Below are 72,089 nucleotides of genomic sequence, written 5' to 3'. Positions count from 1 at the left end.
CAATCACCCTGTAAAAGACATGCTATCAGCTTGTTCCTGCTCCAGGACCTTTGTCCCCAATATTAGAGAAGCTATAAATACTACATAAGAATGTTTACATTTTACAAATCCATTTTCCTTGATCATTAGTTGAAACAGAAAAAAAAACCTCCAAATTAATACACTCTTTCATCTCTACTTTGCAAAAAGCATTCTCTCATAGAAATTACATTTTGCACAAAGCCACCTTCCATTCAGTGTTTCCTTCAGAGACAGTTCAAGGGCAATGTGAACTTAGTGAGAAACATGTCTTAAGATAAAATTCATAAAAGAGGCAGAGTGCCTGCCCAGCGAGCGATCAATCCTAGGACCGCACCACATATAGCAGACTACATGGCCTTTATTTCTGAACAGCCCTTGGAGGAGAGACTGTAGAAAGGGATTTCATCTGGTTTAAGCAAAAGGAGAGGTGGTGTGAACCTCAGAACTGAAAAGACAAGTGTCCAAAGCTCTTCTTTCTTGCCCTAGTCTGTCCTAGCCAGCACTTGGCAGAACATATATGTTCTCTTTTGAATGACCATCCTTGGCCTGCCCTCAAAGTCATGGACAGACTCCCAAACTATATGCAGAGGCTTGTGTTGGGGTAGCTCAGGATCATGCTGATCTGCACAGGACAGACATCTGAGCTAGACCACATGTGGTTCTCCTTCCAGGCAAGGCAGAGGAGACATCAGGGACCAAGGCAAGTCAGACTTAGCTGAAGAGGGCTAGTGAGCAGTTTGAGGCACAAGTGGCAGTTTAGTTAAGAAGGCAGAACCAAGAGTTCCAAGGATGAGAAGGGGCTAGGGATAGAGTTCAATGGTATACTGCTTGCCTTGCACATAGGAAGCCGTGAATTTATTGTGAGAGAGAAAGAAAAAAGCAAAACAGAGTGAGAGAGGGGGCAGGAAGAGGAAGAGGGCAAAAAGGAAAGAAAAGGAAGGTAAAGGGGAAAGGAAAGGAAAGGAAAGGAAAGGAAAGGAAAGGAAAGGAAAGGAAAGGAAAGGAAAGGAAAGGAAAGGAAAGGAAAGGAAAGGAAAGGAAAGGAAAGAAGAAAGGAGGAACAGTGAGAAACACTCTCGGGGGACCCCGTCTGAGGCATTTGAGGACCTGGCATTTACACTGAGACTGGAAGCTGGTTTGGCAGCATAGGGGCAGGTGATAGCCATTGGCCATAGTGAGCCACTGTAGTCAAGTAAAGTACAGAGGAGGGGTCAAGAGGCAAGGGGCCCCCGCTCCAGTGGAGGGGAGGAGCAGGGAGGCTGGAGGTTGCACGGGAGGCAGGTGGCACCATGTGGGCAGCACCAGCTGCCATGTTGAGTGGCTTTCTCCTGTGGTGGGTTGGATGGAGGAAAAGGACACCATCTGGAAATTGCTTCACCATGTAGGGAAAGAGAATCCTGGGGGCTGTGGCCTATGAAGAGAAGAGAAGTATCTGAGTAACATCTAGGATAGGCAGACAATAAGGAATCACTTGAGGCTCCAAGGAGGCCATGGGGACGAGAGGAAAACAGGAAACCAAGCAGACCTAAAGACCAAAGGAAGGATGTACAAATGCTGGAACAGGCAAAGCAGGACTCCAGGGTCCACTGCTGGATTTTACCCCAAGCCAACTGTAGATGACCTTGACCAGAGCAGACCCAACAGAGTGTTGGGTCTAAACCAGATCCCAGTGGTTTGAGGTATAAATGGCAGTGAGGAAGTAGAGACCTGAATGTAAACAATTTTTGCCTGAAGCTGGCAATTAAAGGGATCTGAGATAGCTAGGAAGCTTGTTGTGAGGGTCAGCTGAGATAATGAGGGTGGAAGGGTGGTAACCATGGTCTTCCTGAAGACTTGCTCGTGCTATTAGAGCATGAAGCTGCACTCAGGCCCACACTGCCAAGAGCCTCCACCCTGGGTGCCAAGTAGGGCTCCGTGCCTTGCATACACCTCTTCCTTTATTCTTCACCACAGCTCTGTGAGATTGGGATCAAGATTTCAGTTCAATGGTGACAAGTGGAGGCTAAGAGAGGCAACTTGCCCGTGGCCAGTACCAAGTTTGAGTCAGCAAATTAAACTAGGTGTGCCCCTATTTGAGGCCCACAATCTTGCATTGAGCCAGACATCTCCATTGTGTATGCATACATCTTCCCTTAGATGTCTCCCAAAAGCTCTTCCCTGAAGTCCCAGGAGCTAGAGACTACATTCATTAGGCTCTGTTTATTCATGTGATAGCCTGACACTGCTGGAAGATTGGCTGAGTGCCGGGGAGCACTAATACAATGTAAGTTTAATTGGACCTGGGTTCAAATTATGAACTGCTTACTTACCCAGGAGCTCTTATTCTTTTCAGTAGAATAATAAAGTTCCATGCCACACAAGGCTACATAGCAAGATCTTGTCTCAAGAGAGGAGGGGGAAAAGGGAAAGGGGAGGGAAAGGGAAGAAATAGAGAAAAAAAAAATCTATTTTGGTGGTACATACCTGTAATCCCAGCCCTAGAGAGCTGAGGCAGGAGGATTTTGAGTTCAGGGCCAACCTTGGCTATATAGTAAGCTCATTTTTTTTTTTTTTAAAGAATAAGCTGCTAGGGATGTAGGTCAATTGGTAGAGTAGTTGCCTAGACTACATAAGCCCTGGATTTAATTCTCAGAATCAACTAGCATTGTGAGACATGGAAGCAGGGAGGTCAGATGGTTAAGTTCATTCTCAACTATATAAAGAACAGGGCTGTGCTAGAAGTGGAAGACCAGCCTGAGCTTGAGACTGCCTCATAGTAAATAAATAAATAAGAAAGAAAGAAAGAAAGAAAGAAAGAAAGAAAGGAAGAAAGAAAGAAAGAAAGAAAGAAAGAAAGAAAGAAAGAAAGAAAGAAAGAAAGAAAGAAAGAAAGAAAGAAAACATGGTAGCCAGTGATATGGCATATGGCCTTTGCCTTAGGTTCAATTCCCAGTACTATCAAAAAGACAAAATACAAACAGCCTAAAGGGAGAAAAACAGCCCACCCACACATACACACGTGTGAAACTTGCATAGCTACATGAGGATGATGTTCTTCAAGTCCTGTCTCCCCAGCATGAGAGCACAGAGAGCCTCAAATTCACCGGTTACTCCGTTTCCAAGGGCTGCATTTTTTTTTTTTCCTGCAGTAGCAAAAGCCCCAGTTCTTTGAACCAACAACTCCAATATTTTCTCAAACACTGCATGTCCATGAGATGGAATCATTTGGTTCAGTTTGTTTTTTAAAGCTGGAAGTTAATACAAAGTTGCCCTTGGGTTGGGTGTGGTACAGACACAGGCCTATAGTCCCAGCACCCATAAGGCAAGAGAATCACTTGAGCAAGTCTGGGCAAGTAAGATCAGGTCTTAAAAAAATGAAAACAAACAAACAAAAACCCCCAAAACAGTCCTTGAGCAAGCTTTTCCTTTTTTCCCTCGTCAGAACTCTCAGTTTTCACTTGGACACTACATTGTCCCATTCAGGAAAGCAACTAAGAAAGTCTCCAAGTGCTTACATTTTGTTAAGATCAATTTTGAAAAGCACTTAGAGCATATTAGTGAGATTTCCACTTAAAATGACTCAGCAAATAATTACAGATAACAGTGGTCTGCCTGTGGTCTGCCACCTCTATATGCTACTAGGGACAGAAAAATAAACAAAACACCAGATTGTTGTTATCCACAATCTGGAAGAATGGGCAGAGACTGGTGGGGAGCCTCAAGGGGCCAGGAGACATCATGGTCAGTTAGGAGAAATTGGTTGCTAGGGAGAGAAGGGCTTAGGAGTCCAATGCCATATGAGATGGCATGCAGATCTGAATTGTTTCTATCTGTCATCTATCTTTCTGTCTATCTGTCTATCTGTCTATCTATCTATCTATCTATCTATCTATCTATCTATCTATCCATCTATCTAAATGTGCATTGGTGTTTGCTTGCATGTTTGAGGGGTGTCAAATCCCCTGGAACTGGAGTCACAGACAGTTGTGAGCTGCCATGTGGGTTCTGGGAATTGAACCTGGGTCCTCTGGAAAAGCAGCAAGTGCTCTTAACTGCTGAGCCAACTCTCCAACTCCCAGATTTGGATTTTTAGGAAACTCACTGTGGGGCTGAAGTGTCACTTGGCAGTGTAATGGTGCTTGCCAGGTAGAGAATGGATTAATAATAGGTCATTAGCTAATGAGTAGGGAGACGGTGTCTTAGAGTTCTTCAGAAAGAGACGCAGCAAGCTTTCAAGGCAAAAGGACAGAACAGTCACTGTGTCTTATTCCCCTGGGAAGTAGGGGCTGAGGAGGTAGGGCTGTAAAGGTTAGCAGGTTTCTTGAAGGTCACCAGGAACTCTTCAGATGTCATAGTTTTTTATACTGATGACAAGCAGAAGTTGTCAATCCCTCAGAATGAGACAGTCTCTTGGAAGTGACACCTTAGGACATAGCCCTGGGGTGAGGATAGTCCCTGAAAGAACACCGGAGGGGTCTACAAGGAGCTGTCTTTGGCTAGGAAGGACCCTCCCTGACCCTGGGCTCTATCTGCCAGCTTCATAAAGGGTCCATTCTGTGCTGTGTAACTCCCTTAGCAGCATTTGCAGGTGTAGGGGGAACAAAATTACAGCAAAATGTTACCTAAAGCAGGGCATGTTAGTACATGTCTGCAATTTTATTACTAGGAAGCCAGAGCTAAGAGTGAGTTCAAGGCCATACTGAGCAAATAAATACCTCCTCTCCCTTAAAAAGAGAAATAAAACAAACAACACAACAAAAGCCAGCTGCCTTGGGACACACCTGCAATTCCCGCACTCCAGAGGCTAAGGAAGACCTTTGAGAGTTCAAGGTCAGTTTCTGCCCAGTAAGGAGTTAGAGGCTAGCCTCACCTATGTGGCACTACATTTTGCACTAGGCAAATAAACAGTTAAAGTTCTTCACTAGGACCCAGGCCTGGTGATGTAAGGCTGTAATCCCAACACTTCGAGGGTATGCGGTACAAGGCCATTTTTGGCTACAGGGCAAACTGGAGACTAACCTAGACTGCCTAAGACCTTGACTAAACAAAACAAAACTTTCTGCAACAAACCATGACTATGACTTATTTAAAACAAATTTTGGGAAAACCTCTATAATAAGCTCCCAAATAGGAATTTTTCACATATATTTTGAGTGACACCCAGACTCTCAAATTTTCCAAGGAGTGTACTCTTGGCCCATTCCCCCCAAACAATAGACTTCTTAAAGAAGCCTTAAGTTTTTCTCTGCCCCCAACACAGTCAGAAACTTGTTTTCTGGGGTCTAGAAATGAGCTCACCCTGCAGGGTGTAATTCTGCATCACCCCAACCAAGATGCATCCCAGGACACCCTCCAGTGTCAGCTCAACGCTCCCAACCAACCCCAGAGATTAACAGAGGCCAGCATTGTCGTCCCCATCCCCCAAATGAATCAATACAGGCTGGTTGGTGTAAACAGATCCTCCTCTGCTTCAGTGAAGCCACACAGGAACATCTAAGGGGAGCTAACAACGCCACTTTGTGAGGCTGCTGGCATGACGCCATCTTACTCCCAAGAGAGCAGTGAACAACTCAGGCTGCTGTGTGGAAGGCTCACTACACATTTGGGAGACTACCATGAGCTATTAGAATAGATCTCTGGGGCGACAGGTTCACCCCAGGCAGAGGGGAAGACCCTGAATAGCAGCATAAGTGTTTTCTCCTCTACTTCTGAGGTAAGCAGAAGAGGGCTTAGTCTCAAATGAATGAAGCGAAGCAAAACCACATGTGTCGGGGGACCTGAGTGGCATCCTGTGTTCATTTCCCCTACACACCTTGAGCCTCACACAAAGACCCTCCTTCAGGCTGCCAGTCTGAGCCAAGCTGGCTCTGTTTTCACACCTCTGCCCAGAGATAAGAGGTAACACTTGGGAATCACATAACCCAGTTGCGAAATGAACCTGATCAGCTAAAATTGACCATTTTGAGTGCCAAAGCGGGAGCTAGCATGGTAGGCACTCAATGGGTCCCCTGTTTTCCTTCCTCCTCAGCCAGAGTGGCACATTTCTGTTGGCCACTCATTGGCTGACCCATTGGCTAGGGTTTAGAGCAGCTAAGGCCTTGTGCTCAGTCAAGTGCACCAATTTTGACTCAGTGCCTTTAGGAAAGCATTGGTTAGCTGACACCAGGAAGCTGCCTCTGACCCTCCCAGCAGCACAGGTAACTGCTCTGTTTGGCATGCAGCACCTGTCAAGAGCTCCAATTCCCAGACACTGGGAGTTTCAGGAGATGAAGTCTAAGTGTTGACAGGCCCTTGGGTTTTAGTCTCCTAAGTACAATTCCTGGGATTCTAACAGTCTAGAAAAGGCAGGTAAGAATCCTGTGTGCTCTCTGCTGCACACTCCATCTGCTTCTGAAATAGGATCTGGGTTCACCTATGCTTACCTATGGGGCAGAAGCTCTAAGGGAGCAAACTCCTTGGAAGGACAAGTGTCGTGGGCTGGTTCTGTCCATGTTGTTTCCTTCCTTCCTTCCTTCTTCCCTCCCTTCCTCCCTCCTTTCTTTCTTTATTCATTCATATTATTTATCATTCATTCATTCATTCATTCATTCACATCCCCATCACCACCCCATCCCTCCAGTCCTCCCAGTCCCACCCTTACAGTAAAACCTCCCCCAATGACTCCCTTCCTCTCTCCTCAGAGCAGGGAAGTTCCCCTTGAGTGCCACCTCACCCTGGGACGTTCAGTCACAGCAGAACTAAGCACAGCGTCTCCTACTGATGCCCAAAGAGGAGTCCAGTTAGGAGAAGGGGATCCAATGGCAGGCAACAGAGTCAGAGACAAACTCCACTCCGGGTGTTATGGAACCCACATGACCATTCATTCATTTTTAAGATACGGTGTCATCTATCTCAGGCTGGTCTCAAACTCTGTATAAAGCTAAGAATGGCCTTGAATTCCAGATCCTCCTACTTTAACCTTCCAAGGCAAGCACTACCTACCACACCTGGTTTATGAGGTAGTCAAAATGAAACCCAGGAGTTTGTGCATACTGAACAAGCAATCTACCAAATGAGCTACAGTCTCAGCCTTATTTATTTCTAAGACAACCTAACTGTTTATTCCAGGCTACACTTGAACTGATAATCCTCCTGCCTCAGTTTTCTGAATGCTGGGACTGCAAGCTTGTACCACAAGGCCTGGCGCAATCTGTTTCTATGGTCTAGTTTTAGTTATAGTCTTCCCCTAAGCTCTACCTTCTTTCCTGTCTGACTCTCCCAGCCCATAGGTTTAGAAAGCTTCCAGTCAATAGATACCAAGCTGCCTAATTACAGGTCATCATTGAAATTGTTATAGAATCAGAATCATCATCCCATCAATGTTACTCAGTATTGTCTCAGTTTAGTATTGTTTAGTACCTGAATTTGTAGGCATCTTCATAGACCATGCAGAGTCAAAGCAGTCCTAAATAGAAAGAACACTGTTAGAGAGATCACAATACCTGATTTCAAATTATACTACAGAGCCATGGTAACAGGATAGTACTTACACAAAGACAGACATGTGGGCAAGTGGAGCAGACTGGTCTTGAACTTACAACCCTCCTTTCTCTGACAAACTTTTTCTGTCTTATTTGACACAACCTGTCAATAGACATTTGAATGGAACCGGGCACTTCTGTCTTTATCACTATGAGTTAAATATTATTTCATGGACTTCATATACTGAAAAATTATGTCTATCAATTAAGCTGCACTTATTAAGAAATAATAACTTAAATTTTTGTGTATATATATATGTGTGTGTGTGTCTGTCTGTCTGTCTGTCTCTGTCTCTGTCTCTCTCTGGGTGTATATGTACATGTGTGCCTTTCCTTTGTCTTTGCATGTGTCTTACATAAGTACTCAGTACCTCCAGAGGCTGGGAGGTGGGAGACTGGATCCCTTTCAACTGGAATTACAGACAGCCCTGAACCTCCATGTGAATGCTGGCAATCAAACCCAGATCCTCTACAAGAACAGCAAGTGCTCTTAACCACCCAAACACCTCTTCACTGACTCCAACCCAGACTCTGGTTTTTGGACACCGGTTGTCACAATGTAGCGTTCGCTGGTTTTAAGTCTAGGCTGTTCCTCCGTCTGCCCCCTGAGTGATAGGACAGGTATTATCATCTTGTCTGATGAGACTAAGATTCTGAATTCTCAAAGTCTGAAGAGGTTCATGGGCTAATTCTATTCTTATCACAGACCGAGCTGTCAGAGGGATGTGGGCAGCCCACAGGACCAACCTTATGTCTCCAGAGACTCTTTCAGAGGACCCGAGTTAGATTCTCAGCACCCACACAGTGTCTCACAAACGCCTATCACTCTAGCTCTAGGACATTTGATGCTTTCTCATGGCTTCCACTGGGCACTGCACACATACAATGCACATACTTGCAAACAATCATATATTTAAAATAAAAATAAATAAATTTCTTTTAAAAACATTTTCAGTTATGCTTGGTTGAGTCTGAGGAGAGATATAGATATAGATATAGATATAGATATAGATATAGATATAGATATATATTCCATGGCTATAAGACAGTAGTTCTCAACCTATGGGTCGCAACCCCTTTGGGGGTCAAATGTCCTTGTCACAGAGTGATATATCAGATATCCTATATATCAGATGTTTAAATCTCATAACAGTAGCAAAATTAGTTATGAAGTAGCAATGAAATAAATGTTTAATATCTATTTGTTTTTATGTATATGGTTGTTATATATTCACACACACCGGAAGACAGATCAGATCTCATTACAGATGATTGTGAGCTACCATATGTTTTCTAGGAATTGAATTCAGGACTCCAAGAAGAACACCACTGAGCCATCTCTCCAGACGTGAAATAAATAATTTTATTTTTATTTTTTATTTTTTGGGTTTTTTTGAGACAGGGTTTCTCTGTATAGCCCTGGTTGTCCTGGAACTCACTCTGTAGACCAGGCTGGCTTCGAGCTCAGGAATCCACCTGCCTCTGCCTCCCAAGTGTTGGGATTAAAGGTGTGCACCACCACTGCCCGGCATAAATAATTTTATAGTTGGGGTTACCACAACTTGGGGAATTGTATTAAAGGGTCACAGCATTAGGAAGGTTGAGAACCACTAATATAGAGGGTCAAATGTATAAAATGTATAACTTTTTTTTTTATCTTAAAGTCAATAAAGAAGAACAGAAGATGCATCAGGTCATACCAAAATAATTCTCTTTATACCTTTAATGATGGGCTGGAGAGATGACCCAGTGGTTAAGAGCACTGACTGCTCTTCCACTGACTGTTCGTTCTGAGTTCACTTCCCAGTAGCCACATGGTAGCTCACAACCATCTGCAATGGGATCTGATGCCCTCACACACATGAAATAAATAAATAAATCTTAAAAAAACAAAACACTTCTAATGACAAGGAACTTAAAGGCTATTAGACTTCTAAACAAAACACAAAATATAAACAGCCAAACACCAAGGAAATCTGTCCTCTTTCCTCTGCTTGGCATGAGCATTCTCACAACAGACAGTCTCCACCTCGGTCCCCACAGTGGCTTCTCTTCTCCACTGTCCTGGTTGGTTTTGGACTCCTTGCCTGTGTCCGGTGCTGTAGTCTGTGGGCCAGAGGGCTAACTGTCTGGAGAGCCAGTTTCCTCCTCTCCTACACATGGGACTCCTTTGGGACTCAAGCCCACAGGCTTGACTTGCCCCAAAGTTAGGGCTCTATCTAGGCTCAAGCCTAAAATGTATTCCTTTTTTTCCTGAGTCCTTGGCAGAACATTTACTTGCCTTGAAGATGAAAGTGTTGCTCTAGAAGACTAGACTTTGGTTCCCAGCAGCATCTGAAGTGAAAAATTTTGGTTTCTTTGGAAACTCATATGAAGTTTTTCTTTTTTTCTTTTTAAAGATTTATTTATTTATTTTATGTATATGAATATAATGTGGCTGCACAGATGGTTGTGAACCATCATGTTGTTGCCGGGACTTGAACTCTGCTCGCTCCAGCCCAAAGATTTATTTATTATTATATGTAAGAATGCTGTAGCTGACTCCAGATGCACCAGAAGAGGGCATCAAATCTCATTACTGGTGGTTGTGAGCCACCATGTGGTTGCTGGGATTTGAACTCAGGACTTTCAGAAGAGCAGTCAGTGCTCTTAACTGCTAAGCCATCTCTCCAGCCCAATAAGATGCTTTTCTGAAAACTGTCTTATGAGAAGATGTTTTCCTGAGGCAGGCACATGAGAGGATGTTTTGCTGAAGCAGACAGATACATGGGAAACTTGTGTTTAGAAAGACTATAACTATGACCCCATGACAATGGGCAGAGGCTCTGGCATCAGCTCTTCCTGCCCAGCGTCGTTGATCTTCACTTGTTATGACTTCATGGAGAAGAACTCACCAAAGAACATCTCGTATTATTCCAGCGGCTTCTTGCCACTTACACAGACTTGGCATAGCCTCACTGTTTTTTCTGGATTGAACTGCCATTGCTGATTCGTTAGTGGTGTCTGCCCAGTGGACTGGACTGCAGCTGCTGATTCCTGTTGGTGTTTTGCTGGTGGACTGGACTGCTGACAATGAAGATTAGAATAGCCTCAAAAAACTATTTCTAAACAGGTCCACAAACCTGTTTCCTATTAACCTTTCTTTCCACTACCTCTGACAGGTGATGGGATAGAACAGAGCTTCAAAGGATTAAGAACTTTTTTTTTTTTTTTTTTTTGAGACAGGGTTTCTCTGTGTAGCCCTGGCTGTCCTGGAACTCACTCTGTAGACCAGGCTGGCCTTGAACTCAGAAATCCGCCTGCCTCTGCCTCCTGAGTGCTAGGTTTAAAGGCGTGCGCCACCACGGCCGGCTAGGTTTAAGAACTCTTACTAAAGTACATTTGCTGGATCACAGGGCCCCCAATGGAGGAGCTAGAGAAATCTGCAGCCCTGTAGGTGCAACAACATGATGAACTAACCAGTACCCCGGAGCTCGTGTCTCTAGCTGCATATGTATCGAAAGATGGCCTAGTCGGCCATCACTGGAAAGAGAGGCCCACTGGACATGCAAACTTTATATGCCCCAGTACAGGGGAATGCCAGGGCCAAAAAGTGGGAATGGGTGGGAAGGGAAGTGGGGGGGAGGGTATGGGGGACTTTTGGGATAGCATTGGAAATGTAATTGAGGAAAATACGTAATAAAAAAAAATTCAAAAAAAAAAGAATTAAAAATGTCCATAATGGATATCTGCATTTGTATAACTCCAGCAGAGATCCATAAAATTTAGAAAACATCTGTAGTTAATTGTAAAATAGCTTATAGTTAAATAATAGCTTGATGTATGCAAAGAAAATGGGGAATTTAGAAGTCCTGGTTTAGTTTACTATAGATAACTTATTTATAAATCCCTGTAATTTATTATTAATGTCCTTATACAATAATTGCTCATGCATATAAACACAGTTAACCTTAAAATTTCATACTGATTCCCATTTCTTTACAAAAGAGATGTTTTTGCTTTAGAATTCATTAGCCTTAAAGGTTCTTGAGGACATTAAAGAAATATGTTACCATATATTTTATAGGGAAAAATAGTGATTCTTTGTTCACAGTCTCATTTTATTCATCAATAAACCTCATGAAAAAGAAAAATCTAAACCGAGCAGATGGCGCACAGCTACCTGCAACTCCAGCTCCAGGGGAATCTAACGCCCCCTACTGGCTTCTGCAGGTACATGTACACAGTGCCACACAGTGCTACACAGAGACACACGTTTCATATAAATAAAACTAAATAATAAAAAGTTTAAAGGAGCTGGGCAGTGGTGGCACATGCCTTTAATCCCAGCACTTGGGAGGCAGAGGCAGGTGGATTTCTGAGTTCGAGGCCAGCCTGGTCTACAAAATGAGTTCCAGGACAGCCAGGGCTACACAGAGAAACCCTGTCTCAAAAAACCAAAAAAAAAAAAAAAAAAAAAAAAGTTTAAAGGAGCTGGATGCAGTGGCACACTCCTTTAATCCCAGCACTCAGGAGGCCGAGGAAGGTGGATCTCTGAGTTCGAGGAGTTCAAGGCCACAGTGGTCTACAAAGTGAGCTCCGGGACAACCACAGCTACACAGAGAAACCCTGTCTCAAGAAAAACAAACAAACAAAACAAAACGAAACAGAAAAAATATTAAAGAAGTGATAGTAGCACGAGGCATGGAGTCACAGACTTGATGCTTCATTCCTGTTTTATTTGTGTAAATTACTACAAGCTCCAAATGCCTGTGCTGTTTGCCAGGAAACCCCAGTTCTCTAGAAAGTCTCGTCTGACTGCTGGTCTCTGAGAGAGAGATCTTATGCATGAAGTTGCGCCGCTGCCAATCAAATGAATCCTAATCTCCAACCCTAGGTCAAATGCTTCTACACAAAGCGTTTCCAATAGGCCAACGTCCAAGCTCTCATCTGTATTTTTCTCTTAACCTTGAAAAGGTGAGGAGATTATTCGGTAAATAATTTGTGTCTTGTGCCCATAGAGGCCAGTAAATGACAGGCTGGAGAGGGCTCAAGTGAAGGCATTTGCCACCTAGCCTGAGTTTGATCCCTGGGACCTATGTGGGAAAGGAGATAGCTGAGTCCCAGAGACTGTCCTCTGACCTCCATGTGTGTGCCTTGGACAAGAGTAGCTACACACATACAGAAGATATAAATTAAAATGTAACTAAAAGACAAAATAGGGGCTGGAGAGAGAGAGGCTTAGAAGTTAAAAAGTACTTCTTGTTCTTGCAGAGGACCCAGGTTCAATTCTCAGCTCCCACAATGAGGCTCATAACCACCTGTAACTCCAGTTCCAAGGGAGCTGATGCCCTCTTCTGACCTCCAAGGGCACCAGATACACTTTTGGTGCACATACATGAATGCAGGCAAACCATTCACACAATACAAATGTAAACAAAAGATTAAATAAATAAAATGACCCAGACACTTGTGTGGCTCTTCAGTGTGTTTAAACACCAAAACATGCATGTAGTAATGTAGACTTCCAACAGTTGTCTAATGATGTCCTGCTAGCCTAGAGCCTGCAGCATCTGGGGTGGATTTCTGCCAGGATCTTGCTGCAGCTTGCACTGAAATTAGCAGATGCTTGGGTACCTATAGGAAATGGCTGGGGATGTTGGTAGATGCCATCCTAGCACACACAAGTCCTGGGTCCATCCTAGCATTACACAGACTAGGTCTAGTGTTGCACAGCTATAATCGTAACCCCAGGCAGGAGAGTCAGAAGAACAAGTTTGTCTGTTGTGGGCTTAAGTGGATTTGGGCCAGCCTGGGATATATGAGACCTGGTTTAAAAATTACAGGGGTTGGAGAGATGGCTCAGCAACAGAGCATATGCACAGCATGTGTAAGCCACACAGCTTGATCCCCACACACCAAACCCCCAAATGTGAACAAGTAATAATGAAAGTGATTTGAAAGTTATCAGCTGTACACAAACTAGTTACCAGAGAAAGAATTATAGTTGATTTCACATCATAGACTCAAACCACAGATTGATTCAAAATATTCTTATTTTAGGAAACTGTATCTGGGGGTCTGAAGAGGTGACTCAGTGGTTAAAACTAATTGTTGCTTTCCCAGAGGATCCAGGTTCAATTTCCAGCTTACAGGCAACAGTTTATAACCACCTATAACTCCAGTTCCAGAGAATCACATGGCCTTTTGTGGCCTCCATGGATACAAGACACAAGCACATGCATGCAAATCACTCATATGCATAAAATAAAAATTAAATACTAGAAATTACGAAAGAGAAAGACAGAGAGGGGGGAGAGAGAAAGGAGAGAGAGAGGAGGGAGGGAGGGAGAGAGGAGGAAGAGAGAGAGGAGGGAGGGAGGGAAGGAGAGAGGGGGAAATTATATCACAGACTGGAAATACGGCTGAGTGGTTAAGAGAGCATACTGTTCTTCCAGAAGACCTGAGGTTACAGCTTCACATGGTCCTGAAAGGCCTCCTCTAAAATTGTCCTCTGACCTCTGTGCTTACTCCATGACACATACATGCCCATACACATTTATACAAACATATGAAAATTAATGTAACAAAAGTAAAAATTTAAAAAGTTTGCTCAAGTCTATTGTGTACTTTAAGCATAGTCCCCCTCCTCCCTCCCCCTCCTGTTACCTCTCCCTCCTGCTCCTTCCCCCTCTTCCCTCCCCTCCTTCTTTCCCCCTCCTCCCTCCTCCTCCTCCCTTCACCTCCTCCCTTCTCCCTCCTCCTTCACCTCCTGTTCCCACCCTCTTCTCCCTTCCCCTTCCTCCCTCTCCCTCCTCTTTCCCCCTTTTCCCTTCTCCCTTCTGCTCCCTCCCCCTCTCCCTTCTCCCTCTTGCCCCTCCCCTCCTGCTCCTCTCCCTCCTCCCTCCCCCTCCCCCTTTCCTTCTCCTCCCTCCTCTTTCTCCCTCCTCCCTTCCCCTCCTGCTCCATCCCTTTCCTGCTCCACCCTCTTCTCAAGCAGTCCTAGTCTCATGCCATGTGTGTTTATGTTTTTTAATTTCCTTGCTTTCTTATTAAATTTTTAAAAATTATTTATTTTTATGTTATATGCATTGGCATATTGCCTGTCTATGTGAGTGTGCTGGATTCCCTGGAACTGAAGCTATAGACAGTTGTGAGCTGCCATATGGGTGCTGAGAATCAAATCCAGGTCCTCTGGAAGACCAGCCAGTAACCTATGGGTTATGTCACCACTTCCCCTTTACTGTCACACATGCACACACACACACACACACACACACGTGTGTGTGTGTGTCTATGTATGTATGTATGTATACATATATATGCACCTATCTCCTATGTTTCATATATATATATACATACACACACACACACACACATATATATATATATACTAGATTCCCCCATGTGAGAGAAATGCATTCTTATTTGATCTCTAGACATAATTTTCTACAAATGACATGCCTAGCTGACCTCAAACTCAGAACAGTCCTCCAGTTTCACCCCTCCAGGTGCTAGAGTTACAGGTGTGATCCACTATATCTAGCAAAAATTTTTGCAGATACATATCTATGAAAACCTATCATTTTTACAATGCATGTGTGTACTGGCTATTTTTGTGTCAACTTGACACAGCTGGAGTTATCACAGAGAAAGGAGCTTCAGTTGAGGAAATGCCTCCATGAGATCCAACTGTAAGGCATTTTTTCAATTAGTGATCAAGGGGGAAAGGCCCCTTGTGGGTGGGACCATCCCTGGGCTGGTAGTCTTGGTTCTATAAGAGAGTAGGCTAAGCAAGCCAGAGGAGGCAAGCCAGTAAGGAACATCCCTCCATAGCCTCTGCATCAGCTCCTGCTTTCTGACCTGCTTGAGTTCCAGTCCTGACTTCCTTTGGTGATGAACAGCAGTATGGAAGTGTAAGCCGAATAAACCCTTTCCTCCCCAACTTGCTTTTTGGTCATAATGTTTGTGCAGGAATAGAAACCCCGACTAAGACAGTACATATTATCAATAATATTTTATAATTATACATCCCCATTCTAATCCCCAGAAACAGAGATAAAAGATTCTACCACCAAGCCCCATCCCAAGCTTCACACTTAAACTTTCTATCCTTCTGTCTCAGCCTCTGAAGTAGAATGCTAAGCATCCACTACTGTCTTGTATGCAGTAGGTTCTGTTTGGTTGTTTGAGGCAGGTCTCATACAGCTTTGAAGTTTATATAAGTAGAAAGCTTTGAACTTCTGATTCTCCTGCCTTCACCTCCCAAGTGCTGGGATTCTTGGGGGAGGGGGAGCAGGCTGCCATATCTTGCTAACCAGTTGACTCTTAATGACTATAAGAGGAGAGAGTAGGGTGCTTGCCAGGAAGCCTGACGCCCTCTGTTCAGTTCCTCAGAACCCACATGGTAGACATTGAGACTCCTGACAGCTGTCCTTTAACCTTCACATGGGTGGCAGGTATGTACACATGATCAATGTTTTTTTTTTTTAAAACATAACTGGAAGGTGAACTGAGTAAGCTAAAGTATTAGTGAGGATCAATGCTGAAGGAGCACTGATTAGTACTCCCACTTGGATGTTTCTACAGGAAGAAAACAGATATTCAGGTTAAGATCACAAAAAAACCCAAAAACCAGTGGAAAAGGACAGGGAAGATGAAGAACAGCACAGCTAAGACTGTTCCATAAAAAAGTCTGTGTGTGTGTGTGTGTGTGTGTGTGTGTGTGCCTGTTTGTGCATGTGTATAAGCATGTGTGTGCACATGTAAGCACTATGAAGAACAGCACAGCCAAGGATGTTCCAGAAAAAGTCTGTTTGTGTGTGTACATGTGCATGTGTGTGTGTATACATGTGGGTGTGTTTGTGTGCGTAAGCGTATTGTGTGCATGTATGTGTATGTATGTGTATGTGAAGCATGTGTGTGCATTCACATGTGTATGAGTGTGTGTATGCACATGTAAGCATGTATGTGGGCACATGTATGTACATGTGTGTGAGCATTCGTATGCACATGTGTGTGTGTGAGTGTGTCTGTGTGAGTGTGTGTGTTTGTGTGTGTTTGTGTGTGTGAGTGTGTGTGTGTGTGAGTGTGTCTGTGTGTGAGTGTGTGTGTTTGTGTGTGTGAGCGCGCGTTCGGGCACATGCAAGTCTGTGTCTTTGTATTCATTTGTTTGTTTGAGTTTGATGTGTTTAGTGCACTGCTCCTTCATAGCCTGAACTTGCTAGTTAATTTCTGGTCACCTGTTAGATTTAGAATCACTTAGTCTTAAGTGTTTTTTTTCCTTCTAGTGCTGAGGATCTAATCCATTACATGATTGACTGAGCTACATCCATGCCCCAGTGGCAGAAGATGGCCTTCCTGGAGCTGAGGGACTGGCTTAGTGGGCAAAGAGCTGATTGTGCTACAAGGAGGACCTGAGTTAGGATTCTCAGAGTCTTTGGTAAGCTGGGAGTCATGTGATTGCTAATCTCAGAGCTCCTGCTTCAAGATGAGAGGGAGAGACCAGAGGGCTCCCAAAAGCTCCTATGCCAGCTAGGCTACTGTGTGCACTGGCAAGCAACAGGAGACTGTGTCAAACAAGGCGAGTAGGGAGGACCCACACCAGAAGCTGTTCTGTAACCTCCAAAGTTCTCTGGCACACACACACACACACACACTTACACACTCATATACACACATCATACACAAAGTCTTTTACACACACAAAGATAATTTTCTCATAAATATTTTATTTTAAATTGTCATGTCATGATACAGTTTTTTGAAATTATAATGTCCTTGGAATATTGAAGTCAACCCCCTCCCCACAAAGCATTTTTTAATATACTTTTTTCACATTCTGAGTTGTGTGGGGACAGTGAGGACCAGGAGTGACTGCCTTTCTCTCTAAGCCCCGGCCTCTGAAGTATGACAGGGATAATAACTCCTACCTACTCCCAACTTTGTTCCCAGGATGCTGGAAATGACTAAGGCATCAAGACAGTAAAATATAATCCCTGGGAGGTTAAACAGTTACTTGTATGTCTAGAATCACAAAGAAAACAGACAGAAGTATGTACTGGAGAATTTACCATAGCTAAGGCCTCGCCTTTTTATTGGCCTTTCATCAGAAAGGTGTGAAATGGGGAGAATGGATTGGCTGTGAGTTAGGTCCATATTCTTCTAGATTGTACATGCCAGGAGTTACTGAAAAAGGAGGACCCTGAACATAGGAGTTATGGGAAGTGTTATATTGTGTTTTACCACAATAAGAGATGTTGGAGAAGTTAGGCATAGCGAAGTGCTAGGTGTTGTGCTTATTCTGTGTAAAGCACCTATACCCCCTCCCCCACAAAACCACCCTTAGAAATATGTAAGAATGAATAATATCCTCTGTAACAGGAAGAAGTGTTGGAGAATGTGGGGCTTTGAACATATGTACAAGACTATGGTTGTGATAGATTGTTCACAAAAATGACCAAGCTAACGCCTTCCATTCCTGTTCTTACATCACTCAAAGGGTAACTTTGCCACATCTCCCGTTTAGGTGTGAAGTTCATTTTCTGACCCTTTAAGTCAGGGTCAGGTTTGAGATTTACTTCAACCTAGAGAATGTATCAGAAATTGGATAATTTCTGAGCCTTGATCTTAAGATGCCTTTCAGAGCTCAGATGAAGCCCAGTAGTGATCTCTCTCTCTCTCTTTCTCTCTCTCTCTCTCTCTCTTTGATGCTGAGAGAGCAGGTAAACAAATAAGCCCAGTAGTGGCCTATATTGATGCAGGCATGTGCCTGAAGCCATAAACCCAGCCAGGCCACTGCTGACTGCCACTAGATTGCACTCACACAAGTGGCCCAAACAGAATTAGAAAGTGACACATCTGGGGAGGGCTATTAAATAGGAATAATCATTATATTACAATAATCTGTACTAGAAGTGAGGTGCTGCCCTCCCCTAAACCTAAAACCTCATATTGTTTGATCAGCAGCAGCCTTATTTGAATTATTTATTGCATCGTCTAATACAACCCAGGCTGGCCTTGAATTCATATACTGGAGACCTAGAATGCCTGATCTGCTGGTCTACTTCCCAAGATTTTGGAATCCAGGTGTGGGCCAGCATAGCAGCCTCCACACAGCTTTTAAAGGGATTGGACCTGTACTGGACTAAACTGAAAGGGGCACAGTTAGTTTAAAGTGCAAAGGGCAAAGAGAAAGCTATTCATCTGAAACCTGGCAACTCTCAGAGAAAAGGACATAACATTTCCAAGGGTTGAGCGGAGAACCAAGAAGGTAGAATGAAGAGATAGGTCACGGACAATGGAACCAATTCCAATAGCAAGAATGGGCCCTAATCAAAGGAAATTGACTTTGTTAGTCAGCATCCACCACTGTGACAAGTGCCTGAGAAAAATCAGTCTATGAGGAGGAAAGTAGCCAAATAGCTTCAGATGGTACAGTCCCTGGTCATGGTCCTTGGTGTTGTCATTTTGGACTGGTGGCAACATGGAAACCATGAGAGAATTGAGTAGTGAAATAAAGCTACTATCTTGTGATGACCTGGAAGCAGGGACCAGGGAGGTGATGAGGAGAAGCCAAGGAGGGGCCTTGTTCCAAGGTTCCCCTCAAGGGCATACCTCCAATGACCCAACTTCTTCCCAGTTTGCCCCACTTCCTAAAGATTTGTGTGTGTGTGTGTGTGTGTGTGTGTGTGTGTGTGTGTGTGTGTCTATCTGTGAGTCTGAAAACATGTTTACAGTGCCTGGAGAGGCCAGAAGAGAATGCTGGATCTCTGGATCTGGAATTACCCATTAATGTGAGCCCCCTGTTGTGGGTCTTCTGCAAACATGGCAAGCATCCTAACTGCTAAGCCATTTCCCTGGCCTGTTGCCCGCCCCTTTCTAAAGGTTCCCATCTCCCAAGCCAGGAGCAATCCTTTAATGGGACTCTGAGAAACATTAATCCAATCTGTAGCGTTCCCCTTAGAGAAGAGACACTTGGAAAATGTGTCCCCAGATGGGTTTCAGAATTGTCATGAACCAATGAGCATTGGGAATCTGAAGACCTTCCTTTTTCTGAATAGAAATTTCTAGTCATTGCTTTTGGCCCTTTTTCACTATTCTGTGTTTGGGGGCAAAATGGTACAGACTTCTGTAAGAGGGAAGAATAAGTCATCTGCCCTTTTCCTTTAAGAGTTGAGATTTTATTGGTTGAAGATCAGGATACAGATATATCAAGTCTGGTATATGAGAGAGGCCACACCCATACCTGGAACTAATTGTGGTGACCAAATCCTAGCCATTAAGCTTAATGCCCTAATGAGATGAGTGTTAGAGATTCATGTTTCTCTTAAAGGAGTGATGTGGTTTATCATGGTTACAGGTGAACGTGTATGGCTGACTTGCCAAGATAGAACCAATAACTTCTAGCCCTGAATGCACACCTTCCTAGGACACCTTTGCTGCTTCCCCATCAGGAGCTGGAGCCTCTTTACCCAGTCTGTGAATCAGAGCAGGTTTCAGTAGATGTCACAGAAGAGACCTTTTGCAGCATTAAGCCCAGGCTTCAAGACCTAGCTTCTGCTCTAATCTCCTTGGACCCCTGCCACACATAAGAAGCCCAGGCTGTAGCAGACACAGAGGTGGATGCTCACAGTCAGCTATTGGATGGATCACGGGGGCCCCCAGTGGAGGAGCTAGAGAAAGTACCCAAGGAGCTAAGGGGATCTGCAACCCTATAGTTGGAACAACATGATGAACTAACCAGTACCCCGGAGCTCTTGACTCTAGCTGCATATGTATCAGAAGATGGCCTAGTCGGTCATCACTGGAAAGAGAGGCCCATTGGACTTGCGAACTTTGTATGCCCCAGTGCAGGGGAGCGCCGGGGCCAAAGGGTGGGAGTGGGTGGGTAGGGGAGTGGAGGGGGGTGTATTGGGGACTTTTTGGATGGCATTGGAGATGTAAGTGAGGAAAATACCTAATAAAAATTAATTCTAAAAAAAAAAATCTGTTTACTCCCAAAGACATAAAAACTTCTTCTGCAATCTAGTTTATTGCCGTTAATTATATTATCCTCCTATGTTTATCTGAAGACCAAAACAAGCAAAAATAAAAATAATTTAAATTAAAAAAAAAAGAAGCCCAGGCTGGCCTCTATGATAATGAAGTGCCCTGTGAAGTCAGTAGCTGGCCCAACCCACAGTATCAACTGCCAGACTCACTAGTAAAGCCATCTGAGACCCCTTATTCCCTACCAATTGATCCAAGCAAGAGTAGCCAAGCTATCCAGATGGGCCAAAGCAAATCACTGACCTGCAGAGTCATGGGTAAATGAAAACAGCTATTATTCTGGGTTGACTCATTTATGCAGCAGAAACTGATATGATGGAGACATGTCTGCCATACTAGGAAAACACAGTTCAGGTGAACTGTTCAAGGTAGTTCCTGCCATATTCCGTGTGGGTAGAATGAGGACAGCTCAGGTCCAGTAGCATGGCTCTCACTGTATAGTTTTTGGTCGAATGATTTGGCCTTCTGCAGAAGAGGGACACCTGTGTACATATGGAGTGCTCTATTAGCTACCTTTGAGCTTGGAGTTTCTCAGGGGTGGAGAAGGTCAATGGCAGTGTGAACACTCAGTATCAGACACAGTGCCTGCCAAGTACTAGCCTTGGAGCCCTAGTTTAACAAGGGAATCCATTGTAACTATTTTCATTTGCAGTAACTGAGCCTTGCAGAGGGGATTTTGATGAAACTCAAGCCTAGTCTCATTCCAGAGAACTGAACCGTAGTGCTAAGACTTCCACCTTCCCTGTAAGACTAAGCATTACAGAAGCAGACAGGGGTGCTGTGTGTGGCAGAAGGTGGAGTATGGAAAGGAGTTGGTGCTTCACAAGTGAATCAAGGGGGGAATAAGAAATCGGAAGTGGATGGAAAAGAAATTGTGTTGGAAAGTTAGAGAGGGGCTAGAGATGAAGCTTAGGAGACACAGTGCTGGCCTCAGACCTGAAGCTATGGCTATGGTCCCTAACACCACAGAAACTCAGCATAGTTTTGCACTCCTATAATCCCAGCACACCAGAGACGGAGGCAGAAGGATCAGAAGTTCAAGGTCATCTTTGGCTACACAGCAAGCTTGAGGCGTAAGACACTGTCTCAAGAAAAATGACAAGATCCATTAGAAGAAAGGATCCATCAGAGAAATGTCTAATGCCATTGTATACTTGTAACCCCAGCCACTGGGAGATGGGCATAGGAAGATCCAAGTTCAATATCAGCCTGAGGTGCAGGGGTTGAAGGGTGAAATAGAGAAATGAAACATTTCACACACACACACACACACACACACACACACACACACACACACACACACTTGCTCTCAGGCACACCCTCGCAGAGAGCAACAGGCCATCAGATAATCTATAGTTTGTCCTGCAATTCCTACTACAACTTCCCTCTCCTCCTGATTTTCTTAAATTGTTGGGAGCTCCCTCAGTTCTTTGCAAAGGGCAGCCTCTGCTCTGTGCTGAGCCTCTCTGATTTTCTCTTCTAAACATTTCAGGAGCCAGCCAGTTAGGCACCTGCCTGTCTCTAGAACCATAGCAGTAAGAGGCCCACTGGGTTTGAATCTTGATAGAGGACAGCAAAAGCAAGAAGGCTGACTTCGCACAATCAAAGTTGCTCCAGGATCCATCTGGAAAATGCATGGAGTTCTGAGGGAAATCCTGAACATTTTCTAAGGAGTCTGGTTCCCTCTTCTGGGTTCTATACCATCCACAATTTCCATTTTGTGGTTGGTTGGTTGGTTCTTGAATGGTTAGTTATTTGAGTCAGAGCTCAGCCTAGGCTGGCCTGGTACTTACTTTGTAGCCCAGGCAGGTCTCAAATCTAGAGTAATCTTCCTTCTGCCTCCCAAGGGCAGTGGGACAGGCACCAACAACCACACTCAGTGATGTTAGTAAAACACTGAGAGGTTGAGGGTGAATGGGGGAAGAAGGGATGGATGTGGGCCTAATTGGGGATGCAGAGGAGGTGAATGTGATCAAAATACATTGTATGAATGCCTCAAAGAATTAGTAAAAAAAAAAAAAAATAAGGGTTTTTGTAATTTAAGTTATTTTTTGTCTTTAAAAAAATGCTGGTGTATTTTCCAAAATTAAGACAAAACCTATATAATAAAAGAGTCATGCTACCAATACCAATACCAATACCAATGCCAATACCAATACCAATACTAATACTGATAAAAACACCAGTGAGAGAGAATAGTGCACACAGTGGCTCCACTATCCACCTTCAGCATTGGTAAGGCTAATGAGTACTGAAGTTGCAATGCGGTTTTAAACTTACCTTGATGTCTTTCCTTCCTCGGACACATTATCCATCCTCCTCTTCCAGCCCTAGCCTCATGCAGGCTAATGTTGGACAAAGTGAGGGATCTGTAGGTTGAACGAGACCCTGGCTTTGGGATGAGACCATTACCACTATCTGAGTGCTACCTAGAGGTGTGACACAGGCATTTGATGGAGTGGGTTGAGGTCATCAGACTTAGCAGCAGGTGCCTGTACCATCTTAGCAAGCCAGTTGTTTCTCCCCCATTGTTAAGCTTTAATAAAATGCCAGTTGAGACATAATGATCAGAAAGAAATCAGGAGTCTGTGAGAAGTGACATAATTTGGGAGTTAAAGTTTTCCATCAGTTCTTCTAGTTCACAGACAATTTTGCAAGACCAAGCCAGTTCTTTTTAAAAAAATATATAATTTATTTTTAATTGTATGTCCACTGGTGTTTTTCCAGTACACATGTCTGTATCGTTGGGTCAGAAGCCCTGGAACTGGAATTACAGGCAGGTATGAGCTGCCATGTGGGCTCTGGGAATTGAACTCAAAACCTCTGGAAGAGCAGCCAGTGCTCTGACCTCTGAGCAATCTTTCCAGCCCTGCAAAACCAGTTCTCATCGTGAAGCAGCACCTGTGAACTCTGCACGCTGCCTGCTCTTTTCACATTTAGGACCCCAGATGTCTGTGCTAGCCCACCTAGCCCAGGTACTGGATGAGCCTAGCTCTCCACATGCTAGGCAAGGCTCTAACATTAAACTGTAACTCTGCCCTCCCCGTCTCTTGGAACTATTTATCATTCATTATTTTGAGATACAGTCTCATGTAGGCCAGATTTGCCTCAAACTCCCTGTATAGCCAAGGACAACTTTGAATTTCTGATCCTCCTGCCTTTCCCTTCTGAGCTCTAGAGTGTAGGAATTACACTGCCATTCCTATTGCTTTGTCTAGGAGTCTACCCAGGTTCTCTGAAGAGCATCCAGGGTGGTAATTAGCAAGTTAGCTTTCCAGCCCTTCAAAACCTTTGGAGGGAGGGAGAGGAGAGGAGAGGAGAGGAGAGGAGAGGAGAGGAGAGAGAGAGAGAGAGAGAGAGAGAGAGAGAGAGAGAGAGAGAGAGAGAGACTGACTGACTGTAGGTAGCCTAGGCTGGCCTCTCTGTTTGTTTGTTTGTTTGTTTGTTTGTTTTTCAAGACAGGGTTTCTCTGTATAGTCCTGGCTGTCCTGGAACTCATTTTGTAAACCAGGCTGGCCTTGAACTCAGAAATCCACCTGCCTCTGCCTCCCAAGTGCTGGGATTAAAGGCGTGCGCCACCACGCCCAGCGGCTGACCTCTTTTTAACATTTTATTTTGAGCTACTGAGTGTTTTACTTGCCTGGTTCTGAGCTTTCAATCAGTCTGCCTCAGCCTCCAGACCAGCCAGACCACAGTCTTCACAGCCATAGCGGATACTCTTTCCTTTCCTTCCTGGAGAGCAGGGGATAGCAAGCGACTGCCAGCCCAGAGCTGCCGCTTGGTGGGAAGACCTTCTTGCTGTTGCAGTTCAATCAGCATACTTGTTTTGGACAAATCTACCCATTTTTGTAGCTCAGTCTGACTACATTTTTGTTTATGTTTAAAAAAAGTTTCTAAAGGAGTCTAGATGAGCTGAGAAGACATCTGGTTTGTGCTGTTCCTTTTCCCATTGAATATTTATGGAACTAAAAATTTTATTACATTTATTTATTTTATTGTATGCACCTGCCCCAAGTGGGTGTGGAGGTCAGAGGACAACCTGTGAGAGTCGGTTCTCTCTTTCCACTATGTGAATCCTTGGGATTGAACTCAGGCTGTCAGGCTTAGTAGCAGGAGCCTCGCCTGCTGAGCCATCTTGCTGGTCCTGGACATTGTTTTGTTTTTGTTTTAGATAGGATCTGTCTATGGAGTCTTGACTTGTCCTAGAGCTCACTCTATAGATCAGGTTGGCATTGAACTCACATAGATCCTCTTGCCTCTGTCTTCCCAGTGCTAGGATAGCAAATCCCAAAGATCCACTTGATTCTGTCTCCCTTGAGCTGGGATCACAGAAACCAACCACATCCATCTTTTATGTGGATGCTGAGGTTCCAACTCAGGTCCCTCATCAATGTGCCATGTGCTTAATTTCGACTGAGCTATCTTCCCAACTCCCACATGTCCTATTTTCTTATGTCTACATAACCAGACCTAAAGTGACTTTTACCTACCACAGATAGGACCTTCTGACTTGCCATTCTTTCTAAAGGCATATATTTCTTACTTGAAATTCCATTAAAAGATTTCTTACATCCTTGTGAGGCTTGAACTCCTAGTCTCACTAAGATGCTAAACCATGTCCAAATCAAATCCAAGAGAAAGCTCGCCAGGAAGTCAAAGGGTATGATTGTAAGGTTAGAGAGTACACAGCTGCTATGTCTGTAGAAAGAGACTGGGCAAGGGCTGGAGGTGAAGCCCAGTGGGTTAAGTGTTTGCTTAAAATGAACCTTCACCATCCAGTACCAAATAAACCAGGTGTGGGAATGCACACCTGTAGTTCCATGAACTCCAACTCCCTATGTAGGTGAGACTGACCTGGAAGTCCTGTCCCCCTGCCTCTGCCACACCAGTGCTGGGATTACAGGTTTCTATCTCCACATCTTGTAAGCATTTTTTTTCCTTGGGTTTTGTTTTGGCAAGGTCTCGCTATTTATCTCAGGCTGGTTGAGAACTTATGGCAATCTTCCTGCTTCTGCCTCCTGGTACCTGGGACACAAGCACGGCACACTATGCCTAGGACTTACTACCTCCATATTATGGGAAATTAATTTCCCTTCTTATGTCCACAGAACAGAATGTGGAGCAGGAAAGGCTGGAGTTACCACTTTTTCCATCATGAAGACAGGCTGATAAGAATATCTACATTAGGGAGTTGGAGTGATGGCTCAGTGGTTAAGAGCACTGACTGCTCTTCCAGAGGTCCTGAGTTCAATTCCAGCAACAACATGGTGGCTCACAGCCATCTGTAATGAGATCTGATGCTCTCTTATGGTGTGTCTGAAGACAGCTACATTGTATTCATATAAGTAAAAAAGTAAATAAAAGAGATCTACATTATACTGTTTATGGTCATCTTGAAAGAGCTTGTTTTCCAGAGCCTCCAAAGACACTGTCAGGCTATAGAAGTCTCAGTAAGTGTCAGAGACAATGCTGACATCGGGGAAAGCCAGGTGTTTCTGCCTTTGTGGACTGAGCAGAAGAGGTACACTTGCAGCAGGACTTGAGTGGCATTTGACAGGTGTTATCTTCAGTTATTGATTGTCTATTTGCATGTATGCCTTGTGCCTCTATCAAGATGTACATTTATGGAGGAACGAGAGCCTGGATCCAATTTTGCTGCATCCCTTGCACTAACTGTGGTATCTTATATACCATAGACATCTGACAATACTTATTACTATCTAAAGGATTGGGACTCCTGTAATAAAATTTTATCATAAAGATCCTATTCCTTGATGGAGTTTCATGTTGATTGTAGTTTGATCAAGTCAATATATGAAAAACTAACATATAGCCACTTCCACTCATAATCTTTTCAACCACTTGTCTCTCATGGATAGAGTTCTGATACCATGAACACGCAAACTGAAGTTACTCGCACAAGGCAAGCATTGTCCATACTTCATAGGTAGGAAAACAAAGCACTGAAAACCAAGGTTATTTGTCTAAAGCCACAAGGAAGTGGTGAAGCTGAGATTCGAACCTAGGACAGCTGACCCAATGGGGGAAGGAATACCCATTCCTAGGTAGCACTACTTGATGGGTTAACAAAAAGATCACTTGGCCTCCTCTGATAGGAAAATCCTGGCATATAAGAACCAGTAACATGGCACAGTTTCCTCTGCAAAGTTCCCAGGGAGGCTATGTATGGTGACACTCTGCTGCGTCTCAACCATGTTGAGAAAGGCATCTGGATCCAGAGGACCATTTTCTCTGGGGCTCCTGGCCTGCCTGTAGAACGCTGGCTCAATTTCTCACCAAAATCCCTCAACTAAGACCCTTTAAGACCTCCTCTGCTCAAGGTCCCTCCACCTGGTCCTTTTCTATTGTAGCACCACAGATGATCCCTCACTACAGGCCACCAGCAAAGGTTTCTTCCCTTCCTCTCATGGTGCTGTTGCTTGGTGACTTTTTTTTTTTTTATGATTTTGCTCAGCCTGTTGTTAGCCTGCTGTGTTTGGAGATAGTAGATGATTAAACCTCCCGGACAGGTGTAACCGCAACCTTTGTCATCTGAGGCTGAGAGAATTACCTTGCTGAGCTACCTACCACCTCCCTGAAGCTCCTGAGCTTTCTGCCTCCAGCAGAGCCTCTCCCAGGGCTCAGCTCTGCAAAGCTTGGGCCCCCATGAATGATTGCCATGCTCTGAGCCCAGCACAGAGAGCCTAGCTAAAGTCAAGGGCCACACAGACCCCGAAGATACTCAAAGCTTAGGAATAAATTTCTCTCTACCTCTCTCTGTCTCTTGCTCATTGTGTGTGTTGGAATTTTTACTTGGTAAATAACAAAATATGCAAATATGTATTTATCTTATATATATGATGAGTACACTGTAGCTGTCTTCAGACACACCAGAAGAGGGCATCAGATCCCATTACAGATGGCTGTGAGCCACCATGTGGTTGCTGGGAATTGAACTCAGGACCTCTAGAAGAGCAGTCAGTGCTTTTAACCGCTGAGCCATCTCTCCAGCCCTTAAAATATGCAAATATATAATTGACTACTATTTCAAACCTGAGTGGTTTAATATTTGCAGTAGTATTCATTCCTCCTGGTCCCTCACTTTGCCTCAGTTGCCACCGGCAGCCCTCAGAGTTCATGTATCCACTTGATGAGGCTTTTGAGTTCAACCACAGAAGCTATAATCCCATAGAGAAGCAAGAGCAGACTAATGAGCCCCTTAGCAGGATGGATCTATAAACAAACCTCTTCCGTCAAGAGAGACCCTTTGGTCCACACCATATCTGACCACAGGCTTGAAGCTGTAGAGACCGAGCCAGAACTCCTAAGCTGGGAACTACTAACTTAAAAGACAGAAAGTCCTGGATCTGTGCTAAATGTACTACCGGCAGCCCAGTGCCCAGGAAAAGCTGCCAGACGCCCTCTGTTGATTTTGTAAGGCCCAGTTCTCACCAACAGAGCCACTTTTCAGGAAGGCTGGGGCTGAGCAAACACCGCCAGGCAAGCACACTTTCTGGTGCATGTTCCCAACCTCCTGAGCCTGGCTGCTGCTCAAGGTGAGCTCAAGGCAGTGGAACCTGTTCTCAAAAAGCTTTCGTTTGTCTGTCACTGGCCTCTCTCAGGCCTGTCATGGCATTTACTGGGTATTTTTGCAATTGAAGCAAAGAGGTAATAATCAAATTCAACTTCCTCTGTAGACAGTTAGCTAATGTTTGTCAAACACCAAATGACCAGCTCAAAAAATCAATCAAAATATGTTTAGTGGGTGTCAGCCCCTTCCCTGCCCCCAGCACAGCCCTGGGTAGCTTGTGAGGGGCTTGGCCCCCAGCAGCAGCAGCAAATGGAGGATTTATTTGCAAACACACTAAATCACTATTCCTGCCCTTAGAAATTTCCTTCAGGCAAAGAGTACAGGAAATAGGTAGAATTAAACAAGGGAAAGTAAGTCAGAGGGGGGACAGGGGAAGAAAGAAAATAATTGCTTTATTACTTTGTGCCTTAGTCAACAGGTCACAAGGCGCTGTGGGTTTTGAAGAGGCTTCTGCACATTTTGCCCTGCAATAGAACAGTGACATTTCCAGCAGCAGAGTCACATTGAGTATTCGAGTAAGGAGGCAAGCCCTTTAATGGATGTTCGTGGCAGGTTAAATGGAGGGGATGAGTTCAACCCATTGTGGGAAATGAAGGCCCCAACTGGAGACAGTTTGGGGGTGGGGGTGGGGGTAGGGGTGATTAGAATAAGAAAATATGACCCTCACCTTGCTGATCTCAGGGATGATATATTGATAAAGTATGTTCTTTGCTAAGCATTGTGCCAGCGTGGGACTCATCTATTCTTTCGAGAAAAAGAAAACCTAGTGATCAGAGCAGAGGCTCACATATATAATCCCCACACTTCAAGAGACTGAGGCAGGGTATCACTGTGAGTTGGAGGCCAGCATGGGCTACAACAGAATGAGCTCTTGTCTTAGAGGTGGGGGGAGGAGAGAAGGAAGGAGGACAAGCAGAAAATATAACCCTGGGACTTGGGGGGGTCCACCATGAAATAAACAGATCCATGCATGACAATGTAGTCTAAACAAGAAGGAGGAACAGTGGTTATCAGAATCACTTACTTCTTTCTTTTGTTTAATGAGAGAGTCTCCCTATGTAGCCCAAGCTGACCCCACGCTCCAGACCCTCTCCCCAGTTCTTGGGAGAGTTGAGAGGATTCCACGCATAGATGAGAGTTGAATAAGATCAAAGATGTAAAAACTCAGACACTCAAGTGTGTGCACATACACACACACACACACATAGACACATCCAGAGAAATATATATGTACATGGGAAGATATCCTCAGACACACACAGGTTGCCACACAAGTGAGCGTGCGCGCGCACACACACACACACACACACACACACACACACACACAGGCAGACATACACTCAGGCACACACACTCATTTTTCATTTTTTTGAAGACCTGTTTATTTATTTTATGTATATGAGTACACTGTTGTTCTCTTCAGACATGCAGAAAAGGGGTCAACCAGTAGCACCTTCTAAAATGTGGCATTCTTAACATAAATTATAAAGGGGAGACTCTCCACTGGGAAGCCTGCACCCACTTTCTTCACATGCGTCTTACTTTCTTCCCAAGTGCCTTTCTTTCTCTTCATCGTAGTGCATAAAAATCTATATTAAAATTATTAAATTCCTACTGTTTTAAAATAAAATAGAATAATAGAGGCCTAAACGTGTAGTTTAGCAGTGGAATGAACAGCTCTCAGCAGTACAAACCTCTGGGTTTGATCCCCGATACAGTACTGAATAACAATAAGATGTTTTATCAAGTTTTTGTAGGGCCCTAATCGTTTGTTCTCTGGCAACTCCCTGCTTCAGCCTTCATAGTAACTGAAACTACAGACAAGCACCACAATTTACCACAGCTTTTTGGGGAAGAGCAGGGTCTTATGTAGCTCAGGCTAGCCCCTAACTTACTGAATAGCCTCAAATGACCTTGGACTTCTGATCTTCCTGCCTTCAGTTCCTGGTGCTGGGATTGCAGGTGCCTAGTTTATACACAGCTCAGGATGGAACCTAGGACTTTGTCAAGTTAGATAAGCACTCAGCCAACTAAGCTGCACGCTGACAAGGGTTCTGATACATATGAAGAACCCGACACACACTGGTAGGTATTTAACACCTATTTATCTAGTGAATAACATTGACACCAGGGCCTGGGTGAAACATTCCCAAAAGCAACACAGTGCCCACCCACAATGTATCACTGTCTCGTAGGAACTGCAGGGGTGTGTGTGTGTGTGTGTTTTGGAGGGCACACTTTAAATCTCAGTGCTTAGGAGGCAGAGGCAGGTGGATCTCTGAGTTCAAGGCCAGTCTAGTCTACAGAGTGAGTTCCAGAAAAGCCAATACTACACAGAGAAACCTTGTGTGGGAAAATAAGACAAGACAAGACAAGAACTGCAGATGTGTGCACACAGTATGATAATGTAACTGCCAGCCTGCAGGACAAAGTCCAGACACGTAAGGGATATCATTCCTGTTTGTTTTATTTTATTATGTGATATTAGCTGTGTGTGTATATGTAAGTATGTATGTGTGTATGTATGTATGTAAGTATGTATGTATGTATGTGTGTATGTATGTGTGTATGTGTGTATGTATGTATGTATGTGTGTATGTATGTGTGTATGTATGTATGTGTGTATGTATTAAGTATGTATGTGTGTGTATGTATGTATGTGTGTATGTATTAAGTATGTATGTGTGTGTATGTATGTATGTGTGTATGTATTAAGTATGTATGTGTGTGTATGTATGTATGTGTGTGTATGTATTAAGTATGTATGTGTGTATGTATGTATGTGTGTGTATGTATTAAGTATGTATGTGTGTATGTATGTATGTATGTATGTATGTATGTGTGTGTATGTATTAAGTATGTATATGTGTGTGTGTATGTATGTATGTATGTATGTATGTGTAGCATGTGCATGCAATGCCTGCAGAGGTCAGAAGAGGGCATCAGATCCCCTGGAACTGGAGTTTGGAAGGTTGTGAGATTCCATGAGTACTGGGAACCGAACCTGAGTTCTTTAGAAGAGCATGGAATGTTCTTTACTGCTGAGCCACCTCTCCAGCCACACAGGAAAGGCTCTTTATAACTAAAGAACAAAGAGCAAGGAGACACAAGGCTCAAATCAACACAGGGACAGGGTGCCAAGCCAAGCACTCTGATCTTTGTCTGGAAGACAACATGAAGCCACTGTACAGTTGGAAACTTGACATTATCAAGTTTCCAAAACTTGGCATTATTCCCCCAAAAGCTGTGGTAAATTGTGGCACTTGTCTGTAGTTTCAGTTACTAGGAAGGCTGAGGCAGGGAGTTGCCAGAGAACAAACGATTAAGGCCCCACAAAAACTTAATGAAACACCTTGTCCCCTTTCGAGTACATTCTGGAAAGGTCATTGTGGCAGCTGTACAGATATTAGCTTAGTTAAAGGAGACTAGGGAGAGGGTAAGCCAACTGGGAGGACATTGCAAAAGCCTGGGTAACAGCTGTTGGCTCTCGAATGTAAGGGAGCATTGGGGTGGGACAGAAACAAAGCACAGCTTCAAGTGCTGTTTGCAAAGTGATCCATAGTCCACTGGAACTGATCTGGTCCTGGAAGCACAAGAGAAGAGCGCATCAGAGTATCCTCTGGTTTTGTGTTTGGGTAGCCTAGATCACTAACTTGCTGTGTACCTTTGAGCAGTTGTCTTAACTTCTCCAAGCTTCAATCTTCATGCAAGTTACAGAGAAGACTTGTGTGTGAGTCTATGGAAGGGTAAGGAGTGCCTGTGTATGCCTACAAGCCAGGTTTCCACTGAGTGAGACTGAAAAGTGTGTGTGCCCTAGACCTACAAACTCCTCTCCCACTGCCACACGAAGGGTGTTCACCTACATCTTCCCAAGGATGCCAGAATAGTAACACTCAGTCCTGATGGCAGTCTTGAGTCTCATGCCAGCTTCAGGAGGCTGCATCCTGGTGCCATCTTTAATGATTCAAACCCTGAGTCCCTGGAAAGCTTCGGTAGGACTCCCCTTTCCTATCCAGTGGGTACCATTTAGCAATGAAGAATGTTGCTCCCTGCCACACACTAGATGATTTCAGTGAAGCAAAAGCTTTCTGCAGCCCTCTGCAGACTCAGCCACACAAACTCCAGCAGAAACAATCCATATTCTTTGCTGACCTACTAAGGAATAGACATTGTAACTGTCTTTGTGTCTAACAAGCAATGCTAGAACAATCAAATAGCTATGTGCCAAATACTGAAGTGAGACTTGAACAATGCACCAGACAGAGTTTAACTTGAGCCAGGAGGGGGGGTAAAGGCTGAGGGTGGCTTGGCTGGTAAATGACTTGCTTTGCAAGCACAAGGAGCTGAGTGTAATACTCAGAACCCATGGTGGTGGAGCGGGAGTCAGACATGTGGCACACAGCCAATACCAATACCAATGCTACAGAGTAGGAGACAGTAGGACCCTGGAGCTCACTGGCCAATCAGCCTAGCCTACCTGGTGAGTTCCAGGACACAGAGAGACTTAGTGTCCAAAGACAACATCAGAGGCTATCCACTCGTCTACACACACACACACACACACACACACACACACACACACACACGTGGAGGGTGGGGGAGGGAGGAGCAGGAGAAAAGAAATGGCAGCAGCTATGTCTATCTCATGGCTGTTAAGAAATTAAATGGGATGACTTACATGCAGCCATCAGCCTGGTTCCGGGCCTCTTGAGAGCTGTACTGTGCTTTCTTTCTGTTGTCTACTACAAACTCACATGTTCTAGCTCCAGGACTTCAGACTGTGACTCCATCTGAAGCTAGGGTTTGTAAAGAAGTAGTGTAGCAGTAACTTTTATTTTCCTGCAATAATTGTCATCTTGGAGGCTTACTACCACTGTCTGCTAACCTAGTCCTAGTCCTGGAAGTGTCTAGCCTCCACACAATCTTATCTAGGCCTAGAATGTTTTCGATCTCTGAGGCTTCCTGCTAAATAAGCTCATCCTTCCGAGTTTTTTTTCGAGCTCCGGCTGGTTGGTCAACTCATCTGCTCTGACTCAAACTCTTCTCCAAGATGACTGATTCAATCTGGCTTTTCTTTGGGTTTCTGACTGAATTGCTCTGCTTGGCCTCATACTGACTTTGGCAATCTGTTTTGCTCTTCTGGTTCCTTCTCATTCTCTGGCTTGTTCTGTCTTCATCTGTTGTAATGGTTTGTATATGCTCAGCCCAGGGAGTGACACTATTAGAAGGTGTGGCCCTGTTAGAGTAGGTGTGGCCTTGTTGGAGTAGGTGTGTCACTGTGAGTGTGGGCTTTAAGACCCTTATCCTAGCTGCCTGGAAGCCAGTCTTCTCCTAGCAGATTTCAGATGAAGATGTAGAACTCTCAGTTCCTCCTGCACCATGCCTGCCTGGATGCTGCTGTGCTTCCTGCCTTGACGATAATGGACTGAACCTCTGAACCTGTAAACCAGCCCCAATTAAATGTTGTCATTTATAAGACTTGCCTTGGTCATGGTGTCTGTTCACAACTAAGATTGAAGTTGGTACCAGCATAGTGCATAGTGGGGTATTCCTGTGACAACCTGACCATGTTTTGGGGAGGATTGTGGAAGGACTTTGGAACTTTGGGCTGGAAGAGCTCTGTGTGATGTTCTATAGGACCTTGGAAAAAATAAGAACAGTGCAAACAATGGAAGCCTGGCTTGTGAAATTTCAGAAGGAAGATTAAAGATTCTTATCAGGGCCATTGCTGGGTTTTTTTGTTTTTGTTTTTGTTTTTTGTTTTTTGTTTTTTGTTTTCGAGACAGAGTTTCTCTGTGTAGCCCTGGCTGTCCTGGAACTCACTCTGTAGACCAGGCTGGCCTCAAACTCAGAAAGTCGCCTGCCTCTGCCTCCCAAGTGCTGGGATTAAAGGTGTGTGCCACCATGCTGGCTGCCATTGCTGTTTTGATTGTGAAGAGTCTGTGGTTTTGGTTAACTAGGGCTGAAGAATCAGCTGTGATTAACAAGATACCAGAACTACTAAAGTGAAACCTTTGCATTACTGGGACTATGAATGCTGGTTAGCTGGAACTAACTAGTGGTGATTAAAACGAGACCAGTACCATTGAGGTGAAATCTGGGAAGTGTTTTCTGAGATCGCAAAAGGCTGTGTTCCAGAGATAGCCAAGGTTGTACCTTGTGCTGCAGCTGTACTTGGTAATGTGTAAGAGTCACCAGGTGGTACTGGTTTTGAAGGCATGAAGGGGTCATGAAGAGCAGCTGCGGCCTGGCACTGTGAGAGGCCATGGAAGGCCATTGGTGAAGATACAGCCTCAGATGCAATTGATGGTCCAGGACTGAAGAAGTTATACAAAGGAGTTGAGGGTTGGCACCATGAAGACAGCCTATGAGAGGCTATTGGTGAAGCCTAGTTGCAGCAGAAGATAGCAGTGTTTTGGAGATGCCAGTACCATAAGATGACCACTAAGAACAGCAGCAGCAGTGGAGTACAGGCAGCTGGAGCCTATAAGACAAGCTGTGTGCTACAAAGGGCAGAGCTGGAGAAGTGGCCCAAGCCCTTGGAGGATCCTAGAAGATGGTGAGTGGATCCCAGACATTGGACGGTTCAAGTTTGATTTTTGCCTTTGATTGTGACTGTGCTCTGATATTTTTCTTAAAGCAAGAAAGTATTTTAGTGGAGCCCACAGTTAAGAGACTTTGAATTGTAAAAAGTTTTTGAATTTTAAAAGATATTGGATATTTTAAAGGGATTGGAATTTTAATATGTAAAGACTGTGGGATTTTTAGCTATCTAGGTCTTGGGGATGAATAAGAAAGTAAGGGTGAGTCAATTGTATACAGGCTGGTTTTGTATGTCGGCGTGACACAAGCTGGAGTTATCATAAAGGAGCCTCCTTTGAGGAAATGCCTCCATGAGATCCAGCTGTAAGGCATTTTCTCAAGGAGTAATGGGGGGGGGGGCATTGTGGGTGTTGCCATCCCTGGGCTGGTAGTCCCGGGTTCTATAAGAAAGTAAGCTGAGCAAGCCAGGGGAAGCAAACCAGTAACATCCTCCCATGGCCTCTGCATCGGCTCCTGCTTCCTGACTGCTTGAGTTCCAGTACTGACTTCGTTTGGTGATGAACAGCAGTGTGGAAATGTAAGCTGAATAAACCCTTTCCTCCCCAACTTGCTTCTTGGTCATGATGTTTGTGCAGGAATAGAAACCCTGACTAAGACACCTGTGTCTAGCTTGTTCTCTCTTCAACGTGTCTCTGTACAACTGCCTACTCTCTCTCTCTGTACTGCCCCTCAAGTAGCTTCCCTATTCTATTCTGTCAAATCTTTCTCTGATTCATCACTTTGTCTGCCACTCAATTAGACATCAGTTTCAAACATGAGTGCTTCCTTCTACAAACTTGCTTTATCTTCATTGTTTGGAATTAAAGGTATGTGCTAAGGGTGTGTCTGTATTCCATCCAGAGGGATTGAGCCACACCATAACTAGAAACAGGGTTTGGGTGTTTGTTTGTTTGTTTGTTTGTGGAGGTTTTTTTTTTTTAGTAAATAACACAGTCTTGGGGTTAATAGTGTGATAAAATGTCTTGCAACAGTAGTGTGTCAAAATGAGTCCATTAAGTTGGACTCTGTTCAAGATCACTGATGTCATTAGAGGAAGGGATCAGGACACATACACATCACACACAGAGAGGGTCATATGAGGATGATGGAAAAGATGCCCCAGGCTAAGGAGAGGAGCCTCAGAGGAACCCAAACCCCTCAACACTCGGTTTTGAACTTCAAACCTGGAAGGAGCACAAGCTTGAGATTTAAGTCATCCAGTCTTTGTCACAGTAACCCTGTCACATCTGTCAAGTAGAACCTATTACATATATCTCAACGTAGCCATACAATAAAATGCTACAAGCAATTAAAATTTGGGTTCCATATGTATTTACTGACCTATAATAAAATAGTAGTGAGGAAAAACAGGCTATTAAGTAATACATATAGAAAGCCACCGTTTTATTTGCATGTGTATAAATAAAGGGTAGAGAACGTGATTATTTTTTGGTTTAGTTCATTTCCTTGTGCTGCTGGATGTCAGGACAGAGCCTGGAGATCCTTCCATGTTAGACAAGCGCTCTCCTACTGAGCTACATTCCCAGCTATCATTTATTTATTTAGAGATTTTTGTTGTTGTTATTATTGCTATTGGTTTTAATATAATGTCTCACTATGTAGCCCAAGCTGGCCATTTGCCTCCACTACCCAGTGTTGGGATTCTGGATTTACTGCATCGCATCTGCTGATAATCAATCCTACAGGAAAAATCATGTAAAATTCTTTTCAGTTTTGTTTAACTGAAATTTCTAATTTTTCTTCCATGAACAATTATTTCTTGAACATTACAAAACTACTACTACTAGTAGTAATAATAATAATAATAATGCTAAATAGATACCATTGGATCCAGACACCCTGGGAAGGTCAGAGCTCAGGTACCTCACCAGGCAGCTGTGGACAGGAGCTGGAGGAAGACTGGAGCCTCAGAGCATATGTGCCCTTGGTGATGGGCATAGATAAAACCAAATCAATTCGTTCTAGAAATTTCATTTATGACCAAAGCTTTTAAGGCAGATTCTAAATTAATCTCCCTCAATCTCCTTCCTGCTGCCAGTAGGCCTTCCATTACACACACACACACACACACACACACACACAGAGGCTGTAAACACAGTGTGTCAGCTCTAGAGCCCAGAGCAGCCTGCAAGCCATTCAGATTCACCCAGGGATTAATGACTTCAAAAGGCACTTTCCAGGAACTCTTCAAAGCTGGAAACAGAAGCCAGGAGCATTAAATAGAAATAAATACTTACTTGATTGGTTTCTTCCCTGTGTTTCAAAGGGCAATCTACTTCCTGGATTATCATCATAGTAGTCTGTCCTCCAGAAGCGAGGATTATTTGAGTGCCCTGGTTCAGGGCCGGGGCGGGAAATCTCTAAAGATCGCCTTGTCATAGTTCTGCTATGTGCTACTGTGTGTTTTGTCTTGTGGAATCTCTGTGGGGAGAACAGAAGCCGGAGCCCATGGTGTATGCATGCTGTACAGGGATAGCTGCCATCGCCTGCTCACCTGACCAAGTCTTCTCCAGTCTACTAATTCCCTAAAGTCTAGTTCACCTTTTACTATGGTGATTTTAAAACAAAGTCACTGTCCCTGCTGGGAAGTATTTAGTGAAGTTCTAGAATGCGTCAGAGCCTGTGTTAGAGGCAGGAGCAAACCAAGATAATATAAGAGCTGATTCCCACTGTCAAAAGAGGGGCCATTGTACAGACAAAATGTAAACAGTGCTGTAAGATATAGGCCATAGTTGTCACAAAGGTGGGGATTTTCTGTTTTGTTTATTCTTTTAGGGTTTTTTTTTAGGGGGTGTGGCTTGAATAAGTGTCATGTCACGCATGTGGAAGTCAGAACAGCCCCAAGTACTCTGTTCTCTCCATCATGTGGGTTCCAGGAATCAAACTGAAATCACCAGGCTTAGCCGCCCGCACCTTCATCTGTGAAGCTGTCTCTCCAGACTTTCCCTTTAGTTTTGAAGGTAAGGTCTTGCTATGGAGCCCACACTGGTCTCAAGCTCATGGCCATCTTCCTGCCTCAGTCTCTTGAGTGCTAGAATGATGGGCTTTCCCTGAGTATTTAACTGAGACCAGTGGGTGGGGAACCATAAAGCTATGACAGCACCGGCAAGTGTGCCTGTGTGTACCTAGAGATCTGCTGTAACTGAGGCCCACGTCACCCGTGAGGGCTGAGATTACAGCGATGACGGGTGGAGAGAAGCATTCTAATAGCTTTCTTCCCAGGGCTAGTGGTGATAAAATGAATTCTGGAGGCAGAAACCAGAGGGATGTGACTATTCATTTGTGTATTTTAGCCAGTTTTCTTCCATTTTTCTGATCCAGTTTTCTCTCACATTTCTACCTTCACGGGTGGTTCTCAGAGCTGTCACCATGGCACCCAGTCCTGAACTTTGGATGAAGTGCCCATGTTCACAAAGAAAGACAGGGAACTTTTAAAGCACATGTCCTAGACTCTCCTGGCAGCTCTTCTGCTGTTGGGACAAGTCTTCCTGTCTATACTGGATTTACTGATTCTCACGGAGCTCTGGCCTATGTGGAAACCACATTCTCAGAATCACAAGGAGTTTGTCCGCGATGCACAATTTTATGCTGTTTTCTTTCCTTTTCCACCTCCTCCTTTAGTGGTGGTTTTGTTGATGGTTGGTTTTGTTTTTGTAGAAAGGGGCTCACTCTCTAGCCTATGCTGGCTCGGAGGTCACTCACTGTGAAGTCCAGGCTCTGCACAAAAATCACAGCAATCCTCCTGTCTCAGCTTCTGCTGAAGCTGTAGACCTTCATGCCCACCGGTTTTCCCTTTGTTTGTTTGCGTAGTATGGAGATGGAACCCAGGGTCTTTCACATTTGAGATGATACCCGCACCACGAGACCACACTACTTCCTGAGACAGGTTACTTTTCTTACCCCCTACAGTCCGAAGTACACTTTAAGGAGCAACCCCCAGCCGGCCCTAACCCCTGCCAGCTCCATCTTCCTAATATGAAATGGCATGGGCTGGTGATAGATACGTATTATAATCTAATTGGTGGGGACAGGAGACAAATCACAGCCCCAGAAGTACTCACTGGGGAATTCTAACTACAAAGAATTCTTGACCTTCTGTGTTGGGAAAACTGGCTTTCCCGTCTCATCACATCTATTTTTCATTCTCCCACTAGCAACTAAAGACCCTTTCTTTGGAGATTTTCCACAAGTTATTTCATCTACCCAGAATGCCTTGTCTCTTCTAACACCTTGTCTTTCAATGTCTGACTGGGAGTGTTCTCTCTCAGCACACACTCCAAACACAGCCTCCGCCCCCATCACACCCAGCCTTACATTCCTGGAAGGGTCATGTGCACCAAATTCACTATGAGTAATGATTCAGACGTATCACTCATTCACATGGATACCAGGGATTGCATTTAAATACTGTGTCAGTCTTACAAGGGAAGGTTAGTATCCCGTAAAGGGATGTTGGTTATGACGTTGCATGCCTGTAGTCCCAGCAGTAAGGCACGTTGCCTTAAGTCAGAAGGTAGTCTGAGCTACAGTGAGACCCTGCCTCAAAACAGGAGCAGAGGATCTTGAGAAGTTGCTCAAGAAGTTAACTCAGAGGTTAAGAGTACTTATCACTCTTCCAAAGGATTCAAGTTTGGTTCCCAGCTGTACCAGAAAACAGGCATCCTTTTTTGCCTCTGAAGGCACACATACACACATACATACTCAAGGACACACAGGGACACACACACACATTAATTAAAAAAAAAAAAACTTGAAAAAAAATTAAAAATCACAAGGCTTTAAAATCTGTCTAGGCCAAGGATGTAAACTGAGCTTTGACGAACTTCCTAAGGACCAGGGTTTAATCACAGCACCTCAAAAAGAAAAACAAAAGAAGAGGCAAGGGAGAGAGAGAGAGAGAGAGAGAGAGAGAGAGAGAGAGAGAGAGAGAGAGAGAGAGAGAGAGAGAGAGAGAAACTGTCTTTAATTACACCTGGAATAAGGATTTAAAGCTATACAGGCCCAGCTGTAAAAGCAGTCAGTGCCTGTGTGCTGGGGACTGGAGAGAGCTTTGCCTGTGTGCTGAAGACTGGTAAGGGCTTTGCCTGTGTGCTGGGGACTGGGAAGGGCTTTGCCTGTGTGTTGGGGACTGGGGGATGGGGAGCTTTGCCTGTGTTCCTTGACTGCTTTATAAGAACTCTACAAGAGATGCAAGGTCTTTACCCTTGGTTTATAGATGAGCAAACCCAAGCCCAAGGTCACACAGCTACCACCGGTAAGGATGTGCTTTATCCCAGGCTGGTTCTTTTAAAACGCATGCCTGTAACCACGGCTGCCTGGAAGCATAGCTTCAAAGTTCATCCTATTCTTTTGAACCTCAATAATAATTTACACTCAATTTATTGCTCTGTGAGATAATAAAGTTCTTTTATCTCACATCTTTGTCTCCACAACAAAACCACATGTCTATCATTGATTTTTCTCCTTTAACAAGCATTATTGAAAGTTGACATTTGACCAGTCTTTCTGAGGCTGGGAGGGCTAGAGTAATGAGGGGCTCATGCAATATAGGGTTACACACCCTGTTTTATACACTGGGGTCTCCCACAAAACTTAACAGGGAGGGGTTCAGAACACAACAGGCCCATAGAAACCTTTTGAGTCAAAAGCTACTGGTTGCAAGAAATTATAAATGAAAGGGAAATAGAAATGTGTTGGCCGTTCCAGGGCCAGGAAATTTCTAATTTTGTTTTTCTTGAATAAGTGTTTCCTCTTAAAATGCGAATTTTTCCTATTGTCTCTCTGGGGTGACAAGGATAGAGAAAATCCATATTTGCCACCATCTTCAGTCAGCTTTCTGTCACTAAGATAAAAATACCTGAGGTAATTAAATTAAAAGGAGGAATTTGGCTTACAGTTTCACAGGCTTTAGTCAGTGGTCACATGGCTCTGTTGTTTTGAGGCCTGTGGGGAGAACATTGAGGGGACAGTGTGCTGGAGCTAAGTGGCTTGTCTTCTGGTGTCACAGAAGTAAGAAGAGACAGGAGTCCCAACATTTCATTCCAGTCATGACCTCCAGTGACCTAACTTCTTTCCAATAGGTCACACCTTCTAAAGTTTTTGCTGCCTCTCAGTAGCGCCATTGGGTTGGTGAGCAAGCTTCTGACACAAGGCCTTTGAGGAACAATTAAGGTCCAGCCCATAACAATATTGGTTCAAATTTCAATGTCCAACCTAGAGTTTCCATATTTGGACAACCCATGCACAAGGCAGCCTCCTCTTCTGTGGTCCTCTCAACCGTGAGCCATAGTTTGCTCAACACACTCACTCTTTTAACCAGTATCAACCCGGCACTGCCTCAGTGCCACATACAACTACAGGAATTAGCAACAGCAGTGAGCAAAGCAGACAGAGCACCGGGGAGTTCACTGTCTCATAGGGGAGGTAGCCAGCACTGCATCAACGTTCTAGCATGGAAGGTGAGGAGATGTGCAGAGTGGGGGCATGGCTATGGGGCAGAGTGGCTCTTGTATGGAAATGGGTCAAAACTTCCTATGGAAGAGTTGATATTTGAGTAGAAATCCAAAAAAGGCTCTGGGTGAAGGACATGTGAAAAGTAGGCCCCTAAATAAACAGTGGCAAAGGAGGGATGTCTAGGAAGAATGTGTTCCCGGCTCAGTATGGGCCATGGGAATAGGGGCAGAAATATGGTCTGTCCTCACTAGGTTGTAAACTGACTATGCTGTGCCCGTCCCCTCCCGCCACCCATCCCTAAGGACCTGGGGGATCACCTATTCATTACCCATTTTGTTTGGTTGGTTGGTGTCTTTGAATTGTAGTTCAGGCTGGCCTGGAACTTTGTAAATAGCCCAGGCTGGTCTAGAACTTGCAGTCCTCCAGCTGCAGCCTTCCATTGTAACCCTATGATTACCCATAGGCACCAGCATACCTTGTTATTTTTCTCTACTTCCTGCAGATCCTTACTCTTGTATGCACTCCTAGTCAACATGCAGTTCAGTCAGTGATCATTTTGGTCTGAAATTTACTATTGTGATATATATATGAATGAATATGAGAGAGAGATCCAATAATGGTGCTTAACTAGAATCGAGACCTAGCATCTGCCAGAGTAGAAACATGAAATAAAATCTAAAAATGAAACTGTTAGGGGAGAAGTTCACAAATGCCCTGCATTAAGGTCTAAAACTAGAAGCTTACTTGAACCAGAGTAAGGATAACTTGGTTTAATGGCAACTCCTGAAAAATAAAAGGGAGATCTCCAGCAACCCCAGGACCTCTGACAGCAGTAAACCCAGTAAGGGGCAGCTGCATGGCATCATCGTGCACACAAATTGCCACTGCTTCATCCCAGTCTGGGACTGACACATGGGAAGCAGGTGGCTGACACAGTGGAGTTTTCACAAAGGAGGCTGACCGGGAGAGTAAGGGGCTGCAAACCTCGTCAGATAGACAGATTTTCAAAGCCAGCCTGAAGGAAGTGTGTCCTTAGCCATCCCAGGCCACAGGTACATCAGGAACTTTAACTTCAAGGTCGCCGTCTGTCCAGGATTCTGTGGCCCCCGTGCTATGCTCTGTAGCTCTTGTGTCCTACAACTCTCCAGCACGCTAGGGCTTTCCTCTTTGCCATGTACACTATTTACCTTCCCTTCTGGCTTATCACAAAGCAGACACCTTAGTTGTCTTTGTTCAGTGATAAACAATATCCAGCACTTGGTATTTATGTGATAAGTATTTGTGTATGTGAGACTATATGAAAGATGATCTCACATGGAATTAGCCCACTGACTTTACAAACTCTCCTTTTCAGCAAAATTTAAAACATATCTCCTATGTTTTATTGCCCATATGGTTGCTTAAAGTATTGGATAAACGATACTAGTGCCCTAAAAAGTACATACAGGAGGTTCGTGGACATAACACTAAAGTAGCAAAAGATTATATACATGTCAATTGAACAGGCCTGGTATGCTCAGATTATAGACTCTCTAGTGGCTATTCCTGATTGTCAATTTGACTATATCTGGAATGAACAATCCAGAAATGGAGGGCACACATGTGATCCGGATATTGAGGCATAATGGCCCAGGCAAGTAGCACATGTCTTTAATCCCAGGGGACAGAGGAAAGCAAATCTCTGAGTTCAAGACCAGCCTGGGACAGAACAGCCTGGGACATGCCAAATTCAGGCATGGTGGTACACACCTTTAAGCTATACCTACATAAGACGATAGAAAAAGGGAGGATTTTTTTTTTCTTCTTTGCCTGCTTGCACTTACTTGCCAGCACATCTGTTGGAACCTACCTCTTCAGAATTCCAGCTTATACAGAAACACCAAGCATCATGGACTACTAGACTCTTGGACTTCACACTCACAGCTGCCCATTGTTGGGTTAGTTGGACTGCAGACTGTAAGTCATTCCAATAAGTTCCCTTAATATATAGAGACATTCCATAAGTTCTGTGACTCTAGAGAACCCTGACTAATATAGAATCTCATATAGGATGGATTGATTGACTGATTGATTGATTGAGACAGCCTATAATATAGCCCTGGCTGGCTTCAAACTTACTATATAACTATGTGAATGCCGGGATTCGAATCCAGATCCTCTGGAAGAGCAAATGTTGCTCTTAATTGTTGCTGGTCCATCTTTCCAGCATGCCCTACCTTTTCTGTAATCCTCCTGCCTCCACCCCTCAATTCTGTGATTACATATGTATAATCCTACATCCAGATCCATACCAATGGGCTGTTTTTTTAATGGGAAGGTATTAAGGCACTGACTTGCAATGGTCTCCAGGTAGATCACTAGTCAGAAAACAGACAATAATAGTACCTGTTAAGCTCCCATTTGTGTTTCTAAAACACCCTGGGAGAATTTACAGAGCAGCCTTGCCCTGGCTTCTCTGCTTTGCTTTGGTTTCCTGGTTGTGGCTTTGGTGGTTGCATGAATATTTATATAGTGGGTTTGTTTGGGGAATGATTGACAGTCATAATTAGAGCACTAGCTGTATGCCAAGCAAGTGCTAGAACCCAACCCAGCACATCATTCCCTGTAGCAGATGATCCTGTGGTTTCAGCTCCTACTTCACTGTCACCCAAATTGAGGCTCTGGTTTGCATGAGACTGACTGCTCACTCCTGGCTTCTGCTTGGTCCAGAGGAACCAAGCCTTCCCCTTTGCACCAGAGGAGCACCGCCACTAAGGTAGCACTACCATCCATTTCCTGCCATCTTTTCATAGCTATTATGGTGGCACAGAGGAGTGCCAATGAGCTGGGATGGGCTCTGAAGCCATCTAGCTTCCTGGCTTTGGGAACTCTGACCAGTTCATCTCCTGCAGAGGAATGGAGTAACCAGATATTGTCATAGCCCTGTCAAAGAATAGGCACTGGCCAGTCTATTGCTTGCCTGTCCAAGAAACAGATTCTGGCAGACAAGCACAGCTAGCTGCCTACAAGAATGACGACCTTGGTGGTAGCTTGCTCCAGTTACCTCTCTACCAACAAGAGAGCTTCTGCCATACTCTGGGGTCACAGGAATGGCAGAAGCTTGAGCCACCAGGGCAGTCTTAATATCAAGTCAAGCTCTGTTATGTCTGAGACAGAGGCCAGAACTGAGTTTACTTTATCACTCTCAGTGATTCAAATGTTTTTAAGAAAAGAGAGGACCTTCGGGCCTGTGGTCTCACAGATAAGAGAGTGTGGAAAGCAGTAGCAGATGGGTGACCTTGTTCAGCCTACTAACTCTCTTCCTTCCCCTCTGCCCTTCCTCACCCCTCCCTGACTTCAGTTTCTAGTCCAAGGTTTGCAGAATCCAGGGGAGGAACAATGAGTACAGCTAAACCTTGGGAAAATGCTGCTTCAGGGCTATCTGCGTGTGCTTCATGGGTCTATGGCCTTCAGGCAAGGCCCCTGCTGCGTGCTTGCCAAACCAACCACAGCATCCCTTAGGGAGGAAGGCAGCCAGTCTGTCATCTGCAGTAGTGAAGGATAAGGCAGAATGCAGAGCCAACCTGGTGCTCTGGGATGAGGCATACCAGTAGATAGTAACCCAGGTGGCCCAGGAACTCAGCAAACTGAATTCTCACCCATGCTAACACCATCTCCTCCAGCAAACATTTATCCAGTTAGAAAGCAAAGTCTGAGATAGGGGCTGGGGCACTGGAAGGAGACCCATTTTTACTGAAGAACGAGCTTGTAGTTAGTTTAGTTAACGGGGCCTGGAAGTCACGAGGTGAAAGAATGAAGAAATGAGATACAGGTCCAGAACTTTATAGAGACCACTTGACCCCCAGAAGCTCAGAAATGTGATGAGAATTCAGAGGCCTGGAGAGCCAGGGTGGGGTGGGAAGGGCAGGGCTTTAGATCTTAAATATTCCATTTTTATCACCTTAGCTTAGTTAGATTTCTCAAGCAATCTATCTTAGCCTGCCTTCCTCCTCCTCCCTCCCTCCCTTCTTTCCTTCCTTCTTTCCTTCCTTCCTTCCTTCTTTCTTTTCTTCCTTCCTTCCTTCTTTCCTTCCTTCCTCCCTCCCTTCCTTCCTCCCTTCTTTCCTTCTTTCCTTCCTACCTTCCTTCCTTCCTTCCTTCCTTCCTTCCTTCCTTCCTTCCTTCCTTTTTTATGGAGTCTTGTGTAGCCTCAAACATACTATGTATCTGAGAATCACCTTAAATTTCTGATCCTCCTGCCTCTACGCTCCAAGGCATATGGCACTGTCTGAGCTGAGGATTCAAACGCACAACCTTGTGTGTGCCACCATGCTACTAACCAATCTATACCTCAGCCATCTTTTTCTTTTTCCTCTAAAAATTTTTATTTTACTGTATATGTATCTGTGAAAGTGTATACACTTGTGCACTACAAGCATGCCTGGTGGCCTAGGTGCTAGAGAGAAGCTTGTATACCTGAAACTGGAGTTACAGTTGGTTTCAAGCCATGTGGGGGCTGGGAACCAGATCCAGACCCTCTGAAAAAGCAGCAGAGCCCACTCCCCATCTCCCCTCCCTCCCTCCCTCCCTCCCTCCCTCCCTCTCTTCCTCCCTCCCTCACCTTAGTTGTTTGTTTGTTTGTTTATTCTTGGGAATCTTTTTATATAGTTCAGGATGACCTGGAGTTTACTGTGAAGCCCAGGCTAACCTGATATTAGATATTAGCAATTCTCCTGCCTCAGTCTCCCAAGTACTGGGAGTACAAGGTAATCACCACCAGGCTAATTTTCAGTTTGAAAATACATTTTCCTCGTGTGTGTGTGTGTGTGTGTGTGTGTGTGTGTGTGTGTGTTTAACATACTTTGAAATGTTCTGTCTTGAATCACTTAAGCCCATGAGTTTGAGGCCTGCAATACAGCAAGATCTTGTCTCAAAACAAAGATTATGGGTGGAGCTCAGTGATACAGTGCTTGCTTCCCTTCAACATTGAAAGATCTCCTGTGTCGAATCAATTCTGTCTCTTATACCCTGAAAAGTTTAATAGACTTTTCCATTCTCCCCACCTACCTGGGAACCCTGTGAGGATTTCACTGATTTAAAGGGTCCTATGCCTGTTTAAGGGATGAGAAATGGGGCTGGAGAGATGAAATGGCCTCATGATTTAGAGCACATATTGTTTTTTAAAAGGATATAGTTTGATTTTCAACACCCACATCAGACAGCTCACAACTGCCAGCAACTCAGCCTCCAGGGGCTCTGGTTCCCTCCTCTTGACTCCACACATCCCTGCACTCAATTGCATACCCTCATGCCCCTGACACACACATACACATAATTTAAATTTTTTATATAAATAAAACATGAGACAAGCCAGCTGGGCATGATTGTACATACCTATAATCACAATACCTGGGAAGTGGAGGCAGGAGGATGAGAAGTTCAAAGTTTTCTTCCGCTTCATACATGAGCCCCTCTTAAAGAGAAAAGCAAAAGCACTAAGATAAAGTATGGATTCATTTCATTTCATTGGCTTCTGCATCAGCCGATTAGAATGTACTCTGAGTGTAGTTTTGCCAATTGAATCTCATATGTAATTTATTTAGTATGTACCCAGTAGCATCTGTTTGCAATTGGTGGCAGGCACACAAGTGCCTGCTCAGAAATTGGGTGAGTGCAGTCTTCTCTGCTGTCTGTGGCCGGTGTTCGGAACAATCTTGGTACAGGTGCTGACATCATCGCCATGGTAACTACACTGCAGTGGCATCCAGCTGCACATCTCAAGTGCTGCCCATGTTCATTCGTGCTCTCCTTTACCTTCACACTGATTATTGTGGGTTGAAAGACTTTTATATTTATAATTTGTTTATCTATATACACACATATATTCTCTCTCCATTAACATTAGGTTGTGATTTTTAAAAATTGTTTCCATCCAAACACAGTGGCACACTATTTTAATCCCAGCACCTGGGAGGAAGAGGCAGGCAGATGTCTGTGAGTTGGAGGCCAGACTGGTCTACAGAGTGAGTGTCGAGACAGTCAGGGCTACATAAAAACAAACAAATTCACTTCCAAAGTTCCAGTTTATAGCATCGTCTCTCTGCTGCTGATATTGACAGCAAAAGTAACAATAACATTAATAGATTTTATATGTGAAAGAGGCAGCATTTCACTCTACACCCCAGTCTGGCCTTGAACTCAGGTGAAGCCTCGGCTGCTTTCAAATTCACACCAATCCCCATATCTTACCTTCCTAGTTCTGGGACTGTAGATGTGTGCCACAAGGTCCAGCTTATGGTAAATATTTAACAAATAGCTAAGAGCCCCCTTCACTTCAAAAAATAACTTGGGAAACTCTTTCATTGGTCAAGTTTCTGAAGGCGAATGAGCCTTCCCTTTGCCAGACTTGTCCCACAGAGATTTCAAATGGCTACCACAGTTGTAAGTGAGAAGCCGGCTAAGGACCACTTTCCCCTGGAATAAAAATGTGGTCCATTCAAGTGGCCCCTGTCCTTGCAGTATACTTGGAAAGGCAGAGCAGCTCAATAGCATGCTGCAGGCAGGAATGTCTACAGCTTCTAAGATTGTGTGTATTTTTATGTATATAGATGTTTTGTCTGAGGGAACACAAGTGGACACATTGAAGCCTACGGGACTAGTTACAGGAGCTTGTGAGCTGCCCTGCGGAATTGAACTCACAACCTCTGAAAGAGCAGCCAGTGCTCTAAACTGCTGAGCCATCTCTCCAGCCCGTTTTCAGCTTTACATGAAGCTAGAGAAAGCAGACACCAAGCAGAGGATCCCCAGACTCACCAATGCTCTCCATGTTCACGCTGACTCCAGGATTTTCTTGACCCAGTGTCTCAGATGCAGGGGCCTCTTGGCCCTCAGAAGCCCAAGGTCTGGCCAGGCCTTTTTTTTTTTTTTTTTTTTTTTTTACTTTTTTCATGATGTCCATAGTGCTGATGGATGATGTGAAAGGCCTAGTGACAGACACCAAAGGTGGCCTTCTTTCCATTCTATCATTCAAGGAAATACAGGCCAGGTCAGGGAGGTCACATAGGCAAATGGAGGAGGTCACAGTCTTTGCCTTCTTAGTGAACAACTCCGTGGCCCAGTTGTTCAGGCCCAAGCCCTAGGTGCTGTTCTCTCATGAGTCACTTCCAACCCACAGAAAAGTCTCTAAACACTCCCTTCAAGGTAGATCGGAGTCTGATGCCTTCCCAGCAGCTCCTTTGCCTCCACCTAGCCCACCCACCAGCCTGTGTGGTCGTGATGAGATCTGTCACACCTGGATTCCTTCAGTCCGATCTCTAGCAACATGGGGACCTTGATCTGTCCTTTCCTTCCTTGTTTCTTCTCCTCCTTTTTTTTTCTTCCTTCTACATTCCTCCATTTATTTATTTATTTATTGCTGGTGGGAACTGTAGGGTGTGTGTGTGTGTGTGTGTTAATTAACTTAAACTGTTTTCCTCTTCTCAAGCCCTTCATATGACCTCCAGCTCACACAGAGCCAGACTCAAGGTCTTTCCCTAAGCATGTACCTAGCCATGTTCTCCAGGCACCCTGGCCTCCTCCAGAGCACACACAGATGGCAAGGTGGGCAGGTTTGGGTTTTGATTTTCAGTCTTAAGTTTCCCCTTAGAAATTAGCACTGGATATTGCAAGGCTGCAGCAGTGCCTGGCTTTCCTCACTCCTGGAAGGGTCTTTCCAGGCCACCTGGATGACTCTGTGTGAGCTCCAAGCTCCTTCCTCCAGCAGGTGTTTCTGCTCCTCCCTCCCTTCCTCCCACCACCCCCACAGGCCTCGGCAAACACACAGGGCCACAGTGAGGACACACACTCTTTCTATTACTGTAGGTGGCAGAGCGCCCAGAGGCAGAGCAGTGCTGGCATTTAGGGAAACTACAGCCTGAAAGAGACACCAAGGCACAGAGGTCCCAGCACACTTGCAGCTTGTACTCAGAAACAATCTGGAAACCAAGTGTGGCAGGAGAGTATGAAGCCAGCTTGGAACCAACGCCAGGAAAAGTGGTCATCTGTTTTGACCAGAACCAGGCCTCTGGCCTCCATCTCCTTTACAAGTTGGGGGCTCTACATGTTATGGCTCATACCTGGCACAGACAACCCCAAATTCCTTCTTCTGTGCCCTCACTTTCTGGTGGCCTGGGCTCAGGAGGGCCTGCTCGGTCATTAATACAGACAGCCAGTTTTATAACCCAGCTCCACCCCACATACACATTGCACACAGTAGGTGCCTCACCCCCTAAGTTCTTGCAGAAATGAGGTACACCTGCCAACAAGGCCCCTCACTTCCTGCTTCTCCACCTCAGCTCCCTGTTTCTTTTGATTGGAAGTACAGAAGACGCATTCTGTGTGCTCAAGGCCTAGTCCTCTAACAACATAAGTGCTCACTTCCACTTCTTGCCTTCCTGTCCTTTCAGAAGGACAAAGGGGTCTGACTCCAAGAAACAGTCTCCTAGAGTCAGGAGAATTCCTGGAATGGGCTGGGATCCAGCCTAAAAAGGAAAAAGAATTCTAGGTGAAGGCAGAGGGAAGCAAGGGACAGATCAAAGAGAGCCTGGACAGGGTCAGACATGAGGAGGGCCACAGGGAGACAAATGAGACCTTCTAAGGGGTCAGCCCAGGGACAGGGTGCCGGCACAGAGATCAGGCAGGCACACTGGCCAGGAGACAGCTCATTGCAAGGAGACACTAGATGGCAAAAGATAAGAGGTGTAAATTAATGGAGAAAAGACCAACCAGAGATAAGGGTATCACACTGTAATTAAAAACGGATAGCCTTGCCATCTCCAAGGTTGGTGGTGTCCCATACTCTCCCTGTCTGAGATGAGAGGTAGCTGAGTCCTAGGTGGGGCAGAAACGGGGACAGTTAATTATTAGCTCCCAGCAGGAAGACTTGGAAGCTGACTCATCCTCCTCCCAGGCAGGAAGAGTGCCTGAGCTAAAGTCCCCAAATGAGGTAAGTGGCCAGCATAGCCCATGAAGAGCCCTGCACCCTCTGGCCTTTGTCAGGGCCAAGCCTCATTTCTTAGGCTGGCCAGGTTCATCAGGCTTTTATTATTCTTCAAGTTGATGGCAGTGATTGATCCTAATCTGGGTTCTAACATTTTAACCTTATACAGTGGCCTATGCCTACTACAATCCCAGCTGTCTAGAGGCTGAAGCAGGAAGATTGCCTTGCATTCAAGATCGGCCGGCCAGCCAAATCTACATGGCAAGGTCCTGGAGTTTTGGGGGATTTTATTCTCATTGTTCTATACCACATGCTTACCCGTTGTGAATGCAGCATGGCAGTAATTGTGAGAACTGCCCTTCATGGACAGTGGAGAGAGGAAGGAATCATTTGATCCAAGAGAAAAGAAAGGAAAAAGAGGGGGACTAAGACAGAAATTTATAGATCAAAAAATTGTTTTCTTATTATGGGGATTGGAGAAATGCTTCCATGGTTAAGAGCACTTCTGCTCTTTCAGAGGATCTGAGTTCAATTCCCAGCACCCATGTCAGGAGACACTCAATGACCTGTAACTCCAACTCCAGGAGGTCCTCTTCTGGCCTCAACTGCACACATGTGGCATATACTCAGACATGCAACACACATGCGCACATAAAGATAAATCTTTTAAATTTTTTTATTTTAAGATGTTTGCATAAAGACACTCCCATTTCTTTTTTTAATATAAGTTAAAAAATCTCCAAATTAAGAAAAAATTAGCATAAATTAGAAAGTTCAGTGAAAGTGAAAGATCCTAAAACCCAAACAAGAAAAAAAGAGAGCAAGAGCCAGTGAGTAAATGCCAAGGGACACAAAGAGGAGGTGAGCAGGTACTGCAGTGTGCACTGTGTGGGTGGGAAGAGGAGATGAGCAAGTACTGCAGTGTGCGCTGTGCGGGTGGGAGGTGATCTATTTGCTTGGTAAAATTCCAACAATAGTCAAGTAACAGAGTCAGCAACCAGTGAGGAAGACAGGTGTAAGACCGTTCTAAGAGCAGAGCTGCTTTGATTGTCTCAGAAGCCGTCAGGCAAGTACTCACCACCTTGTCCTGGTTGTTGTTACCTCACATGTTCACTTAATAAAACATGAGATTTGTTTTCTAGAGAAGTCACAGAAAAACAGTCTACAAGAATCCCAGAAATAGGTAAAAACAGAAAAGGAAGCATAAGAGAGGTTATTTGTGAAATAACACAAGAAGCCTTGAAGGGCCGGAGCCTTGGGTTTGAAGACTGAGTTCAGCCACAAAGACTAAAAGCCCTTATCCAGACACATTACTGCATTCCTCAGCATCCCTTCACTGGACAGGACGTTCTTAGTGTATGTGCATAGGAATATTACATTTTTGGTTTTTTTAAACTAAAAGGCCACTATTCTGCTTATACTGCCCTCAAATGAAGGTAGTAACTTTGAAAATAATGAAATAAGGTGGGGGTGGGGGAATGAACCTTAATAGTTTCCTTTTCAACTCAAGCATTCTGCTGTTTAATTAAATAAACTTCTTGTTTAAAAATATATAAAATAATACAAGGAAATGTGAAGGGCGGCAGATAGGAGTGTCCTTGAATCTTGAAGCTCTGAATGATGCTGTGGTGCACAAGGGATGTCTGAGAGACATTGTCAGGACAGCTCCTGGCACGAGAGCCCAGGAGAGACACTGAAGACTGGACAGAGGCGATTGTCTGCAGTGAGCCTGAGAGCTTGGGAATGCAAGACTTCCAGCTGAGACAACACAAAGATCACCCTGGTAAAGCGGTAAAGCGTTACAGGGCTGGCACAAACAATTTAACTAAACAGTAAACTACTAGGCCCAGGCTTAGTCAGGAAGATGCAGACACACAAGCACGATACCAGAGTTTATATTCTAGCACCTACATAAAGCCTGGGGTATTGGGGGCTGGAAAGACAGCTCAGCAGTGAAGAATGTTTGCTGGGATTCATTTCACATCAGGTTGTTTCCAATGGCCTGGAACTCCAGCTTCAGGGAGTCTGAAACCCTTCTTTTGGCTTCACTTGCATGGCAGTACCCATACACACCAGATACTCATACTTACACATGGATAAAAGTAACACAAATCTTTTTAAAGAGAAAGATCAAAAGAGGGCAGGTGAGTATGAAGTGGCCTAAACTTTCCTAAATTTGGTGGAAAAGAAACAAACCTCCTGTTACCTCCCCACCAGTCACTATGAGCAATAACCAGGACGATGACAAAACCAGAGCTAAGTACACCATGCCCACCTTGCTGGGAACAAGAGGAAGCTCAAAACATGGCTGAAGGTTGAGGAGCAGCAGAAAGATGAACCCCACTTTTGCCATCTCCCTTTAACCCCCAGTGTGAGCTGAGAAATGGTACTTATGTCTATCTCCAGCCATCTCCCTTTAACCCCCAGTGTGAGCTGAGAAATGGTACTTTTGCCATCTCCAGCCATCTCCCTTTAACCCCCAGTGTGAGCTGAGAAATGGTACTTATGTCTGACTTTTAGATGTGTACTTGAAATGTTTATTTAATTTTGAATAGATAATGCATGAATATGCTTTTTAAACAATCTAATAATTCTGAATTAGAGTTCATTCCAAGAGCCATCAGAGTTACGTACACAATAAAGGATTTGTTGCACATAGTGATCTAACACAGGGGCTAGTAAAACACTCTATGTAATGCTATTATCTCAACATCTGATGGTAGAATCTGAAAGAAGATGAATAGAAAGTGGGGACATCAAGGATAAGCTGAAACCTCAAGTCTGCTTCAGAATCAAAGATGGTGAAGCAAAGATGTCTGCACTCAGTGCAGTGACCTTCCTGTGCTGCAGGAGGCTCAGAGCTGTGCCCTTGGAATACCACAGGAGAAGCTGGTGTACTCTTCCCAAGAGTCAGAACTGGTCAATCAGAAAAGCTTAAATTTCTACCCAAGGGAAAGTACCCATGGCAAACTCAGACAGAGCTGCCTCCTGTCAGCACTGGAAGCCAGCAGGTAACAAAACCAGAGGGCTTTGCTTCTCCCTTCCAATCCCTTCGGAGGCCTACTCTAACTGGAAAGGCACAGCATAAAGCATTCTGGGGAATATGGTTGAGCTGAACCAAGTCAACACCCTACAAAGGTGTTGACTTTGTATGTACACATAACAGGGTTCCAATTAGAGACTGTCTCTCACAGCCTATCCTCTCCATTTCCCTGTCCTTGAATGGTAGCCAACATCAGCTAACAATTTCTTATATTTCCTACCCAAAATATCCAACATACAGCACATACATGTGCACACACGCACACAGTTGGAAAGCATATGTTAGGCAAAATAAGCCTAATTTTCAAATTATCTGGTACTTGCTTTTACACTAAAGATTACTTACTGGACCTGCAAGATGACTCACAATGTGAGAGCCCTTGCCACACAACCTGAAGCTGAGCTTGTGCTCCCAACCCACCTCAATTAAGCCAGCTGAGATGGCTCATTTCTATAATGCCAGCCCAAGCACTCTTACAGTGTTATAGGAGGCAAGGCAAGAAAGTCAGCCTGTACTTGGCACAGTGGTGGTAGCAGAAATAACAGGAGAGACCCTGCCTCAAAAACAAGGCATACAGAGAGAACCAACTTCCAAGAATTTGTTCTTTGACCTACGTAGTCTCAGTAGCACCCCTCTCCCTCTGCCCCCACTCTCACTCACACATACACACTCCCACATATAATATTATATATATAATATATAATATCTTTTTTATTCAAGGACTTTATTGAGAGCAGTTTTGTAATTTAGATTTTAGAATTAACATTTTACAGATTAGAAGTGCCTCAGCACACGTTACCAACACTTCAGAACACATCAGACAATCCTCCTTTACTTCCTTGGGTTTTTCTGCTCCATGCTGAGCTCCTGAGAGCATTTTTCTTTTCAGCTTCATTGTCATCTTCCTTAGAAGATGAAGAATCACATTCCTGACATAAATGTCATAGCCTGTTTGTTTAGGAGATTTTTTTCAAAGGAGGATCTAAATAGTCTGCATTCATCACATCTGACGAGACGCTCATTATCTCCAGTTCCTTTGCAAGTTGAACATTCAGTTCTTAAGTCTTCAGCCTTGGCTTCTCCTGTAACACAGACTGCCTCTGCCTTCTTTCCCTAGGAACTCTTTCCTCTTGATTCGCTTTCGTCCTCTGGTTCTCGTGTTTCTGATTAGAATCTGTTTGGGTTCTGGTAGCACATCCTGTGGAGCAAACTTCGCTGGCTCCTTAATGTGTTTCCTTGATCGTTTGGTTCCCTCTGGCAAAATTTCCACGGCCATCTCTGCTACATGTTGCTGCTCCCTGCCTGGTCACACTCTGAGCATTGCCAATAACTGGTTTTTATCTTTCTCGGCATCCTTGTAAGAGGAGGATCAAGGCAGCTGAGATGATAATGCAGTTTACAGGTGTCACACAGTAAAAGAAGATGATGATCATGGTTCTTCTTACAAAGTCCACAACTATAGCACTGTAGGAAGAGTAGATGTCCTTTGTGTGCCTCCTGCTTTCTTACTTGGTTTCCTTTCCTTAGGTGCTCATAAGATTACATCCAACTTCTGCCCTGTAATTGGGCCAAGTAAGACCCATATCCCTTGCCCTTCACTTTGAAGTTTCCCATTCAGATTTTGCAGTTCCTTTAACGGTTCACAGAGCTGCTTATATTCCACACGAAGCTTTTCTTGCTCATTATCCTTTATATTCTTTTGTTCAGTCATATTTTCCTCAATTTGAATAATGTGTGTATTTCTCTCAAAATAGTAATTCACAAAATCAGCAGTGAGAGCTGGCTGCTATGCTTCCGCCTTCCATCCACACTAGAACTAGTATCTGAGTTGTCCACTGGAAAGATATCCGTACTTATTCCTAACAGTTCTGCTTACAAATGGCCGTAGCACTACTTGTGAGTGGCCTGGGTAGCTTTTCCCCTGGAACCCAGGCTTGTGGTCTGGTAGATTGAGCCAGCTCTGCCTTGGCACGATATTGCTATAGTTGGGCATTGATCCTTGCCTGTGCTTCAGGGGATAGCTGTTCTCTCTCTCTCTCTCTCTCTCTCTCTCTCTCTCTCTCTCTCTCTCTCTCTCTCTCAATGACATTTTACAATAGGATTGTAGAGCCAATAGTTTTTTCTTTTCCATTTTCTGGATAACCTATCTGTATGCTGCTTACAATAAACAAAAAATGGATCTGCTATATCCTCTTCCGCTGCTGCCTCTGAAAGCAGGCCTTCCTTCTGGGCACAGGTAACATGAAAATAGGTTCTACACATGCCTGCATTACAGCTAATGCAAACCCCAGTTCTAACAAAGCGAGGATCTTCATAAAAGCTACACTCCTTGGCACCATATTTAGAATAGTTCATTTCTGTTAATGTTACTGGTCATAATTTATCAGTAACTCCAAAGACTACTTTAGGAACATATAGGGCACAAAAAATGTGGACCCACCTTCCAGCATCCATCTCCTTGAAAATCCCATCCTGATTAGGACATAGCTCACAGCCAGGAGATACACCACATTTATAGGCATCACAAAACCAAGGCTCGGTGGCGTTTTCAGAAGCCGAACTCATAATAGACTTACTCTCTCCATCGACTCCATAAAACCTTCATAAACTGTAATGCCACAATTGTCCCACTGAATTATTTCATCTGCACCTTTACTATTATCTCCAAGATAAACACAGCAAATCAGAATGTGGTCCATTTTCTGAGAACTCCAGTTCTGACTCTTCTCGAGAATCAGCGAGTCCTCAGTGCTCTTGCTTTGAGATAGGGTCAGGCTATCATTGGTCAGTTCCTCAGCAGCAGCACTGTTTCTGCTAAGAACTTTACTCCTCTTCTTCTTCTTGCCACCTGCTTCGCTAGCAGGGCTGCTATGCTCTTCATCATTGCCCTCATCATTCTCATCTTCCTCACTCCTGCTTCCCTCATCTTCATCATCCTCATTGTCTCCATCACTGCCCTCCTTCTGAGATGCCGATCTCCCCTTTGTCTTTACTACAGGTCTCCAGTCATTATCATCCATATCATTCAGTTCTTCCATGGATACAAAGTCCAAGAGGGGACAGTTTTGATGAAGATTCCATTTGGGCTCACTGACGTGTTCCTCCGTGGTGGTGGTGGTGGTGGTGGTGGTGGTGGTGGTGGTGGTGGTAGGGACAGAAGGGGAGGTGACAGCAGGAGGGCTTGTGGCTGGTGTGGTGCCAGCAGCAGAAACAGCTGCACTATCAGATACTGTTGCTTTCTCTTTGTCCTTCTCCCTTTCCTTTTCTTTCTCTTTCTCCTTTTTCTTTCTAGGTCTTTCTCCATTTTCTTCTTTTTTCTTCTTTTCCATTTTAATTAACTGTTTGTCTGATGGCATTATTTCCTCTGTAGAATTTTTAAGCCGTTCTTCTTTTACTTGAATATCTTCATTCAGTTCTTCTTCTAAAATGTTTTCCTCGGCATCACTACAGGAACCTTCTTCACTGTTCCTTAAAGGGTCTTCACTTCCATTACCACTCCCTTCAGAATCTGAAGCATCTCCAACTTTAAAATCACTGTCATCTGGACTATCATAATCAAGAGCTTCCAGGAGAGAAGTGGCCAAAGGCTTCACCTGCCTCCTCTTGGAGCTGTGATCCATAAGGAATCCGTAAGACGGTCGTTTGAAGACCTAGGGAAAGCTGCAAGAGGCAAAGCAGCAGGGGCATGCAGAGGGTCAAGGAGACAAGTCAGAGAGCAGCTATTTAGGCAGGGCAGTGCACCAACCAAGCAGGAGTGACCCCATCCCTCCCCCCACACCCTGCGCTCCCCAGCCAGTAGCGCCAGGCCCCAACAGGCCGCCCTGCGAGGAGAACTGCCCAGGTATATATATCTTAAAGTAAATGCATAATTGTATTATACCCACTGATCAGTATCTTCTCTTTTTCCTTTGAACTAAACAATGTGTTTTAGAAAATAGTCTATGTACCACATTAAGGCTGATGAGCTGAATGGCCAGCCAACACTTGGAGAAGGATTTGACATCCTTGGCCTTCTGGAAAACAGAAGTTAAAACTGCCCTGAGATTTCATTTCAGCAGTCACAATGGCTGTGATCAAGAAGATAAAGTATCACAAATATGCCGAGGATGTGGAGAAGGAGACACTGGATCACTTCTGGTGGGAGAGTAAACGTGTGCAGTCACTATGGGAATCAATAGAGATTGCTCCAAACCTGAAATCAGAACTGTCGTATAGCCCAGCTATTCCACTCCTGGGTATATGCCCAAAGAATTACAAATCTGTAGATTTGTGCATTAACGTTCATGGCTGCATTAGTCACAATAGCCAGAAAGTGGAGCCAGCCTAGACATCCATCAACAGATGAATGGATACTGAAAATGTGATTTATATACACAATGGAATATTGTGCAGCCATAAAGAAAGACAAAATCATGACATTTGCAGCAAAGTGGATACAGTTGAAACGCATGTATTAAGCAAAATAGGCAAATATAAAAAGACACAGACTGAGTGTTCTTATATGTTGCAGCTGTATTTAAAATAGGAGACAAAGTTTGGAGCTGTGATGAAAGGATGGACCATCTAGAGACTGCCATATTCAGGGATCCACCCCATAATCAGCTTCTAAACGCTGACACCATTGCATACACTAGCAAGATTTTGCTGAAAGGTCCCAGATATAGCTGTCTCTTGTGAGACTATGCCGGGGCCTAGCAAACACAGAAGTGGATGCTCACAGTCAGCTATTGGATGGATCACAGGGCCCCCAATGGAGGAGCTAGAGAAAGTATCCAAGGAGCTAAAGGGATCTGCAACCCTATAGTTGGAACAACATGATGAACTAACCAGTACCCCAGAGCTCTTGTCTCTAGCTGCATATGTATGGAAAGATGGCCTAGTCGGCCATCACTGGAAAGAGAGGCCCATTGGACACACAAACTTTATATGCCCCAGTACAGGGGAACGCCAGGGCCAAAAATGGGAATGGGTGGGTAGGGAAGTGGGGGGGGAGGGTATGGGGGACTTTTGGGAGAGCATTGGAAATGTAATTGAGGAAAATATGTAATAAAAATAAATAAATAAATAAATAAAATTAACTAAAAAAAAACCAAATACACTGAAAAAAAATAAAATAAAATACCATGTGTGTATATATACACACATATATATGTATATATACATATACACATATGTATGTATATGTGTGTCTGTTACAAAATTAGAGAGGGGAGCATGAAACAGGAGGAAGGGCTCCTAAGGAAGAGAGGAAACAAAAAGAATGGAGTATATGGATAAGAAAGCTTCAGGGTACTAGCTTCGTGCAACAAATGGAGGAGGTGGCACTAGGAGGCAGGGAGGACACAGGGCAGGGCAGCAAGGGAGAGCAGAATCTGATGGCACATATGTAGGAAGATGCAGTGGAGAAACGATTAAACTGCAGTTAACTGAAAAACTTAAACTGATGTTTGGGATGAGAAATGTCCCCCATAGTCTGGGTATTTGAATACTTGGTCCCCAACTGATATAACTCTTTGGAAGTTTTAAGAACCATGGACTTTTTGGAGAAAGTGTCATTGAGAGCAGGCTTTGAGAAGTTGAAGAAAACCATTTTGAGTGGGTCCTCTCTGCCTCCATGACAAACCCTAATCCCTTTAGAACCCAAATCAATTCTTTTTATAAGTTGCCTTGGCCATGGTATCTTTCACAGCAATAAAAAAAATTAACCAACACACTTAATGAATAAATAACATAAAAATAAAAAGCAGTAAGACAGGAAAATATGTAAAGATCTGTCTTTTTTTCTTCATTAATTGAAAAGTATTTTATTGTAAGTATGTGTCATAATCTCTTTAACCAAACCCCAGTCTGGTTATTTTTGAAATGCTGCTGTTTGACACAGCCGAGAAAGAGTAACCTTGTTGCTCAGTGTCAAGCTGGTTTGATATCAACCAGAATTGAGGTCACAGTAAGAAACCTATGGTGTGGGTGTGATAACCCACACTTGCAATCAAGTCCACCACTTAGGAATTTTGAAGCAAGTTCCAGGACAGCCTGGTCTATCCAGTGAGCCTGTCTCAAACTACAACAAAATATGAAAACAGTACTGGTCAGCAATTATGAGATGCAAGAGTGTGTGACTGCTTCCTACACCCAGTGGCCACTTGTCAAGTTTTCACCTGTGGATCTAAAGCTTTTCTCTTTGACCTTGGCCAAAGATGACAGGCTATAGCAACCGAGGATGTTGTAGGGGCCTGGTAAAGTATCTTCCTGGTGAACAGAAACCAATAAGTAACTCATTGTTCTTAGGATTGCTCCCTGAAAAATGCTCATCAGGAAATATCTGTTCCATACCTTACACACAGACATTGCATGGAGTAGAGAAATCTCCTGCATGTAAAATAGTGACTGACAAGTTGCAAAGCCATTCATTGCTCCACAGCCTAATGTCACCCTGTGACTCTCAAAGGGAAGGCAAGCTGCTTGAGCAAAGAAAGGTGACACCCACAAAGTCAGATGAGCAGGTTCTTTCCCCAAGAACATTTTCATTTATTTTTCCATTATTGAATATTTGCATAAAGGCCCTTTCACCCTTCATCCTAAAGGGTTTTATAAAGGCCACAGTTGCTTCATTTATGCTTCTGAAGATCTGGTCCTCTCTGGAGAAAAAAATATGTGTCTCTTAGGAGTCACTGTTTTAAAATGTGAGTGTGGAATAAACATTTTGACTTTTATAGCATAATAGTGGAGAAACTGGATGCGCATGGAAGACAAAGGTAGAACCACTAACAACAACCCATCTCAAAGCAATGTGTAGTTCTGCTCTACAAGAAAAGCACTCAGGACCCAGAGAGATGGTTCAGCAGGCAAAGACATCTGCTGCCAATCCTGAGGACCGGAGTTCAATCCCTGGGGCCCACCTGATAGAAGATTTTTCCCACAAGTAGTCCTCTAATCTCAATGTGTGTGCTTAGTGTACACACACACACACACAATATGATAGATAGATAGATAGATAGATAGATAGATAGATAGATAGATAGATAAGGCAGATAGATGGGTTGGTGGACAGATGGACAGATAGATGGATGGACAGATGGACAGACAGGTTAATAGAGGATGAACCAATGACAAAACAAAATGTCTTCAAGAACCAGACAGGGCTCTGGATCACAGAGCCTTTTACTTAGGGTCCCATCCCTCTAGAGAAAGAAGGCACCTTCTTGTGGCTATAGAAAGCAGTGACTGGACAATCCATAGTCTGGATTCCAAGCACGCGTTGGTGGAATACCAGCCTGGAACCCCAGCACTAAGAAGGCTAAGGGTCATCACAAGTTCAGGGCCAACCCAAGCCAAAGAGATTCCATCTCAAAGTGGGCAGGGATGATGAATAGATTGACAGGTAGGAACTTGAGCCCAAACATGATTTCCAAGAGAAAGTATGTCTTTCACCTAGGACGAGCATAAAAGCAGGAAACCCTGGCAGGTGAGATGGCTCGGTGGGCAAAGTGCTTGAAGTACAAGGACTGAGACTGATTCTCTAACCTGAGTAAAAGCACACGTGTACAGTGCCATCAGTCTGGCAGTGAGATGAAAGGTGGAGACAGATGTCTCCCTCTGTCTGATGTAGCTCAAAGGCCTGCTGGCCTCATGGATGCAGTGTCGAACAACAAAAGGGAGACTGGGTCTCAAACAAGGCAGAGACCAATACCAAGATCACCCTCTGACCTCCATATGGCACACAGGCACACTTACACACATACATGCACACAAACACACAGGCACACTCACACACATACTTGCACACAAATACAGAAAGAATTTTTTAAAGATTTATTTATTTATTATTATATGTAAGTACACTGTAGCTGTCTTCAGACGCTCCAGAAGAGAGCGTCAGTTACAGATGGCTGTGAGCCACCATGTGGTTGTTGGGATTTGAACTCAGGACCTTTGGAAGAGAAGTCAGTGCTCTTAACCACCGAGCCATCTCTCCAGCCCAATTTTTTTTTTTTAAAGTAAGCATTAAAATGAAGCAAATCAGTTGAGGGTCACATTAAAGAGACCCTGAAATGCCAGAATTATGAGAAGAAATTAAAGTTATTCAAATAAGGTTGGACCCAAAGGATAACGCTGTATGAAAATGCCTGGTAGGGACCCTGGGAAAGAGGTAGTATGGAGTCTAGATGGGGAACATTTGAATTAGTATTTGAGAGTGGCTGGTTTCCAGGTATGAGCTTAAGCTATCTTATGAGCCTGGCTACTTACAGGGTTCAAAAGATTTACAAAAGCATTAGGAACTCTCTGCAGAACCAGTGACTAGGCACGCTCCCCGCACCAAGGCTGGGTCTCATGGGCTGCAACTCGGCACCACTGGCCTCTATCTCCATTGCAAATCAACTAGAGCAAAATCCAGATAAGATTCACAGGGTCCGAGAGACCAATTCCTAATTACTGAGCTCTTGGCCCACAAGGAAGAATAAAAACACAAGCAATAACAAAAGGAGGGATAGATGGGGAAAGGGCGCTGGCCAAAAGCAACGGTAAAACTCCGCTGGGAGGACGGCCCAGGTCTAAAAGTAGCTTGTGGAACAGTAACTCAACCCTTCTGCAGGTTACGCGAGTCGGATGTGAGCAACGAACAGCTCTCTGGTTCCACGGTTTTAACTCAGACTGGCCAGCAGAAGATGAGACTACAGTTCTTACAGCTTTCAAAATGACAGAAGAGTCCCCATCAGCTAATGCTTCTGGAGGGCAAAAGTGACACGAAGCTAAAGCCAGTGTCAGGGAGAGCCACACCAGGGTGACATGGAAGGAGAAGTCTGAAATGAAAGTGTCTGTCATGACAAGCTGGCCTCTGCTTCCATCGCTCTGAGTCCTAAGCACGTGGGGACCTTTTCTTTACTTTAGGGATCTCACAGTCCAGAGAGGGTTTAGGTTCCTGTCAACTGTGGGAACATTAGAGAAGCAGGCTTCCGGGGCACAGCTGAAAAGCGGTTTAATCAGGAGCGAGAATTGAGAGCATTTGATAACTTCCATCTGCCTTCATATTTGCTATGCTATTCATTCATTTCATTTGAATATGCTATTCTATTCATTTATCTGTTTGTTATTCACATGTGTGGACCCAAGTGCTGTGGCAGTCCTGTAGCCATCAGAAGATGGCTTGTAGACTCAGTTGTCTCCTTCCACGGGCATGGCAGGGATAGAATGCATGTGTGTCCTGGGCACCAGGTTTGTCAGACTGAGCCAGTCCATGGGCCCTGATGTATGTTCTTGCTGCTCATCTTCTTGTGCATGCTTTCTGGTACACCCTAGCTGGGTTATTACCTCACCTACAGGACAAACTTGTAAGAAGGAACACTAGTTAGTTAAATACTTACTTAATGCATTTACTTATTTAATGACTTAATTAGTCAATCAGTCTGTTAGCCAATGACAGACTCCTATCAACATGTGGTCAGTGTTCTTGAAATGTTTAGTGTGGCTTTGGGAACCTGTAATACCTTTTGTAATAGAAACAGTAGTACAGGGCTAGAGAGGTGGCTCAGTGGTTAAGAGCACTGACTGCTCTTCCGAAGGTCCTGAGTTCAAATCCCAGTAACCACATGGTGGCTCACAGCCATCTGATACCCTCTTCTAGAGCGTCTGAAGACAGCTACAGTGTACTTACATATAATAATAAATAAATAAATCTTTTTTTTAAAAGCAGTAGGATAGATAAAGGCCAGTTTCCTGTGCTAGCTGGTAAAGTCTGTAATAATGCCCCTAATCAGCATGTGGGCTACTTTTAATAAAAAAGATATATATTAGAATTTTTAGCAAATTATTATTTTTAAACTATGAGCTACATTTGGCATATAATTACAAAGGCTACTATGACAAATTAGCATGTGGTCATCTTTTTTTATGCTTTCAAATAAACTTGATATCATCATCATCAGGAGTGCACCTTCAGCATGTGCCAGAGGGCAACCTTGTAAGTCTGTTATTTCCTTCCATTTTTACATGGTTACATACAGCAAACTAAAGTCATCTGATCTCACCGCAAGAACTACCCACCGAGCCATCTCTGCTTGAGATGTTTCCAAGACAAAAGGTATGCTGAATTCTATTTTAGAACTTGATCTTAGAAAAAAGGTTAAACACAAACACACACACATAGACACATATACATACACATGCAGAAACACACATACACACATACAAAAACACATACACACATATACACATATATACACGTGCATAAACACATATACATTCATAAAATACATATGCATACCTATACATACATGCATACATACATAAACACATACACATATATACACACCCTACTTGCTGCGGTAGAATATGCCTGCTTGGAGAATATTGTTTTCCGGGATGCCTCTAGTAAGAGAAAAAAGCAACTATTGGCGCCCACATGCAGGATGTTCCCATGTCTGAGGTACTTCTTGTTTTTGAAACAAGGTCTGATACAGCCCAGGTAAGCCTTGCTAGCCTCCTGAGTGCTGAAACATAGGTGTGTTCCCTCACATCCTTCTCCATGTTTGCAAGCTTTAATTTGAAAAGTAAAAAGCCCACATAATTTTTTAAACAGTTACAGAACTTTTAAGTCAAATTCATATCCTTTAAATCAGATTATTTTCCAAAGCTGAGACTTGGTCCTTCCATCAAGAGTGTTGGAAGCATAATGGTCCTGTGTGTCTGCTCTGCCATTTGCGTGATGTCAGATAGGCAGCCTTCATGCCTTGTGGTAAACATTAAACACTAGAATAAAGACCAGCTCTGCCTTCCCCGCTCCTCTCTCTTTTCAAATGGGTCTCACTATATAGACCAGCAGAAGCTGATCTTCCTGCCTCAGCCTTCCAAACCCATGCTACTGTAATGTGGCTGGTCCCACAGCCATCCTTTCATGTAAAACTTCAGTTCTTAAAATACATTCATTTATTTTCCTTTCTCTCTGACTCAGGATTAAAACTCTTTAAGCATGAAGCCCTCCATGGACGCAAAATGGATGAAAGCAAGTAGAAGTCCCAAGACCCAGGCAGGCAACTGCCTCTGCTCACCACTGCTGTCCTGGCCCCATTTCCCTGGGCTTGAATTCCAGCAGGCACAAGGGAAGCACTGCATTTCTTGTTTGCACTTTGCTAGCAGGTTAAAATTCTTGTTAGAAACCCAAAGTTTTGACTTCAGAAAAAGGTAAACAAAATCTTGATCTTCATTCAAACACTGTTACAAATAATTTAATCTACCTTGCCAGCTCTATCCAACGAGCTCTATCTTGCCAGCAGGATCTAACCCAGTTGGTACAATGTCCTTGGGGGAAAAAAACCCAAAGAATTCCTATCTTCTTGCTGAATGGCAGGATGCAAGGATACCCTATGCCCAGTGCTGAAACATGGTAATTTCTCTCCTGATTCTCTTTCTTTCGTCCTCCTTCCTTCCCTCTCTCCCCCTCCCCTCATCCTTTCTCTGTCTCTTTCTCTCTCCCTCTCTCTACTTCTCTCTCCCTCTCCCTCCCCTTAACCTCCCTCTCCATCTCTCCCTAGCCTTCCCTCTCCCTCTTTTCCCTCTTCCTCTCCCTCTACCCCTATCCCTGCCCCCCTCTCTGTCTCTCTGTCTTTCTCTCTCTGTTGCCCTCTCCCTCCTTCTCTCCCTCCTTCTCCCCCTTCCTCTCCCCCCACCCTCTGCCCCTCTCCCTCTACCCCTCCCTTCTTCCCTCTCCCTTTCTCTCTCCTTTTCTCTCCCTCTCTCTCCCTCTCCCCCTCCTTCTTCCCCTTGCCCTCCCTCTCCCTCCTTTCCATGCCCCTCTTCCTCTCCCTCTACCCCTACCCCATCTCTCTCTGTCTCTCCTTCTGTCTCTCTGTTTCCCTCTTCCTCTCTTTCTCTCTCCCTTTCTCTCTCCCTTTCTCTCTCTCTCTCTCTCTCTCTCTCTCTCTCTCTCTCTCTCTCTCTCTCTCTCTCTCTCTCTCTGGTTATTCACAACCTAGATGTCTATGGAGGCATAATCTCTCACAGAGGAGCAGTGGCAGCAGCAGTCAGTGAAACCAAATAACCTTGGCGTCATCAGTTGATCATAAATCATTACTATTCTCTCCCAGACCTCAAGACCAGAGTTCGTCCTTCCCAGAGCAAGCCCACGTCCTCCTTTCAAGTAATGGATCGGACAACCCCATCTCAAACACGACTCATGCAGACTTATCAGCACTGCCTGGAGTAGAACTGGGAGGGCACAGGGGAGAGAACAATCGCGCCCTGGCTGGAGGGACAGCGATATCAGGCTACCATCAGAACAGGGCCAGAGCTTGTTTTCCTTTCTGCGGAGCCTCTGAGCTGGTTGCTTGTACAGTACCAGGCGGTGTAAAAGGTGGCTGCGGGGTTCCTCTGTTTGTGAGGCCTGTTGATACAAGGAGGGGTCCAGGTGTGGTCAGCTGATTCCGCCCTGTTTTTCTGATAACCATAAATGAGAGAAACCCCACAGGCCCTTTGGCCCTGAGCTTGAGAGCTCCGATTTTCTGAGAATGGAGATTTCTATCCCCCAACCCCTGTGCCAGTTTGTGGAATGCTATGCAAGGGGAATTTTAATAAGAAAAGGTATTTTAGTGAAATATTACAAAATGGAACATCATTAAGGACTGGAGTTGCTTCACCACACGAGGTCACAGCCCCTTACCTACCTAACCTTTGTCCCCTCCTGAGGACTGCACACTATACCTGAGTTTCAGTTTGAAGGCTGGTCCATTTCCTGGTCTATTCCTGGTTTTCTCTAGTAATTCATGTGACCCAGGAATTTTGGAAAGGATCTAGTGGAAGTTACTCTGACTTTTCTGTTTTTAATCTTTCTTGGAGTAATAAATATTCTAGTCTCATTCATAATGCCACACTGGACTGGGTCATGACTCAGTTGATAGAGGGCATGGTAGTGCATGTCCATAATCCAAGCCCTTGAAGAGCATAGTCAAGAGGGAAGTTCAAGCTACTGAGTTCAGGGCCAGCCTGAGCTACGTTAGACTCCGTGTCCAAATAAGAACAAAGCCCTCCATATTCTGGGCCTGGTGACACGGATCTATCATCTCAATCACTGAGAAGCCTGTGAGACAGGACAGTTGCAAGTTCAAGGCAGACCAACCGAGTGAGTGCAAGGCCAGCCTGGACAATTTAGTGAAACCTTATCTTAGCATAAAAGGTAAAGGAAAACTGAAGTCTGAGAATCCAGCTCAGGAGAATGCTAGCCTGACATGTCAGGTTCAATCCCCACAGGCATGCACACTCACACAAACAAGCCAAGCTTGGTGGCTGAGGCAGAAGGAACAGCTCCATTTAAGGTCAGCCTGGACTATCCAGCAAGATGCCTTCTCAGACCAAAAGGAAGAAAGCCACATGAAATGCTGCCCCGCTAGCCTCTGCTAAGGCAGGGCCACTCAGCAACCATTTTAGCAGCTAACCTCATCCCTAGGTGGGAATGTCTAGCAATTCATATTGGATACAGAGAGTCTTAAGTAATAGTCAAATACTTGTAGAAAGGGGGTACGTGTATGTCCTTGGCTTCAAACATATGGACAAACAGCTTCAGAATGTTTACATACTTAATTTTGTCTTGATACAGTCTCACTGCGCAGCCCTGGCTGGCTGAGTTACAGAACTCACTTGTAGACCAGGCTAGCCTTAAACTCACTGGGATTCACCTGCCTCTGCCTCCCAATTGCCACCTCTGGTGTTTATAGATGGAAAGTTTGGAGGTGGAATCAGGTTTTGGGGACTTTGAGAAATAGACATGGGTGGGGTTGGGTTGTTTTTTTGGTGAGACTGTAAGCTGCTAACCAGGTAGAGTGTGCGTGCTTTCATCTCCAGCACTAGGAAGAAGAGCCCAAAGAACCAGGGAGGGGGGGGCATTATATAATTATAAAATCAGAAAGTAAATCTCTTGAGAAAAGAATTGTTAGTACACAGCAGTCTTGGATTTGGCTCCACACAGCCTTGTAGGCCAGACATAATTTGCATAAATTGTACAAGTTGACTTCCATTTACCATGTGATGATTTCATAGCCACTTAGTCTTTTTGCCTAAGTATTTTGTACTGGAGTTTGGAGGAGTGGTCACTTTAAATCAGACTTGAATGCACTACAAAAAAGAAAAAAAAAAAAACCCAACAGTAATTCAAGGCCATCTTCAATTTCATAGCTCCTTTGAGGACACACTAGACTATAAGACCCTGTCACCAAAGAGAGAGAGAAGGTATCCTGAAGAGGGAGCAAAGAATGGAGGGAGGAAGAGAGGGAAGGAGGGAGGGAGGGAAGGAAAGAGGGAGGAAGAAGGAGAGAGGGAGAGAGAGAAATACAAGCCATGAATCCAGGTCTTTTCTGAGCTAGGGTGGGCTTTTTGTCTCTGTTTAGTTTGTCAACTAGACATGTGATTCAGCCTCAAAACCTGACTAATGTCCCCTGAGACTGCTCATGTCCCCTGAGACTGCTCGTGTCCCCTGAGGAGACTGCTAAGGTGATAGCCACAGAGATGCTGCCTCACAAGAGGATCAGCACATCTCCACAGCTGACTTCACTGTCTGGGCACACAGGAGACTCACACACACCATGCTCAGCCCACTTGAGTTTTCACATGGCTTGCTCTTGCTCCTAGAGCGATACGTTTTCCTTAAAAATTCTTAAAAGAGGGAAGCCAGAAAGCCGAAAGCAAACAGGGCGTGTGTGGCCACCAGTGGAAGGAGAACTTTGTTCAGTTTTTTTTTTTTTTTTTTTAAACATGAAAGCTCAAGTAGAGGTTAAGAAAACAACTTAGGGAGCCACTAAGTCTGGATTCCAATTCCAGGTCCACTTACAAGCCTGGACCTTAGGCCAATGACCTGAGCTTTTTAGGCCTCGGTTTCTTCATCTATACCTGGGCTTGTGCTATAAAACATCATGTGTGTGTGAAAATCACAAAGATAATCTGAGGGAAGTGGCTTTTGGAGTGTTGAACAAATAAAGTGTTAGCCACAATTAATATGTGTACATCACAATGACACCATTGCTGTGGCCACTGTCTGCTGTAGCTCTCATGTTATCACCATTGTTCCTGTTGAGAACAACAAAAAGTCTGCTTAATTCCTTGAATCTCAAGTTTATAAATGCCTTCAAATACACACACACACACACACACATATATATATGGAGAGAGAGAGAGAGAGAGAGAGAGAGAGAGAGAGAGAGAGAGAGAGATATGAAGTCTCATGTAGCCTAGGCTGTCTCGGACTTACTAGGGAGCCACACTTCATCTTGTGATCAAGTGCATGCTATGCAGGCCAGGCTCTCTATGGTACATCAACAACCCTGCACACTTCATCTTTAGCAACAGTGGTATTAGCATTGGCAACAGTGTTTCCTACTTGACCCCTGTAAGTCATCCAGCCATAACACAGCAGGTTCTTTCTCAGTTCAGGTCAGAAGAGGACTCACTACTTTCCATACACGTCTCACTGAGCCCTTATAACAACTGGTGGGTTTGCTCACTTGTATTTTTCCATTTCACAGCCTCCCCCTACCAAAAAAGAGGGGAGGTTGCTGAAGAGAGGCCACTTACCTAGGCAACACAGTAAGCAACAGATGAAAGAAAGAAGCTCTCAAACTAGTTGGGTCCCAGAAGACAGAAGATTTCCTTTCAGGGTTGGGAAGTTATTATTCACAACAATCAGACTTGGTGTTCTTACCATCTGCTGTATGTGTGAATGTATGGGGTTGAGGGTTTGGCTCCTTGGCAGAGCATTTGCATAGCAGATGCTGGGCCTTGGTTTGGCCCTCAGCTAATAGAGTCGCTGGCTATCTGCTGATTTTTATGAAAGGCTTTGCTCTGTCAATTCTGCATAAGCAGGCTAAGTTCTCATCCCCCTTCGGGCCTCCCACACCTTCAGAGAACTCATCCTACATATGAGAATCCCCTTACAAGCCATCTGCTTTCTGCCAACAGAGCCCATGGCCAGCTTTGCCATCCCAAAGGTACTGCATACTCCACGACATCCATCCCTAAAGGTCTTGCTCTAACAACCAGGTCATTCACCCAGCAAAACCACCCAGAGTGCAGAGGACACAAGCTTGACCTCAGTGCCTATGTCAAGTGGTTCACAACCACCTGTAGCTCCAGCCCAGGAGATATGAGCACAGGCATGCACACACATGAAAACACACACTTAAAAGTAAAAATAAATGTTATCCAGGCATAGCAACAAACACCTTAAGGATTTTTAAAAAGAGGAGGAGAAGAATTCTTTGCATTTGTTGGGTATTGTGGTTCACTCTTATAATCCCAGCACTTGGGACACTGAGGCAGGAGGATTGTGGTGAGTTCTGGGTCAGACAGTACTACAGTGAAACTCTTCCTACCTCAAACAGACAGAAAGACTCCATAAATGTACATCGCTTCTACGATTCCCCCTAGATATGATCCAGTGATTATCTGGAGGCCAGGGACTCTTTTTTATTTTAATTTTTTATTTATTTAGTATTTTATGCATACGGGTGTTTGGCCTGCATGCAAGTGTATGCATTGCATACTGACCTGTTGAACTAGGTCAGAAGAGGATGGTAGACCTGAAACTGGAGTTACAGACAGTTGCGAGCTGCCATGTGGGTTCTGTGATTCAAACCTGGGTCCTCTGGAATAGCAGTCAGTATTCTTAACCACTGAACCATCTCTCTAGCCCCTCCCCCACTTTTTTTTTCTTTTTTTTTTTTTGTAAATCTCAATTTCACAAATGGAAGGAAAAATAAGATTCTTGTCTATCTTTCTGGCTTATTCCTCTTCACATATCCCTGAAAATGTGATTCCCTTCTTTATAACAGAATTTTATATAATACACCAGTTTTCTTTTTCTGAGACACGCTCTCACTCTCCCTAGGTAGCCCATCTTTCCTCAAACTGAAGATCCTCCTATTTCAATGCCCAGTGCTGAAACTGCAGTTGTGTGTTACCATGACCAACCTTGTTCTTTAAATCCATTCGTCTGCTTCCCTGGGCTACTGTAGATAGTGCTGAGGACAGAATTCCTTAACCTTGGATAGACAAAGTCCCTGACAGCCTTGTCGAGTAGATTCTGATCATAGGGCTCTAGGGTGGGGCCAGAGAACCCTAGTTTCCCAAGGACACGTGTGCATTATCTCAGCATGATTTTCAAGGAAGTCTCTTAATATTGGAGAAATATTAAGAGAGCTAAGCCCCACAGCCAATGAATGACAGGCTGGGATGTCAGTCTTGCTATATCTTTCCAACTCTGTGCAGAAAAGAGAAAGAAAAAGAGAAAGGAGAAAGAAAGGAAGAAGCATTTGAACACACATACATCCACATGCACACACATACCCAGGTATACATGTATGTATCCAGTATCAAAGCGAGTTCGTTTATTTATCTCATTTGTGAATACTGAGAGAAAATGTTTGGTCCTGCATGTTGCTTGCACACAGTAAACCTGAACTCTGCCCATGTGTATTGCAACATTCAAGAGGGTCTGGTAGGGCAGGCTTGCTCACTCCTTGAGTTTTCCCTGGGACTCCCTGCTCAACTCTGTGATGATTAAAGCCGTTGATGCTAACACCATTTTTTCTATCTAGCCACCCACCCCCAACAGGACCTTACAGAAAAGCATTTTATAATTTGAAGGGATCATTTATGGTGACTCATTGCCACCTCACATAGAGAAAGAGGATGTTAAGTCAATGAAAAAGAGGTGTGGCCTTTGCTCCTCCAATGAGGTAGAAGTTATGTAAGGCAGTCTTTTAGGACTAAGTTAGAAGATGTATGTGAAGTGAGAGGGGGCAACAAAAAGATGTAAGCAACTGATTTGAATGGTGTTTGGGAAGCTCCAGCTAGAACTTGGGCTTTGGACAAACTAAGCACACTCCTGCACCAAACTGCCCACTGGCCCTTTTAACCCTATGGGTAATTATTAATGAGGAGTAGTCCTGTGAAACTGAAAGATACCAGAACAAAAAGGAAGAGATCCCAGGAGCCAGTGGGCAAGTTAGGAGAGGAGGCCAGCATTGGAAGGCAGAGTGGGGTTTGGAGATATTGATGATTCAGATAGAAAGCAGGGACCAGCCAGTCTGGGGGGATGGATGTGACCCAGGGTACTCTTGGGATGCACTGAGCTGGCTCCACTTAAGAGTAGAGAAATCTCTATGGGACCCCAGCCAAAAAAGAGTAGCAAAATGACTGACATGAGAAGTGACAGGACAGTAAATAGTACAGGGGCTGTGCACAGTTATAGAAAGTATAATTGAATTCTGCCTCCCCCACCAAACAGGGAGAAAATGGGGTCGGCCACACCTATTGAATCTTACATACATTCAGCAGTTGCCTGAGTTTTTGTTTTGTTTTCTTGCATCTTGCAAGCCCTAATTGAAATTAATGTGTGTATATGTATACACACATACATAATATTTTTAAAGAACTCAGTGAAGGGGATGCCAATGATATTGAGTGTTGAGCAGCTGACACCCACTTAGCTGTGACTCCCAAGTCATTTGCAATTAGGTGCAAATCCTGACCCAAAGGGACATTGGGTTGGCTGCTCTCGTTCAGCATATCCCTGAAGCAGAGAGTAGCGAGAGAGGTAGGATGCTCTGTGGCTCTGAGGCTCTGTGAGTGTTGCTCCTGTTTTTATTACCCTGCCAGGCTGACCTAGAACTCGCTGTTGCCCAGATTAACCCTAAACTCATGGACATCTTCCTGTCTCAGCCTCCCAAGGGTCTCTGCTGTGCTCAGCCTCTAAGGTCTTTTATAGGAGGAGCAAGAGGAACATCTCTATCACAACTGTGTCCAAGGACTGTTTCAGAGCTCTTCTTAGCATCTAAGGCCAAGACAGCCTGAGGAGGTAGACACCAGGATGACTCCCAAGGACCTACTGTAGTTGCCAGGACACTGCTTTCCAGA

General features: G+C 44.3%; 1 pseudogene; it reads right to left on the bottom strand.

Moving 5' to 3' along the window:
* Positions 1-54,026: 54,026 nt before the first annotated feature.
* On the bottom strand, positions 54,027-56,815 carry LOC110285071 (PHD finger protein 14-like; annotated as a pseudogene).
* Between the last annotated feature and the right edge of the window lie 15,274 nt (positions 56,816-72,089).

This window comes from Mus caroli, unplaced genomic scaffold, assembly GCF_978045245.1.
Source record: "Mus caroli unplaced genomic scaffold, Mus_caroli_1 scaffold_19, whole genome shotgun sequence".
Classification (NCBI taxonomy): Eukaryota; Metazoa; Chordata; class Mammalia; order Rodentia; family Muridae; genus Mus; species Mus caroli.
The sequence above is the reverse complement of the archived record's forward strand: the minus strand, read 5'-3'. Positions and strand labels throughout refer to the sequence as shown.